Source organism: Peromyscus californicus, unplaced genomic scaffold (genome assembly GCF_007827085.1).
Source record: "Peromyscus californicus insignis strain IS unplaced genomic scaffold, ASM782708v3 Scaffold_4__1_contigs__length_199733344, whole genome shotgun sequence".
In the NCBI taxonomy this organism is placed as follows: Eukaryota; Metazoa; Chordata; class Mammalia; order Rodentia; family Cricetidae; genus Peromyscus; species Peromyscus californicus.
In genome coordinates this window covers 76,903,682-76,974,657 of record NW_026294562.1, presented here as the reverse complement: position 1 = coordinate 76,974,657, position 70,976 = coordinate 76,903,682, and the positions used below count along the sequence as shown (strand labels likewise).

General features: G+C 44.8%; 2 protein-coding genes across 19 annotated transcripts in view; both read right to left on the bottom strand.

Annotated features, from left to right (window-relative positions):
* Positions 1 to 4,087, bottom strand: part of Atxn2l (ataxin 2 like) — a 12,577-nt gene extending 8,490 nt beyond the window's left edge. For 7 of the 16 annotated variants that reach the window (XM_052763034.1, XM_052763035.1, XM_052763043.1 and 4 more), the window contains exons 1-6: positions 3,516 to 4,084; positions 2,063 to 2,099; positions 1,895 to 1,951; positions 1,742 to 1,813; positions 1,355 to 1,505; positions 596 to 720 (exon numbers count right to left, since the gene is read on the bottom strand). In XM_052763034.1, coding sequence (XP_052618994.1) covers positions 596 to 720; positions 1,355 to 1,505; positions 1,742 to 1,813; positions 1,895 to 1,951; positions 2,063 to 2,099; positions 3,516 to 3,811 — 738 coding nt within the window. In that variant the 5' untranslated portion in view covers positions 3,812 to 4,084. Of the gene's footprint in view, positions 1 to 595; positions 721 to 1,354; positions 1,506 to 1,741; positions 1,814 to 1,894; positions 1,952 to 2,062; positions 2,100 to 2,587; positions 2,821 to 2,921; positions 3,012 to 3,515 lie in introns of those variants that run through there. The other 9 variants (XM_052763042.1, XM_052763028.1, XM_052763029.1 and 6 more) reach the window with 5 other exon arrangements.
* Positions 4,088 to 48,145: 44,058 nt separating this feature from the next.
* LOC128125792 (eukaryotic translation initiation factor 3 subunit C) lies at positions 48,146 to 70,453 on the bottom strand. 3 transcript variants are annotated; one of them, XM_052763507.1, is made up of 21 exons: positions 70,387 to 70,453; positions 70,113 to 70,253; positions 68,460 to 68,525; positions 68,188 to 68,377; positions 67,263 to 67,388; positions 66,896 to 66,950; positions 66,718 to 66,779; positions 66,295 to 66,422; positions 63,515 to 63,674; positions 63,281 to 63,384; positions 62,610 to 62,751; positions 62,329 to 62,454; positions 62,127 to 62,220; positions 61,622 to 61,812; positions 61,161 to 61,385; positions 55,780 to 56,143; positions 48,989 to 49,148; positions 48,832 to 48,897; positions 48,659 to 48,746; positions 48,407 to 48,569; positions 48,146 to 48,310 (listed from the first exon to the last, which is right to left on the bottom strand). In XM_052763507.1, exons 2-21 carry the CDS (start codon positions 70,211 to 70,213, stop codon positions 48,228 to 48,230), a joined length of 2,694 nt encoding a protein of 897 aa, XP_052619467.1. In that variant the 5' UTR covers positions 70,214 to 70,253; positions 70,387 to 70,453; the 3' UTR covers positions 48,146 to 48,227. The 3 variants fall into 3 exon arrangements, with proteins under 3 accessions (XP_052619467.1, XP_052619466.1, XP_052619468.1); XM_052763506.1 differs by having other exon boundaries at positions 70,358 to 70,451; XM_052763508.1 differs by having other exon boundaries at positions 63,281 to 63,381; positions 70,358 to 70,451.
* Positions 70,454 to 70,976: the final 523 nt, after the last annotated feature.

Genomic DNA, 70,976 nt, shown 5'->3' with positions numbered 1-70,976 from the left:
TGGACCTACCAGCAGTCATCTTATGCACCACTTTACTTCCTTTGTTTCTTTAAGAAAAACAGGCTTTTGTTATATAGTCCAGGTTGGCCTGGAACTCACAGTTCTTCCTAAACTTCCCAAGGCTGGATTACGGGTATGAGTTATCATGCCTAGTTTATACGCCCCCAGCCCCGGTACAGGGTTTCTCTGTGTAGTTTTGGTTCCTGTCCTGGAACTAGCTCTGTAGATCAGGTTGGCCTGGAACCCAGAGATCCACCTGCCTCTGCCTCCCTAGTGCTGGGATTAAGGGCATGTCCCACCACTACCACCGCCACCGCCCGGCTATACTTTTTATAACAATAAAAAATTAACACCATGAAAAAATGTTAACAGTAGTCAATGCTGACCCTTTTTCCACCTTCCTTTCCAAGAACCAACAGCTGTTTCCAAGAATGGACTTCAAAACAAATGAACCCGCCCTACACACACACACACACACACACACACACACACACACACACACACACACGAAAAGAATGAACTTCTATCTACATCAGGAGCCCACATTCACCACAGTCAGCCTGTCCTGTCCTGGTCTTGGGAAAGGAGCCCATACCATATCGGATTCCAGATCGTAGTCATCGCTGTTGCTGTCGCCGCCCTCCCAACGCTGCAGCACCTTCTCTTTGTGCTCTCCATTCACCTTAGAGTTCATGGCAATGGCTGAGTCAGTGAACTTGTCTGTGTGGCAGAGGTGAAGAGCAAGAGTCAGCTGATACATCTTTCTTCCCATCTTCACTCCCTGACACCATGTAGTTTCAGTTAACAAAGCAAATTTTTTAAAAAACAGCAGATTTAGATTTTATGTTTGTATTTGGCAACCGGTAGGATATTAAATGACAAATCTAGATGGGGTGGCAAAAGCCAACAATCCCAGCACTCAGGAGGTAGAGACAATGTGATGTCTGGGAGCTCAAGGAGGCCAGCCAGGGCTACACACAAAACAAATAAGAATTCAAAAGCAGCTGGGCGGTGGTGGCCCACGCCTTTAATCCCAGCACTCAGGAGGCAGAGGCAGGTGGATCTCTGTGAGTTTGAGGCCAGCCTGGTCTACAGAGTGAGATCCAGGACAGACACCAAAACTACACAGAGAAACCCTGTCTCGGAGGAAAAAAAAAAATTCAAAAGCTAAAAACTAAACAAGGGAATCAGGAATAACTATAACACCAGTCCTAATTCACTGAACTCTATTAAAACATCAAGATATATTTTCAAGATGGAACACTCAGTCATCTCTACCAAAAAAGGTGCTAGAAGATAATCAAGTCAGCATGGTCAACCTTCTCAGTGAGCTTGACACAGTCTAGCACAATACCTTTAGTAGCATAATTGAAGTCAACATTTCGGAAGTGGACAAGCAGAACATCACTTGGTTTAAACACCATGGTGTCCACAATGTCTTCCCGGCGAGGCCCACCTGCTGGCTCAGATGCTTTCCGGTGTACTGCGTCTACTGCCAGTTCAAACTACAAAAGTCCCGTTCCCAACATTCCAGGGTCAGTATCAAAGAGGGGGAAAAAAAGACTGTTTCTTTCTTATCCTTTCTAATCTTTCAACACCAAATTCTCATGCTGCCCCGCCTTTTTCAACACTAGCCAGAGACCTTAGTAAAGCCTCAAACCTGTCTGGTGTCACCCAACACACATCCTCAGTTTCATTCTCCTCCTCAGCTTCAGAAATAAGCTAATTTGAGTACACTGACCTTTGAGCTCAGAGTCTTGAAAATGCCCTCATAAGTGGTGCCATTCTTCACCTTTACATCACAAGTGGAACCCTGGGAGGGTGGAAGATTAAGTCACTCCCGGGAACAGAGACAGCACATTCCTCAAACACCCAAGTGAATGTTCTCTCTTACCACCACAGCCGTCAGGAAATGCAGCATCCTGGAATTGTTATAGACACCTTCAAATACCTGTCACACAAGGGAAAAATAGGGGTGCAGGTAAAGACTCCGTTTCTTACCAGACTGCCCCATATTTTTAATTCTGAGTGTCTCTATAGGAGGGAAAAAAAAGACACTCACAGGTGACTGTGGGGGTCCCTTTCCGGTGCTCTGTCCCCTGTAAGAGAAGAAAAAAACTAGTTTTACAGTGAACCTTAGAATAATGGACCATGTCAACTTGCTGATTTAAGTTACCAACCGATTAACTAGCAAAATTTTTCAAGCTCTCACATTCAAGAGGAAAGTAGGCATTAATGGCCAAAACATTTTCTCCAATGCCATATTAAAAAAAAAAAAGCCAACAAAAATTCAATAAACAATGGCTGTCAAACGCTCTGAACAGCTAATGCAATACAACCTTCTGACTTTCTCCAAGGGGCCAGTACTTCATGCTTCCAGTACACTGTTACAATATTAAACAAACCAAAAGCCTAACTCAGTTTCGAAGGTGAAAGCTCGGGCATCCCAGATGCAGCACTACTTAGCTCAGTCACATTACCTCCCAAAGGAAAAAAGCATTTTCAGCAGCCTTAGATTACAAATCCCAGGGTATACGTTCCATACCCCACCCTTTGGCTCTCATTACTCATTCAGCCTGCTACCCACTCTGAAGGGATCCCCAATCGCCAGGTCAACAGTGCTCCTCGACGGCTGATGTAACCGGCGGTTGAGGAGGGTGAGGAGGGGGCCGTTGGCGGGGCTGGGGGACCGCGCAGCCGCAAAAGCCATCCACCGGGATGCCTCGCCCGGTCGGCGCCTGCGCACTAAAGCCCACAGCCCTCTACCAGCCCCTCCCGCACAGAAGCCACTGCGCCTGCGTCTAGCGCCACTCTATCGCATTGACACCTCGAAAAAACCGAGGGCACCCACTCCTCAATCACCGATACTAGACACCCCTGAACCCTCCATGCAAGCCCTCCCTCCCCCGCCGCTGCTTTACGTGTTACCGGGGCAAGCCAATGCCCGGGTCATAAGACAGCATCCGCGCGCACGTACGAGGAGGGCGCGCGCGCGCAGGAGCTTCCCAGCCCGCAGTCTGCCCAGTAGCCGCCGCTTCCGCGCCCCCGCCCACCCCGTTCCCTTCTTACTGGCTACACCGGGAAGAGGAGGGAGCAACCCGCTCCCAAGTCCCTCCCTCCCCATTGGTCAAACTGTGGGCCGCGCGCCCCCCCTCTATTGGCTGCAGCCGGGGACCCCTTCATGCAGCTTACTCCCCATTGGCTGAAACCGGGGACCGCGAGATCCTTCGTGGTAATGGAGCTGGGGACCCCATCGCCTCCTCAACCCCCCCAACTCCCTTTTCCGACGGAGCTGGCGGGATGCGCCCCGCCTCCCCTCAGGGCCCAGACCCCAAGCGGTGACTAGGCCCGGAGAGCCGAGCACCGCCCCTAGGCTCCTGGAGACCGCCCGGAGAGCTTCCTCTCCGACCTGTTGGCAGGAGGGTCCACCCCCACCTTCACGGGGTTCTGGGCCCCAAGTGCCCCTCACCGGCGCCGGGCTCGGGCTCTTCCCCGCCAGGAAGTCCCGTCCTCACCTGACGCTGCCGATGGCCACTGCCCCTGGCCGCTCTTGATGCTGCGGTGGCGGTGGCGCCGCCAAGATGCTCTCGGCTCCGCGGCGAAGCCCGCTCCCGGCAGCAGCTGCTGCAGGCCCCAGGCAGGAGGAGACGGCCGCAGGAGGCCCCGGGGGAGCCGTGGTGGCGGGCAGCGGCCCCGGGAGGCCGCCGTTGGGAGGGCTGGTCCCGCCGGGAGGCCGACGGGCCACGGCCTGTTGCGTGGGGGGCGGCTGCTGGGGCTGGGAGGTCTGTTGTGGCGGCTGAGGCTTCAACATGATGGCAGCGTCCGGAAGAGAAATGAGAGGGAAGGGAAAGAGGGCCCGGGGCTGGGCCCCCGCTGGAGAGCGCGGGAAGCGAGAGAGAGATCGCGAAGCCGGGGACCCGCCGTTGGCGGGCGGGGGGAGCCCCGCGGTGTCAGGGGTGGATCGAGAAGACCGCGGCGCGAGGAAGCGCCGCGAGGCGGAAGGGGAGGGGGGAATCTCGCGGGCCGGTGGAGAGCGAGAGGGCGCGAGCCGGCCTGGAGCGCGTGCGCGTCGCCGGGGGAGGAGAGAGGGAGGAGCGCGGGCGGGGGAGGGGCGCGGGCCGGGGGGTGGGGGGGGAGCGCCGCCCGGAGGTTAGTTCCGGAGAGGAGGCTCGAGTGTGCGGATCTGGCGAGTCTAGCCCTTCGCCGCGGAGAGGGAGCCAGCCGCGCAGGCGCTTAGAGCGCCTCTAGGTCCCGAGCCACCTTAAAGGCGGGCGGCCGCGGTTGCTTCACAACGGGCGTGGGCGGGGCCAAAGCTGCGACGGGGAAGCGCCGGCCGGCCGGCCCGCCCCTCCCACGCCGCCGGCGTAACGTCAGAAAGTCTCCGCGGTGGTGTGAGGTGTCACGTCGTAGCGTGAGGTTCTTCCGCCACTTAGGGCCCGGTGGGCGGAGTCTCAAGTGCCAAAAAATCCCTAGGACCGGGGAAAATCTAGTACAGGTTACTTTAGGCAGGTGGGGGGCGGGTAAGTATTAATGAGCATTAAATGATTCGTTTGAGCGTATTTGCGTCCTAATAAACGTGCCCAATTCTAAATTAAATGGCAGTAATTGTTCTTTCCGGGATAGGGAACCCCTGAATAGTAGCAATACAGGCCGTCTGAAGGCCTTCTACATAACAAGACACTGTCAGAAAACCGTGGTACAGGGCTTGCCTGTGAAAGACGCCTTCATTCAAAATTAGGGCAGCCGTGGTGGCTCACAGCTTTAATCCCAGCACGAGGAAGGCAAGGTAGGAGGATCAGAAGTTTGAAACCAGCCTGGATTATATAGTAAATTTCAGGTCATCTGGGAGACCCTGTTTCAAAAGGAGGAAAAGTTGGACACCGTTCCATGCTCAGGGCACAAGAATAACTGAACCACTCAAAGCTCAAGCTAATAGGAGATTTACATAATTTGACCAGAGGTAATTTGGTAAAGAATAGAGAATTGGAAAGAGTGAGCAAGATGAGAACTTGTTAAAAAAAAAAAATAAAAACAGGCTGGGCGGTGGTGGCGCACGCCTTTAATCCCAGCACTCGGGAAGCAGGAGCCAGGCGGATCTCTGTGAGTTCGAGGCTAGCCTGGTCTACAGAGCGAGATCCAGGACAGGTACCAAAACAACACGGAGAAACCCTGTCTTGAAAAAAACCAAAAAATAAATAAAAACCCAGCCGGGCAGTGGTGGTTGCACGCCTTTAATTCCAGCACTCGGTAGGCAAAGGCAGGTGGATTTCTATGAGTTTGAAGCCAGCCTGGTCTACAGTGTGAGGTCTAGGACAGCCAGGACTACAGAGACCTTATCTCAGATTTAAAAAATAAAAAACTAGGGCTGGAGAAATGGCTCAGTGCTTACTGCTCGTCCAGAGGCCATCTAGAGGCCTTCAGTTCTTCTACACTGGGAAGCTCACAACTAAGCCTGTACTGTCTACAGCTCCAGCTTCAGGGTATTCCACATCATCTTCTGGACTCTTCTGGCACCCAAATGCATGTGTTGCACATTTATTCAGACACATATACATACATACACATAATATTTTTAAAATAATGAACTTAGGCATATGCCATAACACTGGTACCTCTCAAATTAGGGGAAAGAGAATAAGCCAGTTGACTGTGTTAACAGTTAAGTCTTGGGGGCTGGAGAGATGTCTCAGTGGTTAAGAATGTGTGTTCTTCCAAAAGGACATGGGTTCAATTCCCAGCACCCAGGTCAAGCAGCTCATAACTGCCAGTAAGACAAGCTCCAGGGGATTCAACACCTCTGGCTTCTGTTGGTACCCACAGACGTGGCATCCATTCACACAGGCACACATACACATGATTAAAAGTAAAGTATTTAAGAAGAAAAAAGAAGCTTCATTGATACAGGAAAGCAGTATTTAGTCTGAAGAATATTCATTCCTAGGGCAGTCATTGGTGCCACAATATCCCTGGCACCCAGGGTACTTGTGCAGGATGCCAGGTTGAGGCCAGCTACATAATGAATACTGCCTCAAAAAGGAATAAAGAAACGGGATGCTCACCTCCATTTGCCACCTGCCTGCTGTTCCTCTTGAACATTTGAGTTTGTAACCTGCTGCTTTTAAAACAGACTGGGCCTGGGACCAGCCACCACATTCCCCAGTCAGCTGCGACCTAGTAAGAGACAGACTGGGCCATTCGTCTCCACACATCTGCTCTGCACTGCTGCCCCTCCTTGGGCCATATCCAGGCCTCAGGAAGGAAATGTCCCTGCAGGCCATGTGAGAAGAGGTTATGGAATCTCCAGTTGGGATTACTGGTCGGACATAGTTCACTCAAAGGCAGTAAATGGCTGGTGGTGCCTTTTTTGGTCCTTGTTAGTTTCACCCTGTACCCTTAACTGGTCTTGAACTCTCCATTTTATTTTATGAGTATTTTTCTGCATGTATATATGTGTACTGCATACATGCGTGGTGCCTTCAGAAGCCAGAGGGTGTCAGATCCCCTGGGACTGTGCTGTTGGGACTACGATGTGGGTGCTGGGAACAAACCTGTTTCCTGTGAAAGAACATCAAGCACTCTCAATAGCCCAGCCATCTCTCTCTCTAGTCCCTCAATCCCCGTCCTTCCTTTTTTCTTTTCTTTTGTTTTTTGGACAGAGATCTGCCTGCTGTTGTCTCCTGAGTGATAGGGTATGTGCTTTTATCCCAGCATTCGAGAGGCAGATCTTTGGAAGTCTTAGGCCAATCAGAGATACAGTATAGTGAGACCTTGTCTCAAAAACAAATACAAAATAAACTGAACTAAAATAACTGGAAATTTCCCAACTTGGAGGAGGGAAGATTCTGTATGTCAAATAACACATCTGTAACCTACAGTGGGCTCCTTCTGGATTGGGTGAGCCCTGAGACTGTTGCTGTCCTTCACTGGGTAGAGTAGAACTCGGCAACCTTACACTGTTCCTAAACATCTTTGCACCCAAACTGGCACCAAGAGCTGCCTCAGCCCTCCCTGGGAAAGGTAGCAGCACCCCAGATCCCCTTTGCCATCAGCTTGGTGGATATAAGCTCCCTTCCTGAATTCCTCCTCCACCTCCTTCCCAAAAGAAGGTTCTGGCTCTCGTTTCTCTCCCAGTAGACACCCAGGCTCAGTCTCCATAGTTGCAACCCATGGGAGCAGCTCATGACTTCTAATTTAACTTGTATTGTTTGTCTCCTTCCCTTCCATTCTTGTTTATTTGTGGAAGGATCTCACTGTGTGACCCAGGCCAGCCTTGATCCTCCTGCCTCAGCTTTCCAAGTGCTGGTTTTGCAGTCATGTGCCACAGTTCAGGGTTCTGGTGGTTGACACATGAACAAATCCCTCCCCATCTATTCCCACTCTGTTCACTGAGATTCTGCAGGCTCCCGGGAGTTACGGCAGCTTTCTCTGGCACAGTCCATCAAGCATTGATTCCCATTATATACTGGAACCTGGTTCTCAGCCTCTTTGCTCACTCTTGATGTAAACACAGCCTCAAGGATTGAGCTCAGTTCATCCACAGATTCCTACAATCCTGAAATAGGAATTGACGAGGGAACAGAAAGGGATCAAATGCAAGAGTTTAACTGTGGTGGCTTGCACCTTTCATCCCAGCGCGTGGGAGGCAGAGGCAGGTGGATCTCTGTGAGTTTGAGGCCTCAACTACAGCCTCAACTACAAAGTGAGTTCTAGGTTAGCCAGGGCTGTTACATAGAGAAACCCTGTCTCAAAACAAAAAAAAAAAAAAAAAAAAAGTAAGCACGGGCTGGGCGGTGGTGGTGCTGCATGCCTTTAATCCAGTGCTCGGGAGGCTGAGACAGGTGGATCTGAGTTCCAGGCCAGCCTGGTCTACAGAGTGAGTTCCAGGGTACCCAAGGCTACTCAGAGAAACCCTGTCTTGAAAAGCACAAAAAAACAACAAAAAAAACTTTTTTGATGCATGCCTTAAATCCAGACACTTAGAAGGCCAAGGCAGATATATCTCTGGTCTAATAGGCAAGATCTCAGCCAGTCAGGGTTACAGTATGCGGCCTCTCAAAAGAGGGAAAAAAATTTAAACTACATTTTGCTTATTGTGTCTAGAAGATGGGCACAGCGTGGCATTTCAGTGGAGGTCACAGGACAGTTTGCAGAAGTTGGGCCTTTCATTCTACCTCATGGACCCAGGGGCTAGAATTTAGGTCAGTCTTGGTGGCAAGAATCTTTACCTTCTGTGCCTCCAGATTTCCATATGAGTGAACTCTGTGTTACAACTCCCTCCCAAGTCCTGACAAGCCCCTGGAAACACGGTAGAACTCCCCCACCACCTCACTGAACACCTTCCCCAGTACCACCAGGTAAAGCTTAACCTCCAGCGTCGGCCCCCCCTCCTGCACTTTGCTCAGCTGTGGTTTGATTTTTTTAAATCTCTCTCATCTTAAATAATCCAAAGGAGAGTGGATCCAGTACCCCCGTCTCCAGAGAGCCTCAGCCTGGTGTCAGTGGGGACAGCATTTCCAAGCCTATATTAAGGGACTGGAACCTGTCTCCTGTGGTACCTCTTCCCTGCCCCTCCTTCCTGTGACACAAATTGCTAAATTGGTCTTTTAATAAAAATCCCAGAGCCAGATATTGGGGTAAATGCTGAAAGATCAGAGAGACAAAGAACAAGCCACTTCCACGTCTTACCTCACCAACTCCACGAATCCTCAGACTGAAGTCCTCTGAGTCCTCATCTGAAGGCTCCAGCTGAATAAGCCTTTAGTTCCTGTCTGCTCAAGCCTTATATACCTTTCTCCACCCAGCCATCACTTCTTTCCTGGTGCTGGGATTAATGGCGGGTGTGCTTCCCAAATACTGGGATTAAAGGTGTGAGATCTCAAGTGCCGGGATTAAAGGCGTGTGACTCCCAAGTACTGGGATTAAAGGTGTGTGCCACCACTGCCTGGCATCTATGTCTAATCTAGTGGCTTCTTCTATTCTCTGATCTTCAGGCAAATTTTATTAGGGTACACAATATATCACCACACCTTACTGCCCTTCAGACTTGGGGGTTGGAAAACACAAATCGGTGATAGTCAAGGTTTCCTTCAGAAGGAACTTGCCTGATTTCTGTGTCTGCAGCTCCCAAACCCCAGCATTTGCATAGTGTTCCAGAAGGCAGTGGGACCTTGTCTTCTCAGATTGCCATGCTACCTTCAGGCCCATGTCACCGTCCCCCACACCTGTCATTCTTCTCTCACTCCGGGATCCTCATCCACCTTGTTCCTTCTCTCGATTATTTATAAAAGATGGAGAAACTGGGTGGCTCAGCGGATAAAGACACCTGCCGCCAAGCCCGACTGCCTGGAACCTCATGGTGAAAGGAGAGAGCCAACTCCAAGTTTCCTCTGACATCCGAGTGAGCACCATGGCATTTGTGCCAGTTCAGACACGTGTGCACACACAAAATATGTAGTAATTTAGACGTAGAAAACTCAGCTGGAGAGATGGCTCTACTCTTCCAGGAGACCTAGATTCAGTTCCCAATACCCACATGACAGTTCATTACCATTTGAGACTCCAGTTCCAGGGGATCTGATGCCCCTTTCTGGCCTGTGAGGGCACCAGGTGTGCACATGGTACAGACATGCATGTAGGCAAAAACCATATACATAAAGTAAACAAGTAAAAATAAAGCTATTTTATTTTCTCGAGACAGGGTCTCACTACATAGCTCTGGCTATCCTGGAGCTCACTCTGTAGACAAGGCTGGCCTTGAACTCGGGCCTTGAACTCAGAGGAGATCCTCCTGCCTCTTCCTCCCCAGTGCTGGGATCAAAGGTGTGCGCCACCATGCCTGGCCTAATTTCTTTAAAAAAAAAAGTAGAAGCCTGCAGCAGCGGGGCTCATTACAATGTCCGGGATGGCAGTCCCCTGGTCCCCTGTCACCCTGAGCACTTTGTGTCCACTGTCCACCCCTCAGCTGGAGATCAGGAAGTGGGAGTGGGTTCTTGGAGTCCTGGGAGCAGGCAGCTCCCTGATCTTGAAAGCCCGGGCTAACTTCCAGGAGAAAGGTCTTCCCACGCCTGCCACACAGCATTTCTCAAACATCGGACTTTTTTATTTGGTTTTATGTTATTTTTAATTTTTTATTGCTCTTTTCTGCTTTCAGAATCAGGGTCACACTATGTAGTTCCAGAATGGACCGGAGCTCAGCTCTGCTGTCTTAGCCTCCTGAGGACTGGAATCACAGGCATGTGCCAACACCTTTGTCTTCCAGACCCCAGTACCCCTCTATATTTTTTTAAGTGCTTGGGATCAAACTCAGTGCAGTGCACCTCCTGGGAAGAATCCTACTACTGTGCTGTTTTCCTAGCTCTTTGTTATTTGAGGTAGGAGTTTGCTATATAACATAACCCAGGGTGACCTTGAACTCTCCAACCTCCACCTTCTCCTAAGTACTGGGATTGTAGGGGAGCACTACCATGCACAACTAAGTCTCTAGCTAATTGTTTTTATGTGCATGTATGTATGCAGATACCTATGTGTGCACGTGTGTATGTACAGATACATATGTGTGCATGCATATGTGTACATGTAGAGGTCAGAGGACAACTTGGGGATCCTGAGAATCCATCCCTGTGATATTTTCCTAAGACAGGGCCTCTCACTGGATTGGACTCCTGTAGCCCAGTCTGGCCTCAAATTCCCTATGTAACCAAGGATAACCTTTAGCTCCTAATCTTGCCTTCATCCCCCAAGTGCTGGCTTACAGGCATGTGCCACCACTCCTGGCCTTTCAGTGTGACGCTGTACTATGTCCACACAGTGTATAGTGGCCAGGTCAGAGTGCTTGGCATAGTCATTACCTCAAATGTCCATCATTTGTTTTTGCTGAGACTATTCAAGTCTTTTCTGCTGGCTATTTAACAATACTCAGTTGTTGCCAACCAAAGTTGTACTGCTGTGTATTGAAAGATAATGTCCCTCCTGTGCAGCCATGCCCACTGTACCCACTAGCTATCACCTCTGCCACTCCTTCCTTTTCCCAGGCTCTGATAACTTTGCCATGAGCTCTGATTTGAAGCTTCTCCACAGAGAGAGCATGAGGTCTTTCTGTGCCCAACTTACAGTTGTCTTTATTTTATTTTCTCTAATTTCTTTCTCACTTTCTGGCATATACATTTTTTTCAAGTGTGTGTGTGTGTGTGTGTGTGTGTGTGTGTGTGTGTGTGTGTGCACTCTCCTGTGTGTGCACATGCACAAGCATAGGTACACAGCATGCATGTGGAGATGAAAGGAAAGTTGGTTGTCAGCTTTCACCTTCCACCTCACTTGAGACAGGGTGTGCTGTTTGCCACCATGCACACAGGACGCTGACCTATGAACTTCCAGAGGATTCTTCTGTCTCTATCTCCCATGTTGCTGGAGAAGCACTGGGGTTACAGACTCACAGTGCCGTATCCAGCTTTCACATGGGTTCCAAGGGTTCGAACTCAGGGCCTCCTACTTGCATGGCAAGCACATTTACCACTGAGCCGTCTCTCCAGCCCTGTCTGTCCCCTTCTGTTTTTCCGAACTAGTTCTTCTTTTGAGCAGTGATGTAATGTTAAAATTCATTCATTTGTTCATCAGTGTTAACTAATATACAATGGACTGACTGTAGGAAGGAGAGGGAACTCTGAGGGAATGTGTGCAGTTGATATTGATGTAGGCATGGCTATGTCAGTGACCCCAGAGCCTCAGACCCGTGAGAAAATGGCAAAGCCTTCCTCTGGTCTATATGCAGATATTGATAGTGTAGGCATAAATCGTCCACCATAACTTTCTTCCCCAACAGATATGTACAGCCTGAAGACTGCTCCCCTACAGAACCTGGCCTCTGCTTGACTGTGTATAATATACAAACTAGGCACCCTGGCTGTGGCAGTTTCTCGATCAGAGAGCCCAGACCACCCAAACACAGCTTTCTGTACGTGTCCATTTCTTTACTTACTCATCACCCCCAGCCAGGTCAAGTCTCTGAGGCTATACAAGCTAGGAATACATTAGTTGTATTAACTAATTGAGACAATTGACATTGTCCATCATTGCCAAGTGATCCCACCTAAGAAGATACAGTTATCCTTCATAAAAATGTTTTTATTCTTTCCCTAAAGGAAGAGTCTTGGTCCCAAAGGTCAGTTCTAGCCCTGAATATCCAGCTACCTAAATGTTGTGGAATAATCTTTTTGGATATTGTGAAGATGCATCTCTACCAAGGCACCTTCTTTGGGTTTAATAAAGAGCTGAATGTGGGCTGGAGAGATGGCTCAGAGGTTAAGAGCATCTGGCTGCTCTTCCAGAGGTCCTGAGTTCAATTCCCAGCAACCACATGGTGGCTCACAACCATCTGTAATGAGATCTGGCACCCTCTTCTGGTCTGCAGGCATACATGCAGACAGAACACTGTATACATAATAAATAAATTAAATCTTAAAAAAAAAAAAAGAGCTGAATGTCCAATAGGTAGGCAAAAAAGGATAGGAGGGACTTCTGGGCACAGTTAGGAACTCTGGGAAGGAATCAGAAAGGTGAGGATTAGCCAGCCAGACACGGAGGAATTGGGACACATAGTACTCAGCAAAGGTAACAAACCATGTGACAGAATGTAGATTAATATATAAATGAGTTAATTTAAGTTTTAAGAACTAGTTGGGAACAAGCCTAAGCTAAGGCCAAGCTTTTATACTTAGTAAGAAGTCTCTGTGTCATTATTTGGGAGCTGGCGGGACAGAGAAAGTCTGAGTACACCTAAACTCAACATTGTAAAGCCAACTTCCAACAACTAACAAAAGCAAAAGTGAGAGAAAAGGAAACAATGATTTGAATATACAAATAAACATGAATATGTTAAGTAATCGTGTCAAGCTTTACATATATATGGCTGTCCTGGAATGATATTTTGTATTTAATTTGTGTCTTAGTCACTGTTCTATTGTTGTGAAGAGACACCATAAAAGAAAGCATTGAATTGGGGGCTTGCTCACAGCCTCAGAGGTTCAGTCTTTATCATTCATGGCAGGGAACCTGGCGGCAAGCCTGGTGCTAGGACAGTAGCTGAGAGTTGCACCCTGATCCTCATGCAGAGAAAGCAAGGCTCAGTTTGGCACAGGCTTCTGAAACCTCAAAGCCTACCCCAGTGACACACTTCCTCCAACAAGGCCACACCTACTCCATGTAACCCTTTCAAACAGTTCCATTCCCTGGCGACCAAACATTCAAACGTAAGACCCCTTGGGGACCATTCTTCTTTAAATCACCACACTTTGTTTATATATGTGTATAGGTGTATGAGCCACAGCGTAAGTGTGGAGGTCAGAGGACAACTAGTGGGCATCCTCTCCTTCCACCACATAGTGCCTGGGGATGGGACTCAGCTTGTCAGGCTTGGCAGCAGGCACCTTTAGCTGTACAGTTTTGCCAGGTCTACAGTTTTGTTTTTTTAAAGATTTATTTATTTATTATGTGTACAGTGTTCTGTCTGCACGTATCCCTGCCGGCCAGAAGGGGGCACCAGATCTCATGATAGATGGTTGTGAGCCACCATGTGGTTGCTAGGAATTGAACTCAGGACCTTTGGAAGAGCAGCCAGTGTTCTTAACCTCTGAGCCATCTCCCCAGCCCTACAGTTTTGTTTTTGAGACAGACTCACAGTGTAGTCTAGGGTAGACTTGAACTCATGGCCTTTTGTCTCAATCTTCTGAGTGCTAGGATTACAGGCATATACCCCTGTGCCTGGCAGACACCATTCTTAATCCCATCTGTGGAATATTTCTTTACGCTGTGTGAATATATGTCACTGTGATTGGTTTAATAAAGAAGCTGACTGGCCAGTAGCTGGACAGGATAAGGTTAGAGGGAGAGCCAAACAGAGAATGCTGGAAAGAAGAAGGGCAGAGTCAAGAGTCTCGACCAGATGCAGAGAGAAGCAAGATGGGAATGCCGTACTGAGAAAAGCTACCAAGCCACGTGGCAAAGCTACCAAGCCACATGGCAAAGCATCACTGAGAAATATGGGTTAATTTAAATTTAAGAGTTAATAACAATTCTGAGCTGTTGGCCGAGCATTTATAAGTAATATTAGGTCTCTGTATGGTTTCTTGGGAGCGGCTTGTGGGACAGAAACTTCCACCTACACCCATCACATAGCAGCCACCGAATTTCACCCTAGTCGAAGGTCAGAGATTTCAGCCAGTAAAGCAATTCTTTTGTCTACAGTTTGTTCAATCCCAAATGTCTCATCTCCCGATACAATAGAACCACTGTGTGTCACCTGGAGGGAGAATTCCTCCCATGGGGCCTGAGACCTCTAAATGAGCAGAGCTCAAAGTTGACAAAAAAATAAACAAGCAGGCCGTGCATCATTGAGAGTAGAATGGGACCCAGTTCCACCCTTGGTCCTGATGTGTGAGTTCTGGATAGAGAGAACAGCATCTCAGAACGGTCTCTGATTAAAGTATACCTTCTATCCTGTAAAATGGAACCTCATTTGTTATAGTTTGAATCTGAAATTTACTCCCAGACTTGTGTGTTTGAATATTCGGTCCTTCACTGGTGGTGATTTTTTCCCAGATTTTCTCTTTTTGAGACATGGTCTTGCTATGTAGCCTTGGCTGGCCTGGACCCTCCCCATGTATACCATGCTAGCTTGAACTCAGGTCTGCCTGCCTCTGCCTTCTGAATGCTGAGATTAAAGGCATGCACCGTGGCCTTTTGACCATTTAAACTTTTAAAATTTGTCTTCTTCATCATCACCATCACCATTGTGTGTGTGTGTGTGTGTGTGTGTGTGTGTGTGTGTGTGTGTGTGTGTGTAACCGAGCTGAAGGAAGCAGGTCAGTGGGAAGGCAGGCCTTGAAGTTTTATTTATGTATTTAGTTATTTATTTTGAGATGGTCTTACTGTGTAGCTCTAGCTGGCCTGGAGCTCACAGACCAGGCTGGCCTCACACTCGGAGATCTGCCACCTCTGCCTCTGGGGTGCTGCAATTAAAAAAGGCATGCCCGACCACACCCAGCGTCCTTGAAGTTTTCTAACTCAGCCCTACTTCCTGCCCGGAGGCTGCCTCGTGATGACAGACTTGGCATAACCACTTGCATATGCTCCTGCCACCATGGAGCTGCCTGCGTGCATGCCTTCCGGGTTACGATGGACCGTATCCTTCCAAGCCGTGAGACAAATCCTTTCTCCTTTAGGTTGCTTTATCTGTTATTTGGTCACAGGGACAGGAAAAGTGACTAATACAGAAAACTGGTACATAGAAGTATTTATTTGTGATAAACATGACTGTGTGGTTCATGGGGCTTTGAAACTGGTTTGTGGGAGGAATGTGGAAGAATTTGGAGCTATGGGATAGAAAGACTCTAGGCTATTGTAAGATAGCTTACATAGGCCATTTTGGAAGAAGTTTCAAAGACCAGACTGCTGTAGCAGGCTTTTTCTTGGGCCACCAACCAGCTCCCAAATCATGACATGGAGACTTCTTATTAGTTATGAATGCTCAGCCTTAGCTTAGGCTCATTTCTTGGTAGCTCTTATAACTTAACTTGTTTCTCTTCATCTATGTTTTGCCTCAGGGCTTTTTACCTTTCTTTCCTTCTATACATCTTACTTTCACTGCTTCTTGTGTCTGGCTGGTGGCTGCTGCTTTCTCCCCTGTTCTCGTCTCTCCTTTTTCTCTTGAGCCAAGATTTCTCCTCCTACTTATTTTCTCTGCCTACTAGCCCCACCTATATATCCCTTTCCTGCCTAGCTATTGGCTGGTCAGCTTTTTATTAGACCAATCAGGTGCCTTAGGCAGGCAAGGTGAAACAAATGCAACATATCTTTACATAATTAAACAAATGCAGCATGAACAAATGTAACACATCTTTACATAGTTAAAATAATATTCCATGGACTGGAGAGATGGCTCAGAGGTTAAGAGCAGTGGCTGCTCTTCTAGAGGTCCTGAGTTCAATTCCCAGCAACCACATGGTGGCTCACAACCATCTGTAATGAGATCTTGTGCCCTCTTCTGGCTTGCAGGCACACATGCAGACAGAACACTGTATACATAATACATAAATAAATCTTAAAAAAAATTCCACAATTGACTGCTGATGGAAATGTAGACAGTACAGTTCTTACTAGATTTCAGATGAGAAATCTGAAGTTTACTGGGAAGTGAGTGTAGAGGCTATTTTCATTTGAATATGTGAGTTACAGGAAGTTGTGAGCTGCCTGATCTGGTACTGGGAACCAAACCCAAGTTCTCTATAAGAGCATCAAGTGCTCTTAATCACTGAGTCGTCTCTCCAGCCCCACCCCTCTTATTTACTTTCTTTTCTATCATCATATCATCATCATCATCATCATTTGTTTTGCTTTTTGAGACAGGATTTCTCTTTGTAGTCCTGGCTGTCCTGGAACTCACACTGTAGACCAAGATGGCCTCGAACTCAGAGATTGCCTGTCTCTGCCTCCTGAGTGCTGTGATTAAAGGCATGTATCACTACCATTTGGTTTATTATTATTAAGACCTGCCTCTGCCTCCTGAGCACAGGGATTAAAGGTGGGTGCCAGCACAACCAGCTGCTTCTCTTTTTCCATTCCCCCCGACACACCCTGTGACAGGGTTTCTCTGTGGAGCCCTGGTTGCCCTGGAACTTTCTCTATATAGCAGGCTGGCCTTGAACACAGAGATTCACTTGCCTCTGACTCTCAAGTGCTGGGATTAAAGGCATTTGCCACTACACCTGGCATTGCTTTCTTCTTAAAAAAAATGTGTATAGGTGTTTTGCCTGCATGTATGTCTGTGTATTACACATGTGCATGCCTGAGGAGACCAGAAGAGGGCATTAAATCCCCTGGAGCTGGTGTTACAGATGGCTGTGAGCCACCATGTGGGGCTTGGGAATCAAAGCTAGTCCTTTGAATGAGCAGCCAGTGCTCTTAACTGCAGAGTCATCTCTCCAGACCCTAGAGTCTCTCTTCTTTATCCAGTCCAGGACCCCCTTCTATTAACCCAATATGGATACTCCCTCACAGACATGCCTTGGGTTTGTCTCCAGTTGGTGGCCAGTGCTCAGCACTGCAGGCAGGCGCTGTCAAGTACAGACAGCAGCCTACACATTTGTGTACTTCTGTACATTGAGCGTGTCTAAAGATTTTCTTTCTTTCTTTCTTTCATGTGCATTGGTGTTTTGCCATGGGTGTGGGATCCCCTGGAACTGGAGTTACAGACATTTGTGAGCTGCCATGTGGGTGCTAGGAATTGAACCTGAGTCCTCTGGAAGAGTAGTCAGTACTCTTAACCACTCAGCCATCTCTCTAGCCCCGAATCTAAAGATTTTTATTGGATCATTTATTTGATATTGGATCTCCACAACACTTCTACCTTGCAGTTTAATAATCTCCAATGTAAATTTAGACAGGAGTGCATCCACAGGAGTGCATCACTAAGCGCATTGTGAAATGCAGAAGTCTGTTGAACATTAGCTGATGTTCAAAATGCTATTGGAGCTGTAGTCTGAGCTTAGAAAACACAGCTACTGTAAGTTTGTGGGAGTGAAGACTTTTAGTGTTTTGGGTTTTCTGAGATTTTTTTTCCACCATAATACTTTTGTTATTTGGGAATTTCACATTATGCACCCCATCGTACTTCCCTGGCCTCCCATGCCCACCTCCACCACCCCTGTGACCTCCCCCCTCCAAGAAAAAGAAGAAAGATATAAAAGAAGGAAAAAAGGAAAAAATAAAACAAGTCCAATTTGTTCATATACTCATTGGAGCATGGTTAAATCCCAGTGGGCAGTCCCCTAAAGAACTGAGTCCTTTTCCACCCGTACCCCCATCAGAAGCCATCAGTTGTGGAGAGCTATATTTCGGCATCCTTATCACAGTTTTTTGTTTGTTTTGTTCTTTTTTTTCGAGACCCTGTTTCTCTGTATAACCCAGGCTGTCCTGGAACTCTCTGTAGACCAACCTGGCTGGCCTCAAACTCTGAGATCTGCCTGCCTCTTTCTCCTGAGTGTTGGAAAGGCTTGCACCATTACCGCCTGGTAGATAAGCACATCTTAAGATAGGCAAATGAAAACTTAGGTCAGATCAAACTTAGGAAGTTAGCTTTGAAATGCAAAATTTATATACCTTAGATTTAGGCATGCCTTATGAGTTTAGGAGTAATAGGTCTTAATATTTAAATTAACTTTTTTTTTTTTTTGGTTTTCAAGACAGGGTTTCTCTGTGTAGCTTTGCGCCTTTCCTGGAACTCACTTTGTAGACCAGGCTGGCCTTGAACTCACAGAGATCCGCCTGGCTCTGCCTCCCGAGTGCTGGGATTAAAGGCGTGCACCACCACCGCCCGGCTAAATTAACTTTTTAAAAAAAGATTTTATTGTTTATGTATATGAGGGCTTTATCTGCATGTACAACTTTATGCCAGAAGAGGGCATCAGATCCCACTAGAGATGGTTGTGAGCCACCATGTGGTTGCTGGAAGTTGGGAGTTGAACTCAGGACCTCTGGAAGAGCAAGCAGACAGTGCTCTTAACCACTGAGCCATCTCTCCAGCCCTAAATTAACTTTTTAAAAAGATTTATTTTAGCCAGGTGGTGGTGGCACACACCTTTAATCCCAGCAGTTGAGAGGCAGAGGCAGGCGGATCTCTGTGAGTTCGAGGTCAGCCTGGTCTACAGAGCGAGATCCAGGAAAGGCGCAAAGCTACAGAGAAACCCTGTCTCGAAAAACCAAAAAAAAAAAAAAAAAAGATTTATTTTATTTGTATGAGTGTTTTGCCTGCATGTATGTCGCTGTACCACGTGTATGCCTGGGTCCAGTAGAGGTCCGAAAAGGGCATCAGATGCCCTAGAACTGGAGTTACAGATGGTTGTGAGCTGCCCTGTGGGTGCTCGGAACTGAACTCAGGTTCTGTGCAAGAGCACTCGGTGCTCTAATTCACTTGAGCCATCTCTCCAGCGCCTTAAACTAACCCTTAAAACAAAGTTAACGGAAGACCAGACTGAGTACGTACCATGTGACACCTGCTGGCCAGGGAACATACGTTATTTATGTGTTAACAGCGTGAATCCGCTTTAAATCCTTGGCATGAATTGTGGGGCCTGGATGAAAGCGGCCGAGACAGGGGCTTTAGCGAGCTGATGAAGCGGAGCACCGGGAGGAGCAGGCGCGCCGGCGGGAACCCCGGTGCCAGGGAGCACTCCGAGGAGCGGGTGCGCGGGCGGGAGCCACGGTGCCAGGGAGCACCCGGAAGAGCGGGTGCGCGGGCAGGAGCCCCGGTGCCAGGGAGCACTCGGAGGAGCGGGTGCGCGGGCGGGAGCCACGGTGCCAGGGAGCACTCAGAGGAGCGGGTGCACGGGCAGGAACCCCGGTGCCAGGGAGCACTCAGAGGAGCGGGTGCGCGGGCGGGAGCCACGGTGCCAGTGGGGCGTGGGAGGCACAGTGGGAGAGTCCCATCCAGAAAGCTGGTGCGGGCTAACCAGGCTGTGGATGGAGGACGGCGGGCGGCGCGACAGGGCCTGGCGGAACACAAGGCTGCGGGTTGCGGAGGACCGCCGGAGGGCCTTGCTGTGCGCGACGCATGCGCGGAAGGGGGGTGCGGTCTGGGCTGAGCAAGTCTGAGATTGGGGAGTGTCAAGCGGGTTTCTGAGCTGGTTTGTACCGTGAAAACAGCATTTTGGAGAGGTTGAGGCGGGTCCTCGGACCTCGCAGACAGGTGCCTGCACCGAGAAGGGTGCACTCTAGGGAGTTAGTGCTCGGCGGGAAATACGGCCGCTAGGAGAGAGACGGCCAAAGCAAAGGGCAATGACAAAGGTGTTTTTTTGTTTTGTTTTGTTTTGTTTTGTTTTGTTTTATGGAGTAGCAGAACTTGAAAAGCAGCGCAAGACTGGCAAAGGGAGGGGCAATTTAATGAAAGGTTTTGGAAGAGGGTAGGAGAAGTAGGGAAATGCCATTTGCTGCTACTGTGTATCTGAGTCGTTTTGAGTCCTTAATTAAGGACTTGGACGTGACAGATACCCGTTTAAGACCACGGAGACTAGCCAGATGCTGTCTCCCTGGACAAAGCATTTTGAGATTATGACAAGGCATACGAGAGAAGAGGCCTTAGGCACTTGAGACAGAATGGCACCCATGAGGTGCCCAGACGAACAAGCGGAGAAGAGCAAGAGGGACGAGGTCCTCGAGCCCCAAGGCCAAAGATAATGAATGTTGTGTGACCTCCGATAGTGTGTGTGGTATGGTCTGGTCCTGAACCGAGCCATGTGACCCAGCGCTGAGATTTTACCTGGTCCAGACAGAGACTGGCAGGTGTCCCTGGAAAGTTGAAAGACTCACCAGACAGGATGAAGGCCTGTGTTGAGTATAAAGAGAGCGCTAAGAGGAGGGGGAAGTCCCCAAAGTGAAATCGTTTTCAATGGTGTCAGATCTGAGTCACCTCACCGTTATATGAGGGGTGGGTGTGGAAGAGGACACCAAGACAATTAACTGCGGACTAAGGAATTTGTTGGGAGTCACTAAAACCGTGGACATACATAGAGAGGGGTAACGGCATGTAGAGGCTCTGAAGAGAGTTCAGGCCCCACCACCAGAGGCAGACCGCATGATGGGGTCTCCAGCGTGTCTGAGCCTGCGTGGAGAAAGGAAGTCTTGTATAGCTCTCCTCTGATGACGAGGGAGGTTTACAGAAGAGCCGAGGCCAGGGTCTCTGACTTCAGGTAGGCTGCAGGTAAGAAGGTGGAGAACATGACGTGGCACTTCTTTGCTGTAAACTCATTATCCAGGTAGAGACCATGGCTAGGTAGGAAGTCATAGCCCGTGTCTTAGGTGTTTGTGGGTTATCTGCCAGAGAGGGAGAGCTGCTGCAAAGCAGTAGCTAGATTCTCACACAGAACAGTAACCTGTCTACTTGGGGAACTCCGTGAGAGACCTTTATGTCTTTTTGTTTGTTTGGTTTTGGTTTTTCGAGACAGGCTTTCTCCGTGTAGTTTTGCGCCTGTCCTGGATCTCGCTCTGTAGTCCGGGTTGGCCTCAAACTCAAGCCTTTAATCCCGGCACTAGGGAGGCAGAGGCAGGTGGATCTTTGTGAGTTCGAGGCCAGCCTGGTCTACAGAGCGAGATCCAGGAAAGGCGCAAAGCTACACAGAGAAACCCTGTCTCGAAAAACCAAAAAAAAAAAAAAAAAAATTATAAATCTCGTCATGGAAGCTGCAGTGTGCCACAGTGAGTCACATCATAAACCCCATTGTCCGTACATCTTTACTTGCAAGTGTTCATTGCAAATAATCACTAGTCTTGTTCGAGGTCTCTGGTTTTTGCTACACTATCGATGCTGGGCCCTCCCTGGGACTCTTCTTGGATATCCTGTTGTTGTCCTGTGTTGTGCAGATCCTGCAGCTTTGGGTCTGCGGGTCAGGTCCCTTCATGTGTTCCAGCAGATCATAGAGGGGGTGGATGCTGGGACAGGACAAGTCATAACCCTGGTTCTGGGCCTGGGCAGCTGCAGGGTTGGTCAGCCCACCAGTCCTCCCCTGTCCTCACCACCAGGGTGAGCTCTCCAGCATTGCCCTGGCTAATTCACCTCCTGTAGCAATGAGCGAGGGGCGGGGCCAGTTCTCCCACTTTCACACCCTCAGGAGCGGCTCTCCCACACCTACACCATCAGGGTCAGCTCTGTTGTGTTGCCCAGGTGAGGTACAGAGGACCTCTATGAAATCTCAGACTGAATCGGGGAGATCCTGTCTCTACAAATCCTCAGGATGAGGGGGTTGGGGGGTGGGGCAGCAAGATCCTGTCTCCACCTGCCTTATATTCCTGTCTTCACCTCCTGAGTGCTGGGATTAAGGGTGTGTGCCACCATTGCCTAGCTTCTATGGTTAACTAGTGGCTAACTCCACCCTCTGATCTCCAGGCAAGCTTTATTTGTCAGAACACAAACAAAATATCACACATTTCCCCCTTTTTGTCTAAACAAAAGTGAAGGTTTTAAGTAACATAGAAAAACTATATACAATAAGTACAACAACTATATACAAATATATAGGCAATAATTACATTAACAATGTCTAGTCCATTAGCATTTGACAAATTCAAAGAAAATACTCCATTATCTATCCTGTCTTGGTGAGTCCAAAGTGTTATACCTAATTCACTTTCTATTTTACCTTGCATTACCAACCCCAAACTATCTTTTTATGTCTCTCAACTTTATATACTTTACACCTCTTTTATAAGTGCCTTTTCTGAATTTGTTAAAAAGAAAAACTAGCTGGGCGGTGGTGGCGCACGCCTTTAATCCCAGCACTCGGGAGGCAGAGGCAGGCAGATCTCTGTGAGTTCGAGGCAGCCTGGTCTACAAAGTGAGTTCCAGGAAAGGCACAAAACTACACAGAGAAACCCTGTCTCGAGAAAAAAAAAAAAAAAAAGGAAAACTAGAATTATCTAGTCTTCAACTCCATCAGAGATCTGAGAAGGATATAATATTACTTGAGTAAACAGGAAGTGTAGAGCTGTGGTAATATATTGTGATCCCTAAAATACTGTGCACCCTAATAAAGCTTATCTGAGGATCTGAGGGAATAGCCAGCCACTATATTAAACATAGAAGTCAGGCAAGGTAGCACACTCCTTTAATCCTAGCATTCAGGAGGCAGAGATCCATCCAGGCCACCCTGGGGAACAGAGCCAGACATGGTGACACATGCCTTTAATCCCAGCACTAACCATAGAGGTCTGGAGAGCTATACAGACAGGAAGTGATGCAGTTGGGCAGAGAGAGGAAGTGAGATGCAGAACAGAAAGGCATATAGGTGTGGGTATACAGGAAGTAGGTATCTTTGGCTGAGGATTTCCAAGTGGTAAGAACGTGGCTGGTTTCTTTCTGCTTTTCTGATCTCTCAGTTTTTACCCCAAAATCTGGCTCCGGGTTTTTATTAATAAGACCGTTTAGTAATCTGTCTTTCATAGAGCAAACAACTTCCAAACATAAGAAATGACAGAAATAGCTGACTGCCTGGAGAGTCACCCAAGGTTCCTCTGCAATGTTGGGGCATCCATCTTTGGCCTACTTATCTGACAGACTTTTCTGTGAAGCAGGATATTTCAAGGACTATCCCACCTTGTCTTGGCAAGTTCTGCAGTCACTTTCTTTTGTGTCCTGCTTGTCCAATTTGGACAGCATACTGTCAGCAGTTGAGGCAAGGGCAGTTTCTTGCCCAGGGGCTAACCTTTGCTACAAAGAAAGTAATCTCCATATGGAGTTTCTTCGATGCCCATCATCTTCTCTGAAGTGGATTGGTGCTACCAGAAGCAGACATGTCTCATTGTCATAAAAAAAAGAACTTTATGTTATTAAATCATCTTAAATACCATATTTTGTAGATCTCTGAAGTGTTTGAAGACCACCTGTCTATCTAAAATTATCTCCATTTGACCTTGAAAACATACCTAACCTGACTACAAGTTTGATTGTAATAGGTGACTAACTACTAACCTGCATTCCTTTATTATCCTAAATAATTTGTAATAATAACTTCAAGGACTAGACATTTACATTACATTGTTAGATGAGCTGTATAGGTACAATATCTTGAACAAGAGTAGAAATGTATGTACAGTATGTTCTAATCAAAATAACCTTAAATTTGTATCAATATACAAAAATCCATATCAATGTAAAATATTTAAAACTAGTAGTTACTTTTTAAAAGTAGATTCAAAAATCTACTTTTTATCCTATTTCTTTTCTTTTTGTTTGTTTGTTTTTTTGTTTTTTTTGAGGCAGGGTTTCTCTGTGTAGCTTTGGCTGTCCTGGAACTCGCTCTGTAGCCCAGGCTGGCCTCCAACTCACAGAAATCCACCTGCCTCTGCATCCTGAGTGCTGGGATTAAAGGCGTGCGCCACCACCTCCTGGCTTATCCTATTTCTGTATCCCCCCCCCCCTTTTTTTTTCTTTTTAGAACAAGATCTCTGAATCTAATCTCCTTTGTTCAGCTTTTTTCCTGACCATTACCAATAACAACTTGTAACCAATCTGTAGCTAGAGTTTTCCTGCCTGACCCACAGTCAGGACAAATCTCTCTCACCTGCCAGTCCCACAGCCGTCAGACCCAACCAAGTAAACACAGAGACTTATATTGGTTACAAACTGTATGGCTGTGGCAGGCTTCTTGCTAATTGTTCTTACAGCTTAAATTAATCCATTTCTATAAATCTATACCTTGCCACATGGCTAGTGGCTTACCGGTACTTTACATCTTCCTTATCCTGATGGCGGCTGGCAGTGTCTCTCTCACCCAGCTTCCTGTTCTCTCAATTCTCCTCTCTGTTAGTCCCGCCTATACTTCCTGCCTGGCCACTGCCAATCAGCGATTTATTCATTGACCAATCAGCAACACATTTGACATACAGACCATCCCACAGCACTCACAAGGAAAGTGACCACTGTACTCTGCCAAGACAGGGTAAGATGGTCTTTCAGAATTCCTGCTTCTGAAAATGGTCTGTCAGATACTTTAGGCCTGTAGCCAATTTGAATGCACCAACAATGCTGAGAAACATTAGGTGACTGTCCAGGCTGCCAGCTGTCTCCGTTTACTCTTGCAAGATTCCCGAAAGTTGCTTGCATCCATCTACCATTTCTCAGGTACCATTATATTCCTTCTCAGGTCTTTGATGGGATTGAAGACTAACAGTTATAGTTACAACTTAGTAGATAGAACATATTAAGTATTAGATTCAGGTTCTTTAGGATAGGACACCTTTTGGAATGATCTTTGTAACATGCCATTTACCTATGCTCTATACTTCTCTGGATTATAGTATGTGTTTCTTGCTTGATATTGTTTGCATTGGTTGTAGTTCCATCTTATCTAGGTCATTATCCCTCATTATTCCTGGACAATATTTGATAACCATTCCTTTGTATATAGTCTTGTATTAGGTTAGAACTTTCTTATTTAGACAAAAAGGGGGAGATGTAGTGGGTAGCCATTCCAGCTTTGATCTGGAAGTTCCAACCCCCATTGAGACTTCGGCAACTGTCACACCTACAAGGCGGGGCCAAGGGAGGCGCCTGGGGACCCGAGATCTGGATCGGCGGGCGCTCTCTCTGTTGCGGGACCCTGGATAGTGGAGGTGGACTGAGCAGAGCTCCAGAGAACACCGCTGGACTGTGATACACCTTCCCCAGACTCCGCGACCTACCTATCCCTTAATTTGTAAGTTACGCCATTAAATAAATCTCCTTTTAACTACGTGGAGTGGCCTTAATAATTTCCCCAATACCAATCCCCCTAAATAATGACAAATATCCATAACACACTGAACGACCACAAACTACCCACCCCACCTCTTGGGAATGTGGGTGCTATGTTCTTAAAATTACTTCTTGCTGTCTAGGGGCAATGGCATCTTTAGGGGACCCTGAAAAAAATAAGATAATTTTCAAGTCCTGGGAGAGCTGGCTTTATCATTTGTTGTCCAGTCTCTGTGTGATGGGAAAGTGCAGGGCTTGTCTCAGATCCTGGCTAGAGTAGTCTGTGAAGCTGTATCATCTTAGTTATCCACCTTGAAATTGTCCTGAGCAGTTTGTAGTTCAAAGCCAATCTTTAGATGGTGTTTGTCAGCTTAGTGGTGTTACCACAGTCCATGTGGAATCATCATTGTGGGATCCCATCATCTTTTTGGAGACTTCAGAGATCACATTAGGTCAGATTATTCCTTTTCTCGGTAATTTTTTTCTGGGTAGTTCTCCAATCTTTGAGTGCTTATTTGTACAAAGGTCTTTAAATTCTTAAAGATGGTTGTTTTTATTTTCCTGGAAAGACAAAAACAAAACCCTCCTCAACTCTAACTTTGGGGAGTTTCCCTTTTGGCAAGTTATATCTGATCAAATGAAAAGCATTTGTTAATTTTATTAGTTTAGATTGAGTGGTCACGCTGTTTGATGAACTATCACCTCTTCTAATTAAGAGATCTCTCTTGCTCAAATATCATCTTTATCAATTTTTGTTTATGGTTTTCTCTGAAATTTTTGTTTTTTTTTTCTAAAGCTATTCTATTATCCAGAACAGTATGGTTTTTTACAATAGGCATTAGATTCTTTAATTGCTCTGGGAAGGAGTTTTCTCCACAGTGAATGACTGAACCAAATTTGACATGGGGGCCTGAGAAAAGCCCCTTAAGGCATTTCCTGACAGCAAAAGGTTACATTGTCTGCCCCTTGTTGATCTGCATTCATTGGTCCAATGTCTGCCTTTGCCATACGTTTTGCATACTCCAGTAGGGAGGGGCCTTTTGTTTGGATTATTCCTAGAAAAAAACATTGTTTCTAGGAATGCTCTATTTACAATACCTTTTTAAGGTACCTTATTTGCCACAATTAAAACACCTGAAATTTTTCTTCAAGCCTTTGGAAATCACCTCTCCTATCCAAGCATCATCATGAGATTCAATATTGACTGTATCTCAGATCCATTCCTCTATGGGTGCTGATCTTGCTTTTAAAGGCCTAATTACCCTTTTGCATTGAGAATTAGCATTTTCAAAAGCCAAAGATTCAGTTATTATTTGTTTAGCTTCTGAATTTGGAATCATTCTATTTACAGCTAAAGTCAATCTTTGTATAAAAAAAACAGTGAAGGTTTCTTTTGGGCTCTGTATAACTTTAGTAAATGACTCAGTTCTCTTTCTGACTTCCTTCAATTCTGTCTCAAGCATTCAAAGCTGCTGCATGGCATAGAGCCAGGGTGTTCATTATATAGAGACTGTCCTTGTAAATCAGCATAATCACCCTCTCCAAGAAGTTGGTCTTGGGAGATTTTAATACCTCTAGCCCTATTACTTTGTTAAATGGTCCTAGCCTCATCTTTCTACCAGGTCCTCCACTGTAACTGAGGACCAGGTTCTAATACTGCTGTAACCAAGTCTCTCCAGTCTTGTGGGACAATTCTGCTACTAATTGACCATAAATTTAACATCTGCTTTGCAAAAGGTGAATGAATACCATATGAGATCATAGCTTCCTTGAATCTCTTTAAATCTAACATTTCCACAGGAATCTAGTCAGCTCTTACACATCCCTGGGGATGCCTGTCATCTGGCAGTTGTTCCTGTAAGGTGACTGGATAAATTACAGTTGGTTGTTTGATAACCTTGGGCTGTTACTCTCTAATTTTATAATGTAATGATGAGGTTGGTTCCCCTTTAAATTCTTCTGTCTGGGTCTGATTATCTATATGATGTTTTAATAAATTTTTCTAAAGCTTGTATCTTTGCACTCATATCAACCAACTTTTTTAGGGATAAACCAAGAATTATCAAACTGATAATAATAATTATCAAAATGATAATTAGCATTATGTCAATCCTAGTTAAGTTGATTATCCTTCATTTAATTGTTCCATTTTTAAATCATTCACTGTGTAATCATACAGAGACCTAATTCTCGCCATTGTAATAGTGTTTCCCATTTTTTAACATGGGAAAAAAACTTTTTTAAAACTAATTCCCTTCTTTAAGAATTCCTGGGGGGCTGGGTGGTGGTGGCACATGCCTTTAATCCCAGCACTTGGAATCCACAGGCGGATGTCTGTGAGTTCAAGGCCAGCCTGGTCTACAGAGTGAGATCCAGAACAGGCACCAAAACTACACAGAGAAACCCTGTCTGGAAAAAAAAAAAAAGAATTCCTTGGAGGGACAACTGGGGGTCAGGGGATGGGAGGAGTGAAGAGAGGGGGATTTGTGGTTGGTATGTAAAATGAATAAAAAATTCTTAATAAAAAAAAGAATTCCCGCCGGGCGGTGGTGGCGCACGCCTTTAATCCCAGCACTCGGGAGGCAGAGCCAGGCGGATCTCTGTGAGTTCGAGGCCAGCCTGGGCTACCAAGTGAGTTCCAGGAGAGGCGCAAAGCTACACAGAGAAACCCTGTCTCGAAAAACCAAAAAAAAAAAAAAAAAAAAAAAAGAATTCCCAATTGTCTCACCAAATCTGCTGATGATGCTGAAGATGATGGCAAAGTGTGAGGCTGACTGCTGCTGCATAGAACAGTAGGAGCCCAATCGGATGTCAAGGCAGCTGCCTAGTGTGGCAGCAGCCTGAGAAGGGGGCCAAGGAAAAGCTCACAACCCACAGGAGAGAAGAAGCCAAAGAGCCAGCATCTGCAGGGGGAATGTGTGAAAGTGGCTAACCCCCAGAGGCATTTGGAGCCCAAGTGCCTGTGGAGTTTGCTGAAGAGAGGCGGCAACAGAAAAAATTCCAAACTTGCTCAGAGGCTTGGGGGACAAAAAGAAAGGAAAACCTAGCTAGGATCACTGCCTAGCCTCTATAGCTAACTAGTGGCTAGCTCCACTCTCTGATTTCCAGCCAAGCTTTATTTGTCAGAACACAAACAAAATATCACACAACACATGATGTAAAACACACATAGAATAAATAAAGAGAAAGTAAAAAAAAATCACCTAAAAATAGGTGCTTTGAAATACAAAAACAAAAAAAAAGCCTTGTATAAGAGACTAATACTTCCATCTGGCAGCACCTCCCAATCTTCCAACTTTAGGTGCCCATCACCACAGCAGAGAAAAACTAGGTGTTTTGTTCTTAGGCTTCCGTGTGTGTGTGTGTGTGTGTGTGTGTGTGTGTGTGTGTGTGTGATATCAGAGGAGTCATGGTTGGTGGAGATGCAATCCAGAAGTGTGTGTGATGGTTATTCTTGGTTGTCAACTAGACTACATCTGGAATTAACTAAAACCCAAGAAGCTGGGTACATCGGTGAGGAACTTTTTCTTTTTTTTTCTTTTTTTTTTTTTTGGTTTTTCGAGACAGGGTTTCTCTGTGTAGCTTTGTGCCTTTCCTGGATCTCGCTCTGTAGACGAGGCTGGCCTCGAACTCACAAAGATCCGCCTGCCTCTGCCTCCCGAGTGCTGGGATTAAAGGCGTGCACCACCACCGCCCGGCGAGGAACTTTTTCTTAATTTAATCATACGAAGTGGAAAGACCCACTTTTAATTTGGATCTTTTGAGGTGGGAGGATACACCTTTAATCTGGGCCACCTTCTGCTGGCAGCCTCTCTAAGGACATTGAAGAAGGAAGCTTTTGCTTCTTGTTCTCGCTCTCACCAGCAAGTCCATTCCTCCACTGGCATTAGAGCCGACTTCTTCAGGAGTCTGGTGCATACTGAAGACCAGCTGAGACATCCAGATTAGTGGATTGAACAACCACTGGATTCTCAGACTTTCCGTTGGCAGACAGTCATTGTTGGACAAGCTGGACCAGAGCCTGTAAGCCACTCTAATAAATCCCATTCTGTAAAGTTCAGTTTTTATAGAGAACCCTGACTAAAACAGGTTTTTGTACCAGGAGTGGGGAATTGATGAGACAGACCTGACTGTGCTGTTTTTGGGAGGACTGTGGGAGGACATTAGAACTTCTGAGTGTTTAAAGCTTGGTGAGCTTTTCTGTAGGAGCATGGAAGATAACGTCGAGGGCAATGCAGAAGATGGAGGCCTGGCCTGTGAAGTTCCAGAGGGAAGTTTGAGAGTCCCTTAAAGACTCTATCAGGCATTTGCTATTTTGAGTTGAGAATCTGTGGTTTTGGTTAGCTGAGGCTAAAGAATCACTGATGATTAACAAGAGACCAGCATGACTGAAGTAAAACCTTTGCTTTACTGGAACATTGATTGTTGTTTTAAAAATGATAAGTAAGGGGGCTGGAGAGATGGCTCAGAGGTTAAGAGCACTGACTGCTCTTCCAGAGGTCCTGAGTTCAATTCCCAGCAACCACATGATGGCTCACAACCATCTGTAATGAGATCTGGTGCCCTCTTCTGGCCTGCAGACAGACATACATGCAGACAGAACATTGTATACTAAATAAATAAATCTTTAAAAAAAAAAATGATAAGTAAGGCAGTGGTGGTGCACGCCTTTAACCCCAGCACTCGGGAAGCAGAGGCAGGTGGATCTCTGTGAGTTCGAGGCCAGCGTGGGCTACAGAGTGAGTTCCACGAAGGGTGCCAAAGCTACACAGAGAAACCCTGTCTCAGGGGGAAAAAGGGACATAAAAATGATAAGCAGCACTAGTTACCATGCAGAAAGGTCATGAGGCATTAGCCATGACAAAACCCAGTATCAGAGCTTTATTGCGGGGGAGGGACAAAAGAACCAGGCCTGGGGAAGAAGCACGTGCAGAGAGCAGAGAGAGAGAACAGAGAAGAGATAATAGTGAGGAGGAGAGAACAGAGAAGAGGGAGGAGTCCGTGTCCAGCTTTTAAGGATTCCCGTGAACACGCACAGGTGGGCTTACAGAGCTACAGAGCTATGCCACGCATGTGCTGATTGCGTGACCATGCAGCGCCAGCACACACTGATAATGTAAGACGCAAGACCCCTTGCTTAGCTCCTGAACTACGCATATGCGGTCATGCAGCTGGAGTGGTGGCAGAATCCTAACACTGATACTGGTCATTTGGGGCTGAGAAAGTAGTGGAGATTAAGAAGAGACTAACAGCTGGGTGGTAGTGGTACATGTCAGCCAGGACTGCTTCACAGAGAAACCCTGTCTCAAGAAAAAAAAAGTGAGAGAGAGAGAGAGAGAGAGAGAGAGAGAGAGAGAGAGAGAGAGAGAGACTAACATCACTGAGGTAAAATAGCTTCTGGGAATTGTTTCCTGAGAGTTAGCTCAATGAAGCTGTGTTCCAGTGGTAGCCAAGACTGTACCTAAAGCTGGTAGCCAAACTTGGTCATGTATAAGAGTCACCTCACTCAGGTGGTACTGGCTTGGAAGGCATGAAGGTCTCATGGAGAGCAGCTGAGGCTTGGCACTGAGAAGCCATTGGTAAAGGTGCAGCTCAGTGGCAGCTGAAGGCCCAAGATTGAAGGGGTCCTGCAGAGAAGTTGAGAGTTAGCACATGAAGAGAGCCCAGGAGAGGCTGTTGGTGAAAGTGCTTCCCAGCGGCAGCAGCAGAAGACCCCAGCATTTTTAAGATCCCAGTATCATGAGATGACCACCAAGAACAGCAGCAGCCATTTAGTGGGGCAAGCTGGAGCCTAGAAAACAAGCTGTGTGTGCAGCCGATGGCAGAGCCAGAGAAGTGACCCAGGCCCTTTGGAGGAGATCAGAAGATCGTAGGAGGATCCCAGAAATTAGACGTTGAGTTATTTACACAGTTTAGTTGTGCTTCGATCTGATTGTAACTGTGTCCTGGTTCTTCCTTGTTGAAGTAAGAAATCATTTAATTTATTTTTTATTTTATAAATTTAACAAAAATTGTTATTATTTTTGTTTTGTTTTGTTTTTGAGAAAGGGTTTCTCTGTGCAGCCCTGGCTGTCCTGGAACTTGTTCTGTAGCCCAGGCTGACCTCAAACTCAGATCCACCTGCCTGTCTCCGAGTGCCAGGATTAAAGGCACGCACCACCACCACCCAACTTAAATAGACTAAATTTTAAAGTGTTTGATTTGTAAAGTCTGTGGGACTTCTGAAGCTTATAAAATGTTTTGTATTGTGATGTTTATGTTAATATATGGTCTTGAGGATGAACAAGAAAGGAAAGGGTGTGGCTTAACAGTGGTGTTTGTGTGTCAAGGTGACATGGGGTTAGTTGTGTTGGCTAATTTTATGTCAACTTGACACAGCTATAGTCATCAGAGAGGAGGGAGACTCAATTAAGAAAATTCCTCCATAGGACTGGGCTGTGTGAAAGTCTATAGGACATTTTCTTAGTTAGTTATTGATGGGAGAGGGACCAGTCCATTCTGGGTGGTGCCAACCCTGGGCTGGTGGTCCTGGGTTCTATAAGAAAGCAGGTTGAGCAAACCATGAGGAGCAAGTCAGTAAGGAGCACCCCTCCACTGCCTCTGCATCAGAGACCTCCAGGTTCCTGCCCCCATTGCTTTTGATGAACTGTTATATGGAACTATAAATGAAAAAAACAAAACGAGACCTGGGCTAGAGAGATGGCTTAGTGGTTAAGAGCACTGGCTGCTCTTTCAGAGGACCTAGTTTCAATTCCCAGCACACACATGGCAGCTCAAAACTGTCTGTAACTGCAGTTTCAGGGGATCCAACACCCTCACACAGACATATATTTAGGCAAAATATCAATGCACATAAAATAAAAATTAATAAATTATTTTTGAAAAACACACACAAAAAGCCTTTCCTCCTCAAGTTGCTTTTGGTCATGGTGTTTTACCACAGTAATAGTAACCCTGACTAACAGCATGCCAAGTGCAGGCTTGTTATCCACGCTGAGAGAGATGTGCCAACAAGAGACCGCTCCTTTTCAGTTCTTTCTCTCAAAGCAGGTATGAACTGATGCATCCCCAGTTGCCAGGGCTGGTGGTGGGGAAGCCGGTGAGAATGCTCAGGTTTGTGGGGCCTGGCACATTCTCTTCTTCCCTGAGATTTCCTTTGCTCTTTCTGAGGCCAATGCCCCACAATTAACCTACAGATGCCAGGATGCCTAACACAAAATTTAGCCACAGAATAATTGCAGTGCCTGAAGAGATGGTGGTTAAACTCGGGGAGGAATCGTCTCATTCCCTTTACTGCAATTAGAAAATGGGAGCTAGGGAGGGGGAGCTTTCCAGATAGGGTGAGAGCACATTCCTTTCTCTCATAATCACTTTCCAGGATCTAGCCAGAGGGACTGTCACAGGTGAGGGAGAGAGGGAGGGTCTAAGGAAATACGCTCTGTTCTAAATCCCTTACCTTAGTCTATCTGTGTTTAAAAAGGAGAATCCCTTCCAGTCAGTTCCACAACACAAGCCAAGAAGTGATCTTGCTCTCTCAGAGAAAGAAAGTTACCCAGTCAATGAATCAAGGCAGGTGATGTAGAGATAGCACATCACTGGCAGAGTCAGGATGAAGATGGGGCCAGGGAACCAGTGAGATGGCTCAGCAAGTAACTTCACTAACCACCAAGCCCAATGACCTGAATTAGATACCTGGAACCTACTTGTTGGAAGGAGAAAATCAGCTCTTGCAAATTGTTCTCTGATCTCCACACATGCCCTGTGGCCTACACATGCCCTCTGCACAAATAAAGAAATGTAATAAAAAATGTTAAGACGGTATTGAGGGAGACCAGCTTCCCCCCACCCCTTACCCTCACAGGGTACTCGAGCAGGGAGAAATAAGGACTATGTAGATAGAAAATATAGAGAGGAGAGAGACAGTTAAACAAACAAACAAACAAAAACACAGGATAACCTTGGGAGGGCCTGGGTCAAAACCTACCAGCCCTTCTGTCTCTACTAAAGGGCTTTTAAAGGAATGTCAAGGGGTGGAACAAAAGACCTCCCCCCAGCACAGCCAAGTGCAGACCATTCCAGACACCTGGTGACATGCATGTTGTCAAGCCATCCTCTAATGCAGCCCTGCTGTGTAAAGCAAGCTTAGATCTCACTAGGAAGCTTTGGTGGGCCCCCACAGGGTATCAATTATGTCAGGTAAGCCAAAGGGGGAGAACTGCCAGCCTGAAGAGTGATGGTCTGGTGTCAGGTGGAGCCCAGGGGGAGGAAGGGTTGACTTAGTTCCCCTTTCTGTTGCTGTGATAAAAACAACTTGGTCAAAGTAGGTTGGCTCAGAGTTCTAGGTTACAGTCTATCACAGTAGGGCAGTCACAACTTGAAGTGCTTGAGAACAGAGAGCAATGAATGAATGCATCCATGCTAGTGTTTGGTTTGCTTTCTCTGCTCTTAGACAATGCCCAGGGAATGATGCCACCCACGGTGGGCTAGTCCTCAGTTAACGTAATCATGGTAATTATTAACAGAAATATTCATGGGCAAACCCAATCTAGACAATCCTTGATTGTGATTCCCTTCCTAGGTGATACCAGATGGTGCCAAATTAAAGTCAAAACTAACCATCACACCTGGTTCCTCGTAAGGGTATGCGTGAACTCCAAAGGGAGCTGGCCTAGTGCTGCCATCTGCTGGGAGGCTAGGCTCTGGTCAGCAAGCCACAATAGAGATTCAGCTCTTCTGCTTTTCTTTTCAGCACTGGGGGCTTGAGTTTTGGCTGGAGGACCTTAGGCAATCTGGAAAGGCAGCTCTTTTTTTTATGTTGGCCTTTAAAGGTGTGTGTGTGTGTGTGTGTGTGTGTGTGTGTGTGTGTGTGTGTAAGTCAGAGGAAAAGCTGCAGGAATTGTTGTTCTCCTCCCCATGTTGGTCCCAGGGGTCACACTCAGGTTGTTAGGTCTGGTACCTCTATCCACTGAGCCATCTCACCTGCCTATAAGAACTTTTTCCAGATACAGCTGAAGGCAGACATGGTGGCACATCCCAGCACTTGGAAAGCAGGGGTCCCAAGGTCAGCCAGGGCTACATAGTGAGCCCTGTCTCAAAGGAAAATAAAAAAATAAATAAATAAGCTCCAGCTGGAAACTGTCAGAGGCTGTAAGCCAGTGGGTCAAGACTTCTTTGAGAGTCAAATGAACTTTACACAGGGGTCACCTAAGACCACTGGAAAACACAGTTTTATCTATAATATCTATTAATGTTATAATTCATAACAGTAGCAAAATTACAGTTATGAAGTAGCAATAAAGATAATTTTATGGTTGAGGTCACCACAACATGAGGAACGTATTAAAGGGTCACAGCATCAGGAAGGTTGAGAACCACTGCCATAAGGCTTCTGTCTGACCTCGAGTGATAAACATCACCTCAGGAGGATAAAAACAGTAAGGTTCCTTTGTCTGACACGCCGTCTGGTTGTCAAAAATATGATCTGGTAAGAAGGTCCACAAGCAGTGCCAGAGGGTAGCTCTTGCCAGAAATCATCAATTTCTTTACAATTTTCCACTAGTCTCACCAGGGCATGTAGGAACTTTTGTTCATTCGGGCCTGTGAGACTGACTAGCTGCCTCAATCCTCATTACTGTCAATATGATCTCAAACCAACACTATTAACCATTAATTAAGAACAGGTAAGTTTTAGCTTAAAGAATGGAGCAGAGGTGGACATTAGTGTTGCACATCTATGATCCCAGTACTTGTGAAACACAGGCAGGAGGCAGTTCTGGGCAAGCCTGAGCTCTTTCTACAGAGAGAGGCTCTGAAACCTTTAAACACTTTTAAAAAATGTATGTTGTGGGGCTGGGGTCAGGGGAGATGGCTCTGTAGTAAAGAGTTTGTACTGCTCTTGCAGAGGACCTGGTTTGGTTCCCAGCAGCCATGTCAGGTAGCACAAAACTGCCTGTAACTGCAGCACCAGGCAGGGGTGAAGTGGGGTCTGAACTCCTGGCCTCCTTGAGCATCTTCAGAACATGTACATAAACACAACCACACTAAGAATAAACCTGAAAATCTGGGTGTGGTGGTGTACACCTTTAACCCCACCACTTGGGAGGAAGAGGCAGGTGGATCTCCATGAATCTGAGGCCAGCCTGATCTACATAACCAAGACAGCCAAGACTATAGAGTGAGACCTGTCTCAAAAACCAAAAATAAACGTTTAAAAAAAATGAAAATGGTCTTAGATGGAAACTTAAGGCCAATTTTATTATAATTGTCAGGCAGACTCCAGGTTGGCTCATAAGGAAGTACGTTATGTGCATGACTTGGCTGTTGTTGGTTGGTCTTTGGTTTTTTGGGGGGGCCTGCCACCCAGCTCCCAAATAAATCATTCACAGTGGCTTATTCTTAATTATGAATGACCAGCCTTATCTTGGCTTAGTTTCTAGCCAGCTTTCCTTATCTTAAATTATCCCATCTACCTTTTGCCTCTGGGCTTTTCCCATTCTCTTACTTCCATAAATCTTACTATTACTCCATGGCTTGATGGTTGTGTAGTTGGGTGGCTGGCCTCTGATGTCCTCCTTCTCCTTCTCTGGCTGCTAGATCTCTCCTGTTCTCCCAAACTTCTTCTTCTATATATTCTCTCTGCCTGCCTATCCTTTCTCCTGCCTTGCAATTGGCCAGTTCTTTATTAGACCACTGTTGGGATCAGAATGGCTCTGACCCCTCTAAGATTGCCCCCACCTCCCCTGTTCTGAGTGCGCTGAGGTCAGGCTGTTCTGCGGATGTTTTACTGTTTGGTACATCTCGTGGTTTGGCAGCTGTGGCTTCCTGGGGCATGCTGACCATTCCTTGACCCTGGGTGCTTGATAAGCAATTTTGTTTGTTCCTCCTGAAAGGGTATATAAGATGGGGAAGAAAGAATAAAGCGAGTCCTGATGCTTGCAACTTGACTGGTGTGTGCTGTGTTCATCCCAACTTCCCTTGCCAGGTTTTGGGCCCAATTGCTGTGCAGGCATGGCAGACCACCAGGTGTTTTAGACAGGCACAGTAACACAGCTTCACAGAGTTAAACAAATGCAACGTAAACAAAAGTAACACACCTTAAAATATTCTACTACACTTGGCAACTGGTTTGAGCCAATTTCCTCCACCCTATGGGCCTGTCCTACTACAATGAGGAATTTAAATTCCCCATCCCAGGACCAACAAAATGTACAGTTGCTAAAATGCTTGTTAAAAGGACATTAGCTGCACAATTATTGCAAATATTAAAGATACAAATAGAATGGCTCCTGAGACAAAGAATAAGTCAAGGGAAAAGGTCCTTCCTCAGGGAAAAGGAGGGGGGAGTGTTTAATCAAGAAAAAAAGATTTTCTTGATAGAAAGGAAAGTGTTTAATCAAGGCCTATAAATAAAAGGGTCCCATAAATAAAAAAATAAAAATAAAGGAAAGACAAAAGCCCTCTTCCTAGTAGGATAGAGGAAGGAGAAAGGCTCTGATAAAAAGAAGAAATTCATGTCAGCTGGAACACAGCGCTCTCTGGCTGCACACTGCCTGTCAGCTCTGTCAGCCAAGGGCACACCAGCACAGAGCAGCATCACCTGAACTGTCAAAAATGGCAGGCGGGGCTCCACTGCGGCAGCATCAATGAGCTAGCATGGCCCAGAACTTAGAATTTTTGTTTGTTTACTTAATTATTGTTTAAAGGCTTTTTGTTTTTCCCTCAGAGTGGGAATAATTCAGTATCAATGGTCCCTTAATGGGAGAAAAAATTAAAACAAGCCCAACCACCAGCACAAAAACAATCACAACCAGGGAATAAAATACTGAATCAATGCTATTTAAATTTCTAGAGATATCCCAGGCCCAGAACCAGGGCTGTGAGTTAGCACACCCCAACATCCACCTCATCTATGGACTGCTGGAGCATGGGAAGGGGCTGGACCTGAATATCTAAAGCTACAGGATCTCCATGACACAAGGCAACAACAGGATATCCAAAAGGAGGGCCCAGTATTAAGGGTGCAGCAGAAGCCAGAGGCCTTGAACCAGATCAACGACTCATTTTAATAAACACAAGTAAAGATGTATAGACTAAAGGGTATGCTGTGTGGCTCACTGTGTCTGTCACACCACAGCTTCCATGCTGAGACTTTGGGTTTTTTGTATATTAGTTAGGTTTTTTGTTTGTTTGTTTTGGTTTTTGTTTTCTTTTAAAATTTATTTTATTTTGTGGAGGAGTAGGTGGCAAAGGCAGAGGAAATGAAGGGTTGAGGAGATGATGGGATTGGGATGCATGATGTGAAATCCACAAAGAATTAATTTAAAACAAAGTTAAAAAATATTCCCAGAGGAAGTAGTCATTCAGTATATGGAGGATGTCATCTTCTCTTGATTGTTTGATTGATACTTAAATGAATGCTTAATTTTCATGGTAAATGAACTAAAAAAAACCAAAATTCATAATTTTGAACCATATCATAGGGTATGTTCTTGTCTGTTTATCATGACTGAGGACTTGGCTCTGCTCTTTAAGTTGCTTTCTGGAGACTCTTTGCTTAAATTCTAAAAAATGTAGCACCTAAAACAGAATGGGTTATTAGCTTACCAAATAATATGACTGCTAAGGCAAAAACTCATAGAAATAATCTCTTGCTGACAAAGAGCCTACAAAAATTATTTTTCCACTAAAAAATGCAGGTAGATTGTTCTACACAGTGAATGATTGACAGGTCACATAATGTGTTACTTGGGATCTATAAAAAGGGATCCTCTTTTTAAGACTTTATAAAAATACTCCTTGGGTATTTTTAAAGTTACCTCTTAAAATCCTATAGAGATTGGTTTTAATGCTTTTATAGATGACTATGTAGAGGGAAGCTGATGATAGAATTGCTCAATTATCGTTACATATATATATATATATATATACACATATACATATATATATATATATATTTTAAGTATTCAAAGAAAAATATATGATGATCTGGCTGCAGAAGCCAGCCCTTTGCTTTTATTTTATTTTTGTGTATTTTTTTATTTAAAAAAAAAGATTTCCGCCGGGCGGTGGTGGCACATGCCTTTAATCCCAGCACTCGGGAGGCAGAGCCAGGCGGATCTCTGTGAGTTCGAGGCCAGCCTGGGCTACAGAGTGAGTTCCAGGAAAAGGCGCAAAGCTACACAGAGAAACCCTGTCTCGAAAAACCAAAACAAACAAACAAAAAGATTTCCTTTCCTTTTACATACCAAACCCTGTCCCCCCTCCCTCCTCCTCTCCCACTCCCCCCACCTACCCCCATCCCCTCCTCATAGAGAGTTACTCCCATATCTTAAAGGCAAAGCAGCTCCAATATGTAGGACAGGAGGTTTTGGAAGTTCTGGAAAGAAAATATAATTGTTATTAATGATGAGAGGCCAAAGCTAAAATTACAGGTAAATGGCATTGAGATTGAAGGTTTAATGGACCCTGAAGCTGATGTATCTATAACGTCTCAAGAATCTTAGAATCCCAATGGCTTTTACAAAAAGTCTCCACTCAGTTTTTAGGCATTGGAATATTATCTCAGGTGAAACAAAGTATGGAGTGGATTAAATGTATAGGACCTGAAGGACAAGTAGGGATATTAAAGCCTTATGTGGCTGATACAGCCATGACTTTATGGGGGAGAGATTTGTTACAACAATGGGGAGCTCAAATTAATATCCCTACAAGTTAAGAAACAGCTCATAGACAGGTGGTGGTGGTGCATGTCTTTAGTTCTAGCACTCAGAAGGCAGAGGCAGGCAGATCGCCGTGAGTTCAAAACCAGCCTGGTCTACAGAGTGAGTTCCAGGACAGCCAGGACTGTCACACAGAGAAACCCTGTCTCTAAAAACAAAACAAAACAAACAAAAAACAAAAACAAAAACAAAACAAAAATTAGCTCATAAAATGATGTTAAAAATGGATACATTCAGCCGGGCGGGTGGTGGCGCACGCCTTTAATCCCAGCACTCGGGAGGCAGAGCCAGGCGGATCTCTGTGAGTTCGAGGCCAGCCTGGGCTACCAAGTGAGTTCCAGGAAAGGCGCAAAGCTACACAGAGAAACCCTGTCTCGAAAAACCAAAAAAAAAAAAAAAAAAAAAAAAAAAGATACATTCCTGGAAAAGGTATTGGAAAAAATTGTCAAGGAAAAATCACAGGCTGTACAGGTTGTCCAACAACAGGACAAAATAGGAATTGGCTGTCCACATTTGTAATAAAGGCCACTGCCAGTAACCCAATAGTTCTGCCTTTAAAGTGGTTAACTAATATGCTTGTATGAGTGGGGCAGTGGCCCTTAACTAAAGAAAAATTATAGGTGCTTGTTCTTTTAGTGGTTACCAAAAGAACAGTTAGATACTAACTAAACATTGAGGAAACAACTAGTCCTTGGAATTTTCTTGTATTTGTAATAAAAAAGAAATCGGAAAATGGAGAATGTTAACTGATTTGAGAGCTGTAAGTAAAGTAATTCAACCTTTGGGATCTTTACAGTCTGGAATTCCTTTACCATCTTTATTACCCAAAGACAACTATTATGGTTATTGATTTGTTTCTTCACTATCCCTTTACAAGAACAAGATAGAGAAAAACTTGTGTTTACAGTCCCTATTTATGTTGTGGGATATTTGTACACTGTGTGAAAATATTTTGCTCTGATTGGTCTAATAAAAAGCTGAATGGCTAATAGCTAGGTAGGAGGTATAGATGGGACCTCTGGGCAGAGAGAAGTAGGAGGAGATAATCAGGGCACAGAGGAGACACCAGTGAGACGTGGAAGGAATCAGACATACAGAATGAAAGAAAGGTAAAAAGCCACATGGTAAAATATAGATTAATAAAAGCAGGCTGATTTAAGTTATAAATGTTAGTGGAACAAGCCTAAGCTAAGGTCAAGCATTCAAAAATAGTAAGTCTCCCTGTCATTATTTGTGAGCTGGCAGCCCAAAGAAAAAATCTGATTACATGCTTATAATAATGCCCAACCTGTAAAGAGTTATCAATGGAAAAATCCTTCCTCAAGGAATGTTAAACAGTCCAACATTAGGTCAATATTTTGTGCACCAACCACTGGAAGTGGTTTGTAAACAATTTCCTCAATCCATTATTTACTGTATATAGATGATATTTTATTATGTTTCTGACAGATACCTTAGAAAGAATGTTTAATGTAGTACAAGAAATTTTACCTTGTTGGGGATTACAAATTGCTCCTGAAAAAATACAAAGAGGATATTCTCTTAATTTTTTAAGATTTAAATTAAGTAAACAGAGAATCCATCCACAAAAGGTACAGATTAGAAGAGATCAATGTACTCTTAATGATTTTCAAAATTTATTGGGTGATATTAACTGGTTGCAGCCTACCATGGAGTTATCTACTCAAGAGTTAAGTGTAGCCGAATGTTTTTTTCAGGTCCCACCCAGCCCTGTGGTCCTGCAGCTGCTTATCAAATAATCATTCAGAGTCTTAATATTATTTACAAACTGTATGGCCTATAGCAGGCTTTTTGATACCTAGGTCTTAAAACTTTTTTTTAAATATATCTTATTTTTTTTTAAGATTTTATTTATTTATTATGTGCACAGTGTTCTGTCTGCATGCATGCCTGCAGGCCAGAAGAAGGCACCAGATGTCATTACAGGTGGTTGTGAGCCACCATGTGGCTGCTGGGAATTGAACTCAGGCCCTCTGGAAGAGCAGCCAGTGCTCTTAACCTCTGAGCCATCTCTCCAGCCCTAGCTCTTATAACTTAACTCAACCCATAACTATTAATCTATGTATCACCACGTGTTCCATGGCTTTATATGAGTCCCATTACATGTTTCTCCTTCAGTAGCTGGCTTGTGGTCTCTCTAGCCTCTGCCTTTCTCTTTCCTGTCTCTCTCCTTGGATTTCCCACCTGCCTCTAAGCTGCTTTGCCATAGGCCAAAGCAGCTTATTTATTAACCAATGGGAACAATGTATATTCACAGCATACAGAAAGACATCCCCCAGCAGATGGGCCACCCTGATTCTTCTCAAATGATTTATGATTGACAACAAGAAATTAAGAAAACTCTTTCAAAATGCTTACCTGATGTGACAGAAATGGATGTTATGGAAAGTCTGGCAGATAAGTTAGCCTCTTTCAATCCTGTATATCATTTTTACAGATTTCTTGTTCTAGCAATTGTTATCCTTGTTCTAGCAGTAATAACTTTATTGGCTTTAAAATGTATTTGGGCTTATTTGCGTAAGATTGTAAAACAAAACCATAGTGAAAAGGCTGTATTTGCTGTAAGCCTCCATAATCTTCAACATAATTCGTTATAGCCTAAACAGAGGGGGAAATGTAGTGGGGAATCCTTCAGTGAGTTGCAGCTGGCTTGAATTCCTGAGTGTTAGCCCCTGGGCTTTGAACTGTCTTTCTACCTTTTGTTTGAAGTGTTTGAATCTTATCTGAGTTTTTCCTGAAGGATTCAAAGCTTTTGAAAAACTTGGTTATGAGAGTACTTGGAAAACCAAAGGTTTTGTGACTGAGAATTGCTTTAGCATTTTGTTCCTTCAAGGAACTCAGGATTAGACGTTTTGGTATTCAGAAACTGACCTGCTAAGGTGTAAATTGTAAAACAATAAAGAGGACTTTTGCAAAGAATATTCAGTCAGTTCACCAGAAGCTGATTCACCTTGCTGCTTTGCTAAGTCAAAATTCATCCTGGCCGGGCAGTGGTGGCGCACGCCTTTAATCCCAGCACTCGGGAGGCAGAGCCAGGCGGATCTCTGTGAGTTCGAGGCCAGCCTGGGCTACCAAGTGAGTTCCAGGAAAGGCGCAAAGGTACACAGGGAAACCCTGTCTCGAAAAAACAAAACAAAACAAAACAAAACAAAACAAATTCATCCTGGACCGACCCTGATTCTTCCTCGGACCCGTGCACAACAGAAACACCAACAAACTGCTGTGGTGGAAGGGCTTCCTGAGTCAGTGCAGAGCTCACTTAACGACCTTGTCTCCTCCCTTTTGGGGTTTTTGCTTTTAGTTTTCTCTATGTAATCCTGCTGGCCTCAAACTCAGAGATCCGCTTGCCTCTGCCTCCCAGAGTGCTGGGATTAAAGGCGTGCGCCACCACCCACCTAGCCCCATTTCTAACATGTCTTCATGTATACTGATTATGGAAGTTACTAGAACAGACAGTCTCTTGAAGGGTATTTTCTAGTCTGTGTAATTGACAAACCCATTTGGATTAATTCCTAAGGGAGGGGACAGTGTGTCTTTGTAATCATATAGTATTTCCAGTAGTTTACAATATCCAGTCTCCAGCTAGAGCCAGAGGCAGGACTGAGATCCCATTCATTTGACCAAAGATCCTGTGAGATTCAAAAGACTTAAAAATAGCCGGGGTGGTGGTGGCTGTGACAGCGGCACACTCCTTTAATCCCAACACTGGGAGGCAGAGGCAGGCAGATCTCTGAGTTCAAGGCCAGCCTGACCTACAGAGTGATCCAGGACAGCCAGGGCTATACCAAGAAACCCTGTCTTGAAAAACCCAAAAGAAAAGACATGTATGAAATGGACATTGTTTTCCCTAGCAGGCTCCCACAAAGCCTTGCAACCCTGACCTTCCATCCTTTAATATGTTACTTTAAATACCAAGGAGGGGCAATTATGACATAGGGGATGAGGTTCAGAAGTGATTACTGTGGAGGGGACCCAAAACAACTTGACCACACAGCTGCCATGGCAGGCTTAGAGGCCCAGACACAGCTGCTGGCAGGCAACATCTGGACCCAGGAAAAGCCATCAACTGACCACACCCAGTGGGGCCTGCATCTAAGAGGAAATACCTGACATTCCAAACATTCCTTATAGCCCTAGATAAATGTCAGCTAATGTCCTGAACCGGGAAATCCCCTCACCCCAACCTCTGCTATGATAAAAACCCCACCTTGCCTGGGCTCAGGGCTCTCTGCTCTCACCACTGGGTCAGACAGACTGAGAGACCAAGCTCAGGGCTTGAAGATAGTAAAGGCTCTTTGCTTTTACAAGCATGATTAGGTCTCCAGGTGGTCTTTTAGGGATCCCTGTGATCTGGGCATAACAATTACGAAGGAACAGTCCATCCTCAAGAGTCTGACAAGTCACTGCTTAACAGTATGACCAGGCTGTGAAGCAATGAGGCTAGCTGGACCAGCTGCCCCAGTGTTGAATGTCACTGGTGTCCTGTGCCCTGGAGGCCTGCCAGAGGCGAAGGAGTTTGCAATGGAAACAAAGAGGCACCAACAAACCTTTCTTCTGCATCGTTCCTCTGCGCCCTCTACTGGCAAATCAGTACTCACTTGTGCTGTGTCTAGTGGCAAGCAGAGTAAGAGCAGCTTTGAAGCTGAGAGGCAACTCCAAGTGATAACTGACACAAGTGAGGTACTCAGAAAGTGTCTGCTGCAAATAACAAGCTGTTTGTTTTTACACAAAAGTAGCCAAGTTTACTTTATTGTGTCCCTTTCAAATAATTGAGGTGCCGGGGATCTAGCAATCTGGTGTTGGGATTCAGATGGTCTCCAGTTCTTCCTGGGTACAAGCTCAAACTGCAGGCATGACATAATGCCTAGGAGGAATGTCTTTGGGGCAAAACCAGGCCACAAGGTTAGGGTCAGAGACTGCTCAAGCTGTGCCTGCAGAGCTCTCTCTAGTTTTTGCTAGGTAAACAATATATAAAGTGTGGAAAAATAAAAATGGTCTAGGCAACCCAAGGCTCATGCTAGGAAACACTGGACTATTAAATTATATCCCTGGGCAGTTTTTGTTTGACAGGGTCTCACTATTCACTGTGTAGACCAGGCTGGCCTTGAACAGAGATCTGTCTACATATACCTCCTGAATGCTAGGATGAAAGGTTTGTGCCACTATGTCTGGCTTATCATTTTTCTGACATAGGATCCTGCTACAGCCCAGGCTTACTTTGAACTTGGGTGTCTCTTGCCTCCGCCCCTGAATTATAGGATCACAGGCCATCATCCCCAGCTTCCCTGACTTCAACTCTTGTGGAGTTTGTGAACTCTGGGAAAAGACTATAGATTCAATCGAATTATAATTAAAGGTTTATTGATTAGCTGCTTGTTGTGGAATTTTTTTTTTTTTTTTTTTTTTTTTGGTTTTTCGAGACAGGGTTTCTCTGTGTAGCTTTGTGCCTTTTCCTGGAACTCACTTGGTAGCCCAGGCTGGCCTTGAACTCACAGAGATCCGCCTGGCTCTGCCTCCCGAGTGCTGGGATTAAAGGCGTGCGCCACCACCGCCCGGCAGTTATGGAATATTTTAACTATGTAAAGACGTGTTACATTTGTTTACGTTGCATTTGTTTCATGATATAAAGATGTGTTGCTCTGCCTGCATTAGGCACCTGATTGGTCTAATAAAAAGCTGAATGACTAATATTCAGGCAGTAGTGGGATAGGCGGGGCTGACGGGAAGATAGAATGAATAGGAGGAATCTAGGCTGGAGAAGAGAGAGAATGAGGAAGAAAGAGAGGCAGCCACCAGACAGACAGACAGGGAGTAGGACATACAGAATGAAAGAAAGGTAAAAAGCCCTGAGGCAAAACATAGATGAAGAGAAATTCATTAAAATAAGTTATAAGAGCTAGCTAGCAACAAGCCCAAGCTAAGGTTGAGCATTCAAAACTAATAATACGTCTCCGTGTCATGATTTGGGAGCTGGTTGATGACCCAAAAGAAAGCTTGCTACCTTGGGCTTTCCAATGTGGGGCCGGAATTTTCACATAGGGCCTTAGAGAGCTGAAAAAACAAACAATAAAAACAAATGGACACAGCTCCTTTAAGAGGCTCTGCCATCCTGTGAGCACTTAAGCAAGTAGAAACAAAATCGTAGTAAAAACATCTGCCAGTGTGGGCACCGTGGGCACCAACTTCCTAGAGCTGGGTCAATTAAATGCAGCTTCTGGTTAAACACTGAAAGGGGCTTAAGGTTCTGCTCTCATGAAGAGGGGGCTTAACCAGCCACAGAGCCACGGAGGAGGGTCTAGCTGTCGCTTAGCAGTTTAAGGTTTGGTTTACATGGTCAGAAAAGGCTAGAGACATGCAGTAAAGACAGGTCCAGAAGGAAAAGTCCTTTAAACAGGTTACAGTGTGTTTAAAAATGTGCAGACTTAAGAAAATGGGTATAGACAGTCATAGGAAAAAATAGTTTAAAAATAGTAAGAGTAAAGTAATAGAAAGGAAAAAAGCCACGTAAAGATGGAAAATACACAGGGAGCCTGGACCCTGTATGGTGTTATGGTGAGTTTGAATTTTTTTTGAATAATATAAATATCTGTAACCTAGAAGACACTAAATAGAAAATTATAACAACTAGACATCTATAGGCACTCAGAAAATGTTGGTATCCAGTTGTTTTTGTTTTATTTACAGAGTTTTAATCATATTCAATAAGCTTACAAATCTTAAGGTACAGAACGTTTTTATTTTAGCTGTTTTAACAGCACTCAGTGTCCTTTCTTGGGCTGTTTTTGTTGTTTCCTGTTTTTCCTCTGTCCTAGAATCAGATGGTCTCTTGACATAATACAGATTTTTGAGGAAAATTTTTAAACAAGCATGCTTGGGTCATGAGAGGGAGGCCATAGCCCAACTCTAGAGCCAGCTTTTTAATAAAGTAGAACAGCATACAACAATATTTTAATATTATCCATAACCAAAAGACCTGAATTCCTGCAAAACCTAATCCAGCAATCAGAGCAAGCATTAGAGTGTGGGCCAGCTGCATCCGTGACGTGAGCAGCAGGTGGTGAAACAGGCGCCTTAAGGAACTCATGTGGCCCAGCCCAACAGTGCAGGGGAGTGGTGTCGGCCAGAACTCCACGGTGAGACAGGAGCTAGCTGGGAGATACAACCTTCAGAAGCAGAATGAGGGGAAAGGATCTCAAAAGGAGAGCGTGGAGAACTGCCTGATGTACCTGTGGGACTTAAACAGCAGGCTCCAGTAAGGCAATGAGACAGAGACAGAGACAGAGTAAGCTGCAGGAGGAACCTAGCACAGAGGCAGCCAGGAGCAGTCCATCTCACGGAAACCCTGAAATGTTATAGTATGCAGCTCAGGGGCAATTCGGCTGTGCTTAGTTTGATTCCCATCTCTACAACAAAGCTTGAAAACACAACTCCAACAGACAACAATGGCGAAAGACAGTACAATAACATAATCAGGAAGACAAGATGAACTCAAGACATACGGTGACTACCTTCATTCATACACCAAAACCAGGAAGTAAGGTGTCCCTTCTGCCCCAAAGACTGGGTTTATGATTGCGTCCAATCTTATGTTTTGTCTCTTTAAATGTCCGGACTCCAGAACCGAACAGAACAACTCACCCATCAGTCCAAGCTTCAGAAACAAACTATGGGGAGCAAGCCAGTAAGCAGCACCCTTCCATGGCATCAGCTCCTGCCTCCAGGTTCCTGCCCTGTTTTAGTTCCTGTCCTGACTTCCTTCAATGATGAACAGTGATGTGGAAGTGTAAGCCAAATAAACCCTTTCCTCTGTAACTTGCTTTTTGGTCATGGTGTTTCATCACATCAAAAACCCTAACGAGGACACCATCCACGCGCTGCCTTCTCACTGTGGTTTTTCTCTTTTTCAGTGCTAGGGATCAAACCTGGGGCTTTGCAAATGATAGGTATGATGGTGGGATCTTACTGTCCCCTCCAAATTCATATGTTGAAGGGTTGGTCCCTAATGCATCAGGGAACATCCAGAGCAGAGCCCTTGGAAAGCCATCAGCTTATGAATGCTCTGACCCAAACATTAACTAAATGGATTCCTGGGAGGTTGCAGAAACCTCAGGTGGATCCATGTTGGAGGAATAGATCACTGGGACATTGCTCTTCAACAGTGTCTTGTCCCCTTCTCCACCTACAATTTCTTAAAACTTGGTTAAGAAATTAATTTTAAAAATTCGTATATCGTTGAGTGGTGGTAGAAAATGCCTTTAATCCCAGCACTTAGGAGGCACAGGCAGAAGGGTCTGAGTTTGAGGCCAGCCTGGTCTACAGAGCAAATTTCAGGACAGCCAAGGCTACACAGAGACCTGTCTCACAAAGAAAACACTTCCCCCAGCCAGCAGTGGTGTACACCTTTGATCCCAGAACTTGGGAGGCAGAGGCAGGTGGATCTCTATGAGTTTGAGGCCAGAGCAACAGAGAAACCTTGTCTTAGAAAAAAAAAAAATCCAAAACCAAACCAAAACTTCCTATCTACTGGGGACTAAAACATTTATAAAATACAACAAGCAGGAATCATACAAATTATTAGAAAAAATAATCAGTCTCTCAGCTTCTCAATGCTCACTTGTGATCATGGTACTTGGCCTACACCAGTTAACAGTGAATCTCTGCTGATCACTGGACCATAGTGGTCTGGATAAATTCTCCCCGCCTAGAGAATCACTACCCACCCCACTCCAGTCCATTAAAACCTCCTATACACTACACCCCATAATCATATCCTGTTCAATATACCTACCTCCTTCATAATCCCCCTGTCCCCCTCCCCCCCAGGGTTTCTCTCTGTAGTCTTGGAACTCACTCTGTCGTCCAGGCTGGCCCCAAACTCAGAGATCCTCCTGCCTCTGCCTCCCAAGTGTTAAGATTAAAGGTGTACACCACCATCACCAGCTCATATAACATGTTATGACATTTTCCTGCTAATGTCGAAGAGTAACAGCCCTCTGATTTGAGGGTTATGTAAAATTCATTGTGCATCTGAACTTTGCACCCGTCATTGGGTGGAAACTCAGAGAAACATGTTTGGCAAATGAGTCCAACTTAACTTAGCTCTGTGGCAAAAAGCAGACAACAAGCAACTATATAAATTCTCAACAGACTTTTAATAATTGAGGTGGATTTAGGAAAAGCTAAAGAGTCTGGTCACAGCGACAGAAGTGGAGAACTCAGTAGGCTGTCTGAGACTGCTGCTGGCGGTAGCCACCACGGCGCATATAGCCTTCGTTTTTTCGGTACCCATCCTTTTGGTCTGCAGGAGAAAGGTGCACAGGAAAAAGAGGGAGTGAATGCCTGGAAAGAGACAAAGGTGCAGAGATCCGGGGAGAATGGAGAGGCGAACACTCACCTCGGAAATAGCCACCATAGGTTCCCTGCTTATGGTCAAACACCCGTTCATTGTTCTCCACTAGGCTGCCAAGCTTCTCGGCCAGCTGCAGAGCCAAGTTCTGCTGGGCAGTGGGCTCAGTACGGTGCATCACCACTGTCTGTGTCGGCTGGTCCAGAGAAGCCTGAGGGAGAGGGACAGACAGGGTCTAGGTCAGACTACACTGGCTTCTTTGTGACTCTACCTGCTCAATCCACCATCTCTGGCCCTCACCATCAACTCTTCATTAATGATCATCTTGCTGATAATGGAGTGAACAGTGGGTAGATCCAGTTCGAACATATCTGACAGTGTCTCCATACTGGGGAAATAAGCCAGTAAAAAGAGGGTGGTTATGAACTTTGATTACAAAGCTGGGGTTCTATACCCCCCAGAGACCATCCTACCTGATTGAGTCATAGACACTGCTGTAGGTAAAGAGGTAGGTCCTCAGTGACTCTTCCTGGATCTTCCTGTGAAAGAACAGAAAAAGGTGAGGTCCGAAGGGAAGGAGACCAGCCAATGTTTTCTTTTCCACCCACCACAGCTTTTGTTACTGCTCACCGAACTAGCATGGTGCGAACTTTGTCAGCCTCAGGGAAAAGGTCCCACACTTTCCCATTCATCTTTTCATTAATGATGAAACTGTGGCAGGTCTTCCAGTCACCCATCTTCATGGCCTTGGAGGCAGCAACCACATGCTCCCTCATTGATTCAGGAGGACCTGAAAGGGCAAGAGTAAGACAGGACTGAAAGAAACTTAAAGCCATGGCTCCTGCTCTCATGAGTACTGTTTGAGGAGAAAGAGAGGCCAGAAGGGCAAATAATCAGACTAAAGACTTTACAGCTCTCCACTCAGTAGCCACAGGGCTGGACAAGTCACTTAGTAGCTGAGACACTGACTTTGGTATGAACCAGTCCATAAAGAAAGACGTTTCAGGGATTGCTGAATCCCTTGAAACTGTTGACAAATGGTTGTTGTGTAAACCTTCTTGTGCATCTTTCTAGGAAAAAGGTCCACAGTTTTTCATCAGATTCTCTTAAAGTTCCTTGACCTTAAAAACAATTACTGGGTGGTGCTAGAGCGCCTTTAACCCTAGCAGAGGCAGGCCGACCTCAGTTTGAAGCCAGCCTGGTCTACAGAGTGAATTCAGGGATAGCGATAGTTACACAGAGAAACCCTATCTTGAAAAACAAAACAAGAGTCTAGGGACTGAACAGATAGCTCAGTAGTCAAGGGCACTTGGCTGCTCTTCCAGAAGACCTGGGTTGAAGTTTCACAACCTTCTGTACTCAAGTTTCAGCAGATGCAACACATTTCTTTTGCCTCTGTGGGTACGTGGTATGTGACAATACATACAGGGAAAACACACACACATGCACGGCTTTGGGGATGGAGAGATGGCTCTTTCCCAGTTAAAGAGTCATTAAAGGCTGGGTGGTGGTGGCGCACGCCTTTAATCCCAGCACTCGGGAGGCAGAGGCAGGCGGAGCTCTGTGAGTTCGAGGCCAGCCCTGGGCTACAGAGTGAGTTCCAGGACAGGCTCCAAAGCTACATAGAGAAACCCTGTCTCGAGGAAAAAAAAAAAAGTCGTTATAGAACCTAGATTTGGTTGTCAGCATCCACAAGCTTCTATAACTCTAGTTCCAGAAAATCTGATACCCTATCATGGCCAGCACCTGCACGCATATGATGCATATAAATGCACACATACATACATACATATACCTTTGAAAAAAATGTTTGAGCTGGGTGTGATGGAACACACCTTTAGTTCTAGCTCTCGGGAGGCAGAGGCAGGCAGACCTATGAGATCAAGGCCAACCTAGTCTACAGAGAGTTCCAGGATAGCCAGATAAAGAGAAACCCTGGGGGGCTGGAGAGATGGCTCAGAGGTTAAGAGCACTGGCTATTCTTCCAGAGGTCCTGAGTTCAATTCCCAGCAACCACATGGTGGCTCACAACCATCTGTAATGAGATCTGGTGCCCTCTTCTGGCCTGCAGGCTGAACACTCACTGCATACATAATAAATAAATAAATCTTTAAAAAAAAAAAAAAAAAAAAAAAGAGAAACCCTGCCTCAAAACAAAACAAAACGAAAAAGTTTAAAATATGTCAAATAGGATATTTACCAAACTTCATTAAAAAAAAAAAAAAAAAAAAAAAGCGAGAGACTCTTACTCTACATAACAAGGTAGCTTAGAACCCACTACAGGGAGCACAAGCTGGCCTCAAGTTCTTAATTTTCTTGTCTTTGACTTCTGAATGCTGGGATCACAAGCATGCGATGACACTCAACTCAACCTTACTCCTTTTCACATTACCTGTTGTGGGATATTTGTACACTGTGAAGATATATTGCTGTGACTGGTTTAATAAAGAGCTGAATGGCCAATAGCTAGGTGGGACTTCTGGACAAAGAGAGGAAACGTGATGAATCTAGGTGTGAGAGAGGGAGACTCCAGGATGGGCAGTATGTGACAGAATATAGATGAATAGAAATGGGTTAATTTAAGTTTTAAGAGCTAGTTTAAAACAAGCCTAAGCTAAAGCCAAGATTTCATAATCAATAAGAAGTCTCCATGTCATTATTTGGGAGCCGGATGCTGGGACAGACTCATTCATTACATATGGTGCCCAAAGTGAGGATCAAACGTCCAAACATAGGGCCCGAGAGAGCTAAGAAAAGTTTTGGACAAGGAGCCAGATGTGGCTTCCTGGACCTGCAGTCTCACAGACTGGACAGTGCTCGGCATACAAAGGCACAGCTACTGGCTACTGGCTGTTGCCTGTCGGCTGGAGCCAGCCACTAGGGCCATGTGCTAAGCTGAACTATGCAGCAGCTTAACATGGCAGTTTAAGATTTGTCTCATGTGGTCAGAGAATGCTGCAGGTGCTTAGTAAAGCCAGGTCCAGACCAAAAAAAGCTCTAAAAAGGTACAATATGTTTAAAAATGTATCTAGATGCTAAATTTAAAAAAAGAGAGAGAAAGAAAATGGGTATAGGGAGTCATAGAAAAAAGTTTAAAAATAATGAAGTCTTTAAAGAAAGAGTAAAGTAATATACAAAGAATAAGCCATATAATGATGGGAAATACATAGGGTGTCTAGTGTATAGTGCTTTGACGATTTTGAATTTTTTAAATGCTAATGTACAAAAAAGCAATAGCTGCTGAGAGATACTGGATTATGGACACTGCTAAATTAAACCAATCTAGATATTTTAAGAATATCTTCACTTCAGAATGCAAGTCAAAAAATATGTTGCACTGGGAGAGGTTATGCCTTTGTTTTCACAGGAAACAGAAGTTACTGTTCTCTTCAAAATTAATAAAGATCAGATTTGACTGGGGAGACCTCCTGAGGATCTTGGCTATAGACATGAGAGAAAAAGCCATGAAAGACTATAGGACAGGTGATGTATATGCTGATTCCTCTACTATGGGAACAGCTTTGAGACTGGATGAGATATGATAAATCTTGTTAGCTACAGAGTCCTCATGATTTATTATTACATGACATCCTTTCATATAACATGAACGGAGACTTATATTACAGTTTGGTCATACAGTCCAAACAAACTTACAAAGTTGACAGATGCTTTTAATCTGCTCAAATATAAAACAGAAAATCATCTTTAGCCAACTTGTGCACACCACACATTCCACACTTGTGTTAATACAGATGTTACTTTTAAAAGTTTGTGTTTTCAGAACAAAGGACCAGACACCAATAAAAACAAGACAAATAGCCCAGGTGATCCAGCCTCTGAGAATTCCTCTGTTGCAGTTTCCTCAAAAATCTACATCCAGAACTTCAAAGCTGCTAGCTGAGATGGTCTAGCCTCACAGACTACTCCAGTCAGACTTCAGATAAGCCCTACATTTTCCCATCACACTGAGACTAGACAACAGCTAGCTCTCCCAGGACTTGACCATTATTTTAATTTTTGCAGGTACCTAACAATGCCACTGCCCCCAAACAGGAAGCAGACTAGAGAACACAACACCCACATTCTCAAGAGAAGGAGTGGGTTGTTTTTGGTTGATGGTCATTATTTGGGGGTGTGGTAGTTACAATTTCTTACCGGTCATGGTCAGGGAGAAAGCTAAACAAAGAAATATATAAATGATGGGATAAAAGGGTGGATTATCAAGTCTACTTTTGAACAACCACTAGTCTCAAATATTTTACATTGGTATGGATTTTTGTATATTGATACAAATTTAAGGTTATTTTTGTTATATTGTATATATATTTCTACTCTTGTTTAAGGTATTGTACCTATGCAGCTCATTTAAAAATGTAAAGTTTTAGTCCTTAAAAGCTATAACAATCAAACTTATAGTCATGTTAGGTATGTTTTCAAGGTCAGAGATATATTTTAAATAAATAAATGGTCTTTTCTTCAAACACTTCAAAGACCTACAGAATATGGCATTTAAAATGTTTTAATAACAGCCGGGCGGTGGTGGCACACGCCTTTAATCCCAGCACTCGGGAGGCAGAGCCAGGCGGATCTCTGTGAGTTCGAGGCCAGCCTGGGCTACCAAGTGAGTTCCAGGAGAGGCGCAAAGCTACACAGAGAAACCCTGTCTCGAAAAAACCAAAAAAAAAAAAAAAAAAAAAAAATGTTTTAATAACATAAGGCTTTTCATGACAATGAGACACATTTGCTCCTGGAAGCACCAATTTACTTCAAGAGGATGACAGGCATTGAAGAACCTCCTTAAGGAGTTTCCTTTCAATGTGTCAAAGCTAGCCACTTCAGCAAGAAACTGCCCTTGCCTCAACTGCTGACAGTATGCTGTCCAAACTGGGTGATCAGGACACAAAAGAAGGTGACTGCTGAACTTTGCCAAGACAAGGTAGGACAGTCCTTCAAAATTCCTGCTTCACAAAAGTCTGTCAGATATTCTAGATAGACCCGTAGGACAAAGATGGATCCCCCAATGTCACAGAGGAACCTTGGGTGACTGTCCAAGCAGCCAGCTGCTCCTGTCACTTCTATTGTTTGGCAGTGGCTTGCTCTGCACTTCCTGTTTACTTAGGTAATGCTATACCCAAGAACCAATGGCTCAGTGTACAGTGTTGGAAGCTAAGCCTGACGTCCTGAATTCAATTTCCAGCACCCACATGGTGGAAGGAAAGAACCAATTTGCCAAGTTGTCCTCTGCTCTCTACATGTACTCTATGGCACACATTACACCCCTCCCCAACAATAAACAGAACAAAAAATTTAAAAGACTGATATATTTAGCCTCAACCTAAATGACCTCTATGAAACCACAGGTTTTATGTACTGATTTGTGACTCAGGCTCCCAAACACGATCTTGAAGAACAAGTCAGAATGTAACTGGAATTTAGGGAACAAAGCACAAAAGTCCCAAGTCTGGAAATGGGTAGTATATATAAATATGGCTGACACTGGGACAAACATGGGTTGTGATCAGGCCCAAACTGTAAACACCCACTTTCTTGGATTAGCCCCACTTTGCCACTCTTGGTAAACTTTGTAAAAAGACAAAGCCAGGCATAGTGACAATATGCCTCTGAAGCCAGCACTGGAGAGGCAGGCAGGTGGATCTCTTTGAGTTCAAGACCAATCTGGTCTGCACATGGAGACCTGTCAGAACTTACTTCCACAAGTTGTCCTCTGACTCCCAAATATTTAAACAAGGTTAGAACCTCTAAGAATTATCTCTACAAATCAAATAAACAACAATAGTGCAAGACTAAATAGGAAACTGGCTTGCTTTTTTTTTTTTTTTTGAGGCAGTCTGATCATATAGCCAAGAATAGCCTTAAACTTGAGGTCCTTCTGTCAGTTTCCCAAGCACCAAGATTCCAAGTGTGTATAGTCAGACCTGGCTTAGAAACCGGCATTTAACTCTATTATGCATAACAGAGTCAGGACTGTGATGAGCCAGAAAGTCTTTCCGTATAGCTTTTACTTCAGTTCTCAAAGCTAGCTCCATGAGAAGGCAAGCCTAGGGCAACTAGATCTCCCAAAATTCTATTATGAGACATGGACATTCAGATTTTCACTGGGAGTATTCCTAGAAAATAAAACATCACCATGTAAGCCAAACACAATTTGACTAAGGGACATCTGCATCTGAACAAGGCCATATACGCAAGACCAAAGGACCAACACGTAAGGGGATGACGGTGAAAAGGAAGCGTGGTTCACTCAAATACTTTCATGAACCACTGTATAGGAAGGTGCAGTCACTTCCTATCCCAGTGACTCACTTACTCAGCCCCTGTATGAGAGCCTTTCAAAAGTGACCAAGTATGGCTGGCAGTGTATCTCAGCGGTAGAGCACTTGTCTAGCACATAAGGCCCTGGATTCCATCCTTATCACCACGTCATTTATTTTTTTAATTTCTTTGTGCATGTTGTAGTGGTGCATGTCTTCAAGCTCAGCACTTGAGAGGTAGAATCAGGCAGAGGATTTCTCTCACTCACTACTTATTTTCTTGAATCAGGATCTTTCCTTGAGCCTAAGATTCCCTCCTGGTTAGGCTGAAAGCCAGCAAGCCTTAGTGATGCTCCTGTCTCTGCCTACCTGAAACTGGAGTCACAGTGTTTTCAGGGATGCCCAACTGGTTACACAGGTGCTGGGATCCAGACTCTGGTCCTCAAGAATGCAGAGCAAGCACTTTTAACCACTGAGTCATCTCTCCAGCATCTGAGTATCACTTTTACACACCTTTAATCCCAGCACTGGGGAGAAAGGTGAGTAAGTTTTTTTGAGTTTAAGACCAGCCTGGTCTACACCATAAGTTTCAGGTTGGACATGGCTACATAGTAAGACCATGCACTAAAAAATCAAACAAAAACAAAAACCTGATCAAAGAAACCAATGTTAAGATTCTTGGGTGGAAAAACTCTATTATGCTTACTTGGGTGAAAGATAATGGGGATGAAGCTGAAAAACAGTAAAGGTTAATATGTGTTAACCGCACTGAACTAGGACAAATGGTTTAAATTTTCCATACTGCAGTTTTATCACCAGGTGAGAGGTAACAATTCACATTATCATGTTTTATTATTAAAGCAAATTTAATAAATTCTGTTTTATTGAGACAGGATTACTCAGTAGCCCTGGGTGGCCTGGAACTTTCTTTGTAGACTAGGCTGATCTCAAACTCAACATGTCTAGAATAACAAATTATTTCTCAGAGACTGTGCCAGGCAGAGGAGGCACCAATATAAAATATAAACCAAATGCAATCATCTTGTGAGGAAGTTATTCCATCAACTTTTCTTAATGCTTATGGGTAAGCAAAGATGCCTATAAGCAAAGATCCAAGAAGTGTACAGGGCTACACAGGCACACACTCACCTAGCAGGGGCTGCCGCTCTCCTACCCGCAGTTGGTGATGGAACTGCTTGCTGATCATGCGTCTTCGGGCATCACTCTCATGGGCAGCCATGTAGGGGATCTCCAGGAGCATGGCAGACACCAGATAAACACACTCCAGCAGTTCTAGGTTGATATGCAGATGAAAGGGCACCTGTCGGCGTCGCTCTACCTTCTCCTGTTCCTGGTTGCGCTCCTGGAGGCTGCGCAGCAGCAGACCCTGGCCCAGAAGCTCCTTGGCACGACCACTTGACTGGATATCCAGAAGGGCATTATGTGCATCCTTTGTCAGACCTTGGCGGAAGGCACAGATGCCCAGCTGTACCATGGTACGGTTATACAGGATCTGAGCACAAAGAGCAAAGGAGATAGTCATAGGCAAACAGTTCATTTAATTCAGCAAATACACTTAAAGCATCTACTATGTTTTGGCAGTAGGCTAGGGCCAGAGAACAAAACAAATTAGGCCTATCTTCCATTCTAGAGGTGGTGTGTGCATTACTATGAGAGTGGTAATCTAAGCTAAGGAGAAAAATAAACTGAGGGGAAGATTTACAAAGTGAGTTTGTATGGTGATAGAGACTGACAATTTGGTAAAGGCTTTATTGTGAAGAATAGCTAAGAACTAAATAAGCCATATAGATAAACAGGGATAAAGTCCACACTAGAAAAAGGAAATGCAGTGGTCCAGATGAATAACTGACCCAAGTATACTTGAAGTGATGTAGTTGAGACTTGTCAAAGACTTTACCATAAACCAGGGAGTGGGCATGTATAAAGCAGGATTTAAAGATGGGAAACCATGGTACTTGGTGATAAACTCTGACTTTGGCTGCTATAATAAGAAACCACATGTCTTCTTGTGGGAGGGAAGAGGGGATCTTTGATTGGTGTGTAAAATGAATGAAAAATTTTTAATTAAAAAAAAAAACACAAAAAACAAAAAAAAAAACCCAGTTTGTACTATTAAAATTTCTCAATTATTTGAAGAGTTTTAATTTATCTTCCTTGTTTCTCAAAATTTAATATTACAGATTTAGAAACACTAAAAAAGGAAAAAATAATAAATAAATAAAAGAAACTCACAGAAAGACAAAGTGGACATGAAGGCAAATCGAGATCAGGAGGAAGGTGGTGGGCTGATGATCTCTCAGGAAAAGGGAAAGGATGATCTATTCTGGAAAGGTAGCTCAGTGGTTAAGAGCACTGGCTGCTCTTCCAGAGGACCTGGGTTCAGTTCCCAGAACCTACATGACCGCTCACAACTGTTTTAGGAGATCTGGCACACTCACACAGGCATATATGCACATAAATAAAAATAGATCAATCCAAAAGAAAAGAGAAAAAAAAGAAAAGGAAAGAAAGAAATGACCAGACAGACTACAAAGAAAAACGGCTCAAGAATCAGATGTAACATGAAAGAAAACCAGGCATGGGGCAAGCAAGGTGACACACACTGGCAATGCCAGTACTCGAAAGGCAGAGGCCAGTGGATTTGAATAAGACCCTGTCTCCAAACAAAGACCAGAACCAGCACCACTAAACAGGTCACTGAGTTTCTGGTCAACAAGATGGAAGGATGTATAGGTTTGCCTCTAATCAAGACATGGAAGACTGTAAACAGAAAAAAACGGGGGGGGGGGGGGGGATGCACGGAGAGGGAGGGGATTAAGGTTTCTTGTTTGAGGGTCTTGCTGTACTTTGAACTTAAAATCCTCCTGCTTCAGCCTCCCAAGTTCCCAGTGCAGATATTATAGAACTGGTGCTGCATCCCTTAGGGTTGGGAATTAAACTTAGGATATTCTACATACTGGTAAGTTTTCTACTACCTCTGAAACACACAGCCCAAGAGTAAGTTTTATTAACTACAATAATAAAAATATTAAGAGATCATGAACATAAATTCAAAGAACCTTTAAAAAAAATTCTACCCAGAGCTGAAGAAAAGGCTCAGTGGCCAAAAGCACATATTACACATTATTACTCTTGCAGAGCACCTGAGTTTGGTTCCTAGCACCCATATCAGATGGCTCCCAATCACCTTTTGCTTCAGCTTCAGGGGGATCCAATGCCTCAAGCTTCTGAGAGCACCCAAACTTATATGCACAGGGCCACACACACATAATTAAAACTTTAAAAAAATTTTTTTTTTTTTTTTTTTGGTTTTTCGAGACAGGGTTTCTCTGTGTAGCTTTGCGCCTTTCCTGGTACTCGCTTTGGAGACCAGGCTGGCCTCGAACTCACAGAGATCCACCTGGCTCTGCCTCCCGAGTGCTGGGATTAAAGGCGTGCGCCACCACCGCCCGGCTAAAAATTATTTTTAAAAGCAGTCCTTGCCTAATATACACAAGGCCCTGGGTCTGATTCCCAGTACCACATAGTAGCATGGAGGTACAGGACTACAATCCCAGGACTCAGGTGGTAGAGGAAGGAAAATCAGATGTTCAAGGTCATTCTTGGCTACATGGCAAGTTTGAGGCCAAGACTATAGATACTCCTTAAAAAAAAAAAGTTTTGCCGGGCGGTGGTGGCGCACGCCTTTAATCCCAGCACTCGGGAGGCAGAGCCAGGCGGATCTCTGTGAGTTCGAGGCCAGCCTGGGCTACCAAGTGAGTTCCAGGAGAGGCGCAAAGCTACACAGAGAAACCCTGTCTCGAAAAACCAAAAAAAAAAAAAACAAAAAAAAAAAAAGTTTTAGCATTTGGGAGTAGGAAAGACAAATAAAGAAAACCAGCAGGGCCAAAAAGATGGCTCAGGAGGGATAGGTATTTGCCACTCATGTGAAGCCATGTGGTTGTTTTTGCAGTTTTCTACAAAACCACCTAAGCAAAATAAGAGGGCAACAGAATATTTGTTATAAATGATGCTGGTAAAACTTAGTATCAATGTGAGGGGAAAAGAGAACTGACCCTAATCTCATACTACATGATTAAGTCAAGATAAACTGTAAGTCTAAATGCAAAAATCAAAACCACAAAAGATTGTCAAGAGATAGGAAAAAAAAGATGAAAATACTTTTATGAATTTTATTTTTATATTTCTCAGTTTTTTTAAGACAGGGCATTTCTGTGTAGCTTTGGCTGTCCTGGAACTTACTCTGTAGACCAGGCTGGCCTTGAACTCACAAAGATCCACTTGCCTCTGCCTTAAAGGTGTGTGCCACCACTGCCGACTATTTTTATTTATTCTTTAAAAAACTTAAGCCTAACTGGGCAGTGGTGGTGCAGGCCTTTAATCCCAGCACTTGGGAGGCAGAGGCAGGCGGATCTTTGTGAGCAAGGCCAGCCTGGTCTGCAAAGCAAGTTCCAGGACAAGAAAGACTACACAGAGAAACTCTATCTCAAGGGTAAAAAAAAAAAACAAAAAACTTAAGCTGGGCATGATGACAACATGCCTTTAATCCCAGCCCTCAGGAGGCAGGTGGGTCTCGGTGAGTTCAAGGCCAACTGGTCTATATAGCGAGTTTCAGGATAGTCAGGGCTACACAGTGAGACTCTGTCTCAAAAGACAAAAAAAAGTTTAAAAAAATTATTTTGTGTGTGGGTGTTTTGCCTACATGTATGTCTGTGTACTACATGTGCACCTGGAGTGAGCAGAAGTCAGAAGAGATGTCAGATGATGGTTGGGAGCCACCGTGCTGGGAGCTGAACTTGGGTTCTCTGCAAGAACAAGTGCTCTTAACTGATGGGTCATCTCTCCATATCCTATTTTAAGTTATGTGTAGGTGTGTACCTGCATTTGGGTATGTGCATATGAGGGCAGGTGCCTAGGAAGCCCAAAGTGTAGATTCTCTGAAGCTAGAGTCAGTCACAGTTATGAGATTTATGGTGTGAATGTTGGGAACTGAACTTGGGTCCTCTGGAAAAATCTCTCCAGTCCCCATCTTCATAAATTTTAAGCAAAGATTTATTTAGACACAACTTAGAAAATATATTAAAATAACCTTTTTAACTCGGCACTAGGGAGCAGGCAGAGGCAGGCATATCTCTGTGAGTTCGAGGCCAGTCTGGTCTACAGACCTAGTTCCAGGACAGCCAAGGCTGTTATATAGTGAAACCCTGTCTCAAAACAAAACAGAAATAAATTTAAAAAAATACTGTAGCAAAAAGGCACAACTAGGGCTAGAGAGATGGCTCAGAGGTTAAAAGCACTGACTGCTCTTCCAGAGGTCCTGAGTTCAATTCCCAGCAACCACATGGTGGCTCACAACCATCTGTAATGAGATCTGGTGCCCTCTTTTGGACTGCAGTCACACATGCTGTATACATAATAAATAAATCTTAAAAAAAAAAAAAAAAAAGCACAACTAATACAAAAGAGCCTGGAATGAAGTATCTGAAATCTGATAAAGGGGTGGTTATCCAGCCAGGCATGGCGGTGTCCTTTAATCTCAGCACTCGAAGGCCAGCCTGGTCTACAAGAGTGAGTTCCAGGACAGCCAGGGCTGTTACACAGAGAAACCCTGTCTCAAAAACCCAAAAGGAGTGGTCATCCAAAATATATGAAGAATTCCTATAACTCCATAATAAAAACATAAATACTCAAATGTAAAAGACTAAGCAAGAGTTGGCCTTTCATCGATGAAATAAAAAAAAAAAAAAGAACAAAGAAAAGATATTGTCTAAACCACCACTACCAGGCTAGGGAGATGGCTCAGTGGGAACCAGTTCACTTGCTGCACAAACATGAGGATCAGAGTTTGAATTCCCAGAACCTACACAAATGGCTGGATGGAGAGGAGTGCATTTATAATAAACCACACTGCTCCTACGAGAACACGGAAACTCCTGGGAGGCCATGGGTCAGCAACAAAACACTCTTGTTTCAAACGAGGTGAAAGGTAGACAGGTTTACAAAATATAAATGTATTTCCCACAATACACACAAAAGGGAGCTACACCTCAAATGTGGCTTTTAGTACCTTCTCTATATAAAAAGGTCTCAAAATGTTGCTATACAGAAAACTGGCTGCCCCATTGTCATGAACCCTCCTCATTTCACTGTATCACAGTTATCTAGGTCCCTTTTCCCTCTAGTTTAACTGCTTCAAAAACCCTTTTCCTCTTTCTGGAAAAGTAAGATCACCTCCTAATGCTTTGAACCAGACAGTAGGTAAATAAATAAATGTTGGCTGAACCCAAATCGCTAAGTGGATTTTAACGTTGTGGGATAGCACAAATTTCATGTCCACGTGGGAAAGATCAAAGAATGCTAGGATGTGGAAAAGACCAAGCACCTGTCTGGGTCTGCATTAGCCAAACAGGTGGAATTCTTGTTGAGTCCATTCACCTATCTAAGAAAGAACAGGGGCCTGAGGCCTGGCTTCTCCTTCACCACGAAGGCTAGTTATCTCCTCCACCTACCTGTACTGGTGGATCTGCATGCTGAATGTTGTCTTGTAGGTGGCTCATGAGCATGAGGTCACGGGCCTGATACCAGCGGGAGTGGAGAGCATGATGGTAGATATGGCAGAGGATTGCACAGGTACGGATCCGGTCTGTACGGTCCTTGGCATAGATGTATTTGCAGAGTCTTTCCATCAACACAGCTGAGTCCTCACCCTCATTTTCTGCCTGGTCTTGCTCAGACTAGAGGAATGGAAGACCTTAGTGATGGCTATCCAGCAAAGACCATGGCTTTAAATGGCTTAGGCCCAGGAACGAAACATGGGATTCTTTCCAACCTCAGTGCAATCCCTCCGATTCCCCTCCTGTTCTACTTCAGAAGTCCTTTGGAGATAGAAGACTTACCATCAAGGCCTAACAGATAAGGAGGACAAATTCACACTTCTCTCACTCCTCACATGATTGCCAAGTAATCTCACCTTTGAGGACCCTTCAGGAGGAGTAAGCTGACGCTGATGGGCCTTGTAGTCGAACTTGTAATACGTGTGCAGGATGCGCCTCAAGTAGATCTGGCAGATTTCCTCAGTGGTACCTTTCTCCTCCAGGTAGCGCTGCACACGTTCAATGATGGCACACACTTGTGCTTCATCCTTCAGATGCTCCACATACTCTGGGAGGGAGGACATCCATCCTCATCTCAGATGTGAGTACCAGCTTTCCCAACCAGATGATCAATTCAACCACTTTGGTTTGCCCTCTACAGTTATACCCTGAAAACATCATCCTCTCCCATGAGCTTACCATCTCACGGCTTAGGAAAGGAAAAGTATCTCAATTACCAACTTGGTCAGCAAGGCCTATAAATTTAGCACTTGCCTCCCAAGGGCTATCCTTTCACTCTGACTTTAATGCTTATAAAACCCCTAAGTTACTATCACCTCCTGACTCTACCTCTCACCAAAGTCCCTATTTGGCTAGGCTTACCTTGGGAGTGAGGATCAGTATTTTGCATTATTTTGGTAAATTCTTCATCCATTCGCTCCACCAGAGTTAGGATGCAGCCGCGTACACGCAGTGGCTGAAGAAATATGCAAAGAAGGAACACAATTAATCCAAGGTTCTAGCCTAATCTCAACTCCTGTCTCTACCATGCCTTCCCAATTGTGCTGCCAATCCCTCCCTTTACCTGATCAAAATTGTTTAGGTTCTCACTCTCTTCCAAAATGTTCTCTCCAACGAAGATGTTGGAATGTGCAACCAAGATATCCATCAGTTCATTGATGCAGTCCAGGCACATCTGCCACATCTCTGGCTGTCAGGAGATGAAATGACGAAGTTAAAGGATGGAATAAACGATGTTTTTGAAGAACACCAAGAATCATAGGGCCTTTGACACCCAAGCCTTAAAACACTGGGTATTTTCTCCTGAACCCCCCCAATGTAACCCTGGTACCCTTCTGTTCTCACCTTCATGTACGTGGCCAGGTTAGGGTTGTAGTCGTAGAGAGAGGCAATGATATTGAACTTGATCTTGACAATGACACCCTCTCCCAGGTTGTTTTCAGAAGCAATCTGAACCAGCAGCTGTAGCAATTCAATCTGAGTGGCACTGGAGGGACACAGAACTGGGTAAGGCTTTCAAGATAAATGAGCTAGTCTCACCCTGTTATGCAGGAAGCCGTCTTCAGACCGGCACAACAGCCAGCTCCACGTTTCTTGACTACCCGTGTATGCGCTTCTTGTTGATTTATGGGTTCTTCTGAGACAAGGTCCCATAGAGCCCAGGCAGGAAGACCTTCAACTTCTGATTCTCCTACCTCTGCCACCCAAGTGCTGGTTTTATGTGAGGTCAGGACTCAAACCCAGGGCTCCATGTATGCTGGGCAAGCACTCTACCAACTGAACTATATATATTATAGCCCCAATCCTTACTTCTCTTTTAAATTCCCAAGAGAAACAATGGTAATGTTAGCCATCCTGAAGTGCTATTTACAAAAGGTCTTCATTCTTTCCATCCTATTAGGTTATGTAACAACTAAAGACAAATATCATTTCCATTTACTTAACTGTAGTAACAGAAGTTCAGTAAGCTTTCAAACTATGAAAACTTAGCAATGGCCCAAGCCCACGATTCTCACCGGTCTGTTCCCTTCTTGCCTCTGGCCTGTAGAATCTCATTCAGCTTCTTGATGACAACAGCATGAGTAATCTCAGTTCCCTTGGCGAACATTTTTGGCTTCTCCTGGGCAAGAACATATCCTGTCACACGCACGTCAACAGAAACCTGTTCTTGTTTTAGGCTCCTTCCCACTCCAACCAGGTGGGCACCTGTACTCTCTCCTAAATCCACCTCCTTACTCTGAACTCCTCACCTTAACCAGTGGGACGCCACCACGGACCCTTTCCCACTCCCCGCCTTCGTTGTCCTCCTCTTCCTCATCCAGGCGCTTAGACTTCCTGTCGTGCTTCTTCTTGGCTTTGTCTTCCCGTTTCTTCTCAGCTGCTTTTTTGTCCTCCTCTGTGGTGGGTGCCCTGACAGGAGACAAAGGGATGAGAGAGGAGTCCTCTTCCCACCTCTGGGGTTACAGGTGCACACCACCAATATTAATTTAAGCATTGCTTAGGGACTGAACCCAGTACCTCATGCATGCTAGGTAAGCACTCTATCAACTGAACTACATCCCTAGGCCCAGATCCCACTTCTCCAAATTTGCACCTACACCAAGTATGCTCAGTAAGTTGATGTCTCTGGGTCTACATAACTATACATTATGTCCACAGCTCTGAGATTAGAGGAGCTAGAGCTTCCAATCAACTTCATTTTCCCTGTACTCAAGTCTTACTCCCAGTACAAAAGATACTGTGATCCAAACCTCAAAGTATAAAGAATTCAAACTCAAACACCTGTAATTGTTTGACCTCTCTTATGACAGATCACATTTCAATATAGCCACATCTTTCATTTTTAAATTATCTTATTATCTTATGTGTCTAAGTGTCTTGCCTGTACATATGTACGTGCATCATGTGCATGCCTGCTGAGATTAGGATGAGGTTATTAGGGCCCCAGGACTGACATTACAGATGGCTGTGTGCTGTCATGTGGGTGCTGGGAATCAAACTAGGTCCTCTGCAATAGCATCAAGGGCTCTTAACCACTGAGTCAATTTTTCAGGCCTTTGTTATTTTTTTGGATAGCCTGGAACTCTTTATGTAGATCTGGTAACCTTGAACTCACAGAGATCCAAACAACAAACGCCCCAAACATTTATAAACATACAATTATACCTGATTAAAGCTATTAAAAATTTAAGAGATGCCAGGTGGTGGTGGCAAATACCTTTAATTCCAGCACCCAGGAGGCAGAGGCAGGTGAATCTCTGTGAGTTTGAGGCCAGCCTTATCTAGAGAGAGAGAGAGAGTTCCAGGACAGCAGGGCAACACAGAGAAACTGTCTTGGGGGAAAAAAAAAAGAAGACAGAATAGGTCTATGAGATACTCTAAATCCATTAATAAGGAAAAAATCCTCTATGTCCTATACTTCATTTTTCTCTAATTTTGAGGGTTGGAAAAACAGAAAGTAGCTCAGTGACATGCTTGCACAAGTATGAGATCTGAGTTTGATCCCCAAAACACACACACACACACACACACACACACACACACACACACACACACCCCCTATACCTATGTAACAACAACTAATGAAAAAAAAATCATGTGAAAGAGAGCAAGGGTGGATACATGTGCGGGTTTGGAAGGAAAGGAAAGAGAGAAATGGGAAATGATGTAATTGTATTATAACCCACCCCCAACACACACACAAAAGCAAGCCAGGTATGGTAGCACCTGCTTGTAATCTCAGCATCCATCCCAGAGACAGACAGATCCCTGGAGCTCACAGCCCAGATAGCCTAACCTACCCAGCAAACTACAGGACAATGGAAGACCCTGCCTCAAAAAAATAAGGCAAGGTTGGGCATGGTGACACACCATTAGTCTTCCATCACAGCACTCAGGGGGCAGATACTGTTCGAGGTCAGCCTGATCCATACAGTGAGATCCTGTCTCAGACAAAATTAACTTACAAAGGTGAGTAGTTCCTTAGGAATACCACCCAAAGTACACCTCGGACTTCTATATATACACATGCATGCATACACACACATACACACACACACACACACACACACACACACACACACACACACACACACAATAAAAATGTGAGGGCCTGGGAGACAGCTCAGCAATTAAGAGTACTGGCTGCTCTTCCAGAGGACTCAGGCCCGATTCCCAGCACCCACATGGTGGTTCCCAAGAGTCCGTAATTTCAGTCTCAGGGGATCCAACACTACCTTCTGGTCTCCAGGGGCTGGACACAAATATGGTGCATAGATAAATATGCAGACAAAATAGTAAAATTAAAAACAAAAAAATTGAGACAGGTTCCTGCTACATAACTAAGCTGCCCTCAAAGTTTTCTCTGTCTCAGCCTTCTGAATTCCTAAATTTTAGCTCTGTCAAGAGTCTATGAATAATGTACATGTGCAGTGCACACTGCATGCACAACACTCAATACATAATTACTGAAGACCAAAAATGTAAAGAATATGAACCAGTAATAACATTACTAGATGTCAACAGGTTTAAAAACGAGCTTCATGATAATGTAAATTTGAAAGTTAAAGTAATTATCTTTACACTTTACATACTATGCACCAAGAAGCTGATTATCAGGAAGGGCCAACACAATAGCAACTACCACTGAGTGCCCACGACATGGCAGTCCTAGACTAGCCACTTCCCTATGCTACCTCTAACAGCTCTCCTGGGAGGCAAAACTGAAGACTGAAAAGGTGCAGCTTGCCCACTATCACATAAGCAATAGGTGCCAAAGTGAGATTTGTATTTAGAAAGTGGTTAAATATTTTAACTCTGGAGCCTAGTCTGCAGAGCTAGTCCAGGACAGGCCCCAAAGCTACAGAGAAACCCTGTCTCAAAAAACCAAAAAAAGAAAGAAAAAAAAAGGGGGGGTGGGGGAGCAAGGGGCTTCTACCTGAAGAATCCATAAAAACCAAGAACAGCCTTCAAAATGATTAACGGCTTTTCGACCCTCTCACCATAGCCCCCAAACCCATTACTTTCTTACTTTTTAAGGAACTTTGAGGCCAGAACAGTTTGTTTTCCTTCCTCTTCTTCTGAGTCTGAATCAGAAGATGTAGAACTGGTGTCCCATTCTTCATCATCTTCAGAATCTTCAGAGTCTTCATCATCATCCTTTGAGGAAAGAGAGGATAAGGAGGAAGGCAAGAGACTTTCTCTGCTCCTCCTGCTGACACACAGTCCAGGTATTTCCATTAGCAGAACAAGAGCAGTTATTCATGGAATCAAAGTATGTCACACAGACAACTAGAATTGTGGAGATTACAAACTACCCCAAGGGAAGTAAGTACCACACAGCTCCCCAGCACAGTGCTGGGCCTGGCAGTTAGATCCCAATTCACCCAGTGTTCCAATACAACAGGAAGCCCCTTGTCACGTCAATCCCCGAACTTTCTTTGACTCTCCGAACCTTCTTCTTCAAGAAAGCTGCAGCACTGACTCCAACATCATCCTCATCTTCATCTGAAGAGCCTGGAAGGAAGTGGGAGGAATAAACTAGACCGCTGAAGGGCAAGATTGAAAAAATAAACTAGATGAAGGGAACTCATGACTTTCTAACTATCTGCAATAAAGGTTTCTTCTCTCACCTTCTGAATCTTCCTCGTTCTTCTCTGCATCTTCATCAGCAGACTGCTCAGGGTTCTGCATTGAGGGAGGATCAGAGAATTAAGGATGCCTACCATAAGCCAGGCATGGTGGTGCACTCCTTTAATCTCAGCACTCGGGAGGCAGAGGGAGGCAGAGGCAGGCAGATTTCTGAGTTCCAGGAGAGTCAGAGCTACATCCTGAGACCTCCATCTCAACTACAACAAAAATGCCGCTAAACAGAACTCCTTCTCAAACCCAGACACTGTTAGGGTCTTTCTCTAGTCATGCTACCATGTACTAGTATTCTTGCAGTTTTGTCACAGGATCATTTCCATAGTTTAAAAAGTTAGCCTCTAGCCAACTCACCTGCTTGTAGTTTGTGATATGGGACTCAAAATCTCGGTTGTATTTTCGGATCTTCTGGCGCAAGGTACTCAGAGCCTTGGCATTGTTCTTGTTCATCTTCTTTTTTCCTTCTTTATCCTCCCAGAGCTAACACAGAAAGAAAGGAAGGACGGTGAACAAGACTAAGTGGCATTTTCCACAACTCAGGCTTTATAATCACCTTTTGGGTCTCGCTATCTAGATGCCATCTGAACCACGCATTAACGACGCCCGTAACTTTTTGTTTGCAACGCTGGGGATTGAACCAAGGCAAGTGCCCTACAACTTTTATATATCTCTACTACAAATACAAAACCCCAATTAAAAAGTGCTTAAAAACATAAAATACAAGCTGGGGAGTGGTGGTGTACCCCTTCAATTCCAGCACTCAGAGGCAGAAGCAAGGTGGATCTCTGAATCTGGCCAGCTTGGTCCAGGATAGCCAGAACTACACAGAGAAACCCTGACTCAAAAATAAAAAAAACCAACAAAACAAAACCAAAAACCCATAATATAATCAAGCTCTTGTCCAAAGAAATAAGTTTTCTCTTCTTGCTTTAGCTCATTTTCTATTTTCTTTTCTTCCTTTAAAAAAAAAAAAAAAAGATTTATTTATTTATTATGTATACAGTGTTCTGTCTGCATGTATCCCCTGCAGGCCAGATAAGGACATGAGATCTCATTACAGGTGGTTGTGAGCCACCATGTGGTTGCTGGGTATTGAACTCAGGACCTCTGGAAGAGCAGCCAGTGCTCTTAACACCTGAGCCATCTCTCCAGTCCCCCATTTTCTATTTTCTAGGGAACACTGTATGTAATAAGGCAGAGAACCCTGAGGGGAACCCTGGCTACAGGAAAGGAGCATAGCCAGGCCCACATCCCCTTCTGTATGCTCACAGAGTCACACCTCATTAAGATAGTCCTCCAGGTCAGCCAGTATGCGGATATAGAATCGGGGGACACCTTCCTTATCCACAATACTCTTGGCTTTCCCATAGGCTTTTCCCAGGAGCTCAAACTCTTCCAGACACTTAGTGACATCTCGAATCTTCATGGCATTACGGATGGTTCGTATAAGGTTGGTCAGCTCCTCAAATCTGGGTAGGGAGTTCAATACCAGATTAGTTCTGTCTACCATGTAGAAAATAACAACATCGTTCCCATATCACTCAGCCTCACCTCTTGTCCTTAGCACTTCGGACAACTCTCTTTGTATCCTCCTCATCTTCACTCAGTAACAAAGGCCTGTATGGAAGAAACAGAGACCATTAACCTTCATTCGTAACTACCTCTTCTCAGATGAAGCAGGTAAAGGACTAGGACATCCATACAATCCTCTTTTCTGACGCTGCTCTTCATATTCATCTTAAACAGCTACAACTTTGAATACAGCCTTTTGTCAAACCCTGACAGCACATATGATGGCATCCCCCCCCAAATAAAGAGTTAATTTACTGTATGAAACAGCTAATTACATGATGGCACATATGGCTACAGAAATACCTGAGAAAGAAGCACTTCAACTCTAACAGATAATGGAAAAGCCTTCCAGGAGCTAATGCCTGAACCAGATCCTAAAAAGAAACATTTCCCAAAAGGAGAGGCTAGTAAAGAAAAGTTTTAGTGAACTCCGGGGTGGTGGTGGCACACACCATTAATAACAGGACTCAGGAGGCAAAGGCAAGTGGATTTCTGAGTTCGAGGCCAGCCTGGTCTACAGAGTAAGTTCCAGGACATCCAGGGTTACACAGAGAAACCTTGTCTGGGAAAAAATAAATAAAAAGAAAAAGAAACTTTTAGGGCTCAGAGGTTAAGAGCACTGACTGCTCTTCCAGAGGTCCTGAGTTCAATTCCCAGCAACCACATGGTGGTTCACAATCATCTGTAATGAGATCAGGTGCCTTTTTCTGGTGTACAGGCAAACATGCAGACAGAACACTATATACATAATAAATAAATGTTTAAAAAACAAGTTTTAGCGAACTTTAGCACCTCTTTGCTTATAATTCTCTCTCTCTCTTTCTTTTCAAGACAGGATTTCTCTGTGTAGTTTTGGTTCCTGTGGATCTCACTCTGTAGACCAGGTTGGCCTGGAACTCACAGAGATCCGCCTGGCCCTGCCTCCCGAGTGCTGGGATTAAAGGCGTGCGCCACCACTGCCTGGCTTGCTTTTATTTCTTTTTAATGAGATGGGTCAAAGCATTCAGTAGGCAAGTTTTTTTCACTTTAGACAGTGTCATGGAATCATATTCACATGGATATATAGATTATATGACACATATATTACATATTGCATCATACATGACATACAATGTATATTATGTTATATATATGACATATAATATATATTCTCGTCTACAATTCTCTGTTAAGTCTCTGTGGTGGTACATATAAGTATCTTAAAACACTACAGACACACAGCAAAAATATTCAAAGTTTTGAGAACTGTTTCAAAATTTTAACTTGCAGAGATGAGGGAAAGAAAGTTAAAAGGTGAACACAGCAGTGTTTAACAATTTGCACACAGAGCCAGAGGACAGGACTGCAGAGTCACAACAGACTAGACGCTAACCAAGCACTGGGCGTCTCCTTCCATGATTACAAATAAAGTCACTGAGGGCTGCTTGGTGGGAGAGTTTGGTGATGGCCAGTGCGGCACAGACAGGGAGAGGAGAGGGAATGTGGGGAAGGAATCGGAAGCCTCCGGCTTCTGATGCAACACTAAGCAGCCGGAAACCTCTGGCCCTCCGCAGCGCCCCAGCCCACTCGGTCCCCTCGCCCACACGAGCCCCGCCGACTGCCCAACCCGTTCTCTCAGCGCCCCCGGCTCACTGTCTGCCGTAGTTCCCGGAGACGGGTTTGGTGACCTGCTCCTCTCCGGACGACGACGACTCGGACTCACTGTCCGAACCATTGGTGAAAAACCGCGACATGGCGACGGCACTCAAGGGCTGAGGCGCGCGCGGCCGGAACCTGAGGAAACCCGCGGCGTCAGGGCGGGCGGACAACCGTGGCTACCACCTCCCGACCCCGTCCCCGGTCACCGTCTGCTCGGCCCCCACCCCACCCCGTCCTACCCGGAGCACGAGGCTCAAGAGACACAAACCAGCTGTGCTCCGGTGTCCCAGAGAAGAGGCGAGACAGACGCGACGCCGGAAGAGGAAATGGCTGTGAGTCACTTCCGGGCAGCACCCAAAACGCACTAAAGAACTACAATTCCCAGTGGTCTTTGCGCCATCCAGGGTCTGGGACGAGTTTGCTGTGGAGGTATGGAGGCTTTTTAATTAAAAAAAAAAAATTATATTTGTATGGCGTTTTAAAAAATGTATTTATTTATTTTTATTCATTTTACAACACACAGTTCTCCTTTCCCTCAAAATCCCCCCCCACACACACATCTTCCCCACCCCACCTCCACCCACTCTTCAGAACCACTCCCATCCACTCCCATCCACTCCCTATGGAGGCTCCTAAATCTTAGAGTCTAAAACTTTAACTTGTTGCTTGCTGCTTCCCAGAACCGCCGCGACTACGCTGCAAGACTGAAAAGATAGAATTTGGTCACTACCTGATGGTGACCTGTCAGTAATCCCCAGACTAGGAAGGCTGAAGCAGGAACATCTTGGGTTTGAGGTGGACTAAGAAAAATGCTCTGGCCGCACATCTGAAATTCAGAGTAGGAGTCTAAGGGCTGGT

Excerpts from the sequence above, each read along its gene's own strand:
- LOC128125792 (XM_052763507.1), bottom strand. The coding sequence starts at position 70,213 with ATGTCGCGGTTTTTCACCAATGGTTCGGACAGTGAGTCCGAGTCGTCG. Across the intron at positions 66,780-66,895 it reads GAACGAGGAAGATTCAGAAG|GCTCTTCAGATGAAGATGAG; the intron begins GTGAGAGAAGAA and ends ACTTCCTTCCAG. Across the intron at positions 62,752-63,280 it reads GGCAAGAAGGGAACAGACCG|TGCCACTCAGATTGAATTGC; the intron begins GTGAGAATCGTG and ends GTGTCCCTCCAG.